We start from the raw sequence: 68978 nt of genomic DNA, 5'->3' as shown, positions 1-68978 counted from the left end.
GATATGGTGGTTCGGGTAAAGAAATGGATAAATGGTCCATTCATACAGTGGAGTATTATTCAGCCATAAAAAGGCAGAGAGGCACTGACACGTGCTATAGTGTGGATGCACCCTGAATATGTGACACTCAGGGAGAGAAGGCAGACAGAAAAGGCCACACAAAGTGTGATTCCGTTCATATGAAATGTCCAGGACAAGCAAATCTACAGAGACAGAAAGTAGGTTAGTGGTTTTCAGGGGCTGCGGGTGGAAATAACTGCTCCTGGGGACAGAGCTTCCTCTTGGGGTGATGTTGTTGTTCACTCATGTCCGACTATTTGCGACCCCATGGACTGCAGCACACCAGGCTTCCCTGTCCTTTCCTATCTCCTGGAGTTTGCTCAAACTCATGTCCATGGAGTCGGTGATTGCCATCCAACTATATTTTAAAATGAAAATATAGTGCATTAAAACTCGTTAAACTGTACATCTAATACAAACCCCTCAACTCTGACCATTTCACCCCACTCCCCCTGGCCCTACCCTGGTCCACAATCCTATCATTATGTGCCTGCACTAGTCTCCTCCCTGGCTTCAGGCTTCCACTATTATTACCCACCAGCCATTTTTCCACAGCCACCATCTTGTCTCACCCTGAATGCTAGTTAATTATTATCTTATCTTTATTTTTTTGGCCTTTTTTTTGGCAGCAGGCACATAGCATGCAAGATCTTAGTTTCCTAACCAGGGTTTGAACCTGTGCCTCCTGCAGTGGAAGCACAGAATCTTAACCCTTGGACCACCAGGGAAGTCCCACTGGTTAATTTCATATGTCTACTTGGCTGAGTTGCAATACTTTGGCCACCTGATTCGAAGAGCTGACTCATTAGAAAAGACTCTGATGCTGGCAAAGAATGACTGAACGACAACAACTTGTCTGAACCAAGGTGCCTAGATATTTGGTCAAACATTACTGTTCATTACACCTTCTGTGAAGGTGTTTTCAGATGATTTTGGTTTTTTTTTGTTTTTTTCTCCTATAGTGACAGACTTTATTATTTGAATATTTGCAACTATGACTCTCTACACAAATTTTAGTTTCTTATGAAACTATACATCCCATATCGCTAAGCCACTTCACTCTCCATTTTATGCCACATTTCCATCAAGAGGTATTTTCCCAAATCACAATCTGCCTGATTGTGTGTTTGTTGTTGTTGTTGTTGTTGAAGTTGTGTCTGACTCTTTGCAACCCCATGGACAATAAAGCCCACCCGGCTCCTCTGTCCATCGGATTTCCCAGGAAAGAAAACTGGAGTGGGTTGCCATTTCCCTCTCTATGATTTTGGTATTTAAGTTAGTGGATTATTAAGGAAAGCAGATTCTCCACCCTAATATGGGTGAGTCTCATCCAATCAGTTGAAGGCCTGACTAGATTTTCGCCATCTGATGTGAAGAGCTGACTCATTGGCAAAGACCCTGATGCTGGGAAAAGTTGAAGGCAGAAGGAGAAGGGGGTGACAGAGGATGAGATGGTTGGATGGCGTCACCAACTCGATGGACATGAGTTTGAGTAAGCTCCGGGAGACAGTGAAGGACAGGGAAGCCGAGCATGCTACAGTCCATGGGGTCACAAAGAGTCAGACACGATCAGATGACTGAACCATGAAAGCACAAGGTTGATCTGACCAAATAAAACGGAATTCTGCCAGGAAATGGGCTTTCAGACTTGAGCTGTGACTTCAGTTCTTTCCTAGGTCTGAATGTACAAGTGAAATTTCAATGTTCTTGTTTTCCTAGGTGACCTTGGCAAGTCACATAACCGCTTAAGACCTCGGTTTTCTCACTTGTAAAATGGATTCAATAATGGTACTTATTTCATGGGGTTGGTGTGAGGATGAAGTGGTAACACATGTTAAGTTCTTAAAACAAGGCTTTGACAGTATCAGCTGGTAGCATTACCATGAGCAGATTATGGTGATTTCTGTGGAACGTGGATCTGGTGGATCAAAGGTTAATTGATTTCCTTTTGTGGAAAGGTAGTCAACCCAGCCATTTTCCACTTTGGCTCTTTTTAAAAGTTCTCAGCTTCTCTTCCTCTTCATTAAAAAAAAAAAAAAAAATACTAATCATCTGGTAGAAAGACCCCAAGGTAAAGAGATCACTAAGATCAACTTGGGAAGCAATGGGTTTGGGGGAAGAGGGGATTGGGGCTTCGTATCTGTTTAGCAACCAAGGACAATTTTTTTTTTGTTTTTGGTCATGCACTGCTTTCTGGATCTTAGTTCCCTGACCAGGGCTTGAACCCATGCCCCCCTACAGTGGAAGCATGGAGTCCTAACCACTGGACCACCAGGGAAGTCCCTATTTTTTTATACTTAAAAAACTGTGGTTGAGATACACATAAACTTTGTTCTCGTCTATTCCATTGGTTTCTGCACGACTTAGCAGCTGAACAACAACAGTGCTTCTGTGAGAATGCCAGCACCACACTGCTTTACTTACATAGCTTTATGGTAAAATCTGGAATTGGGGAATGTGAGTCCTTAAGTTTGTTCTTCCTTTTCATGATTGTATTGCTGATGTGGAATCCTGAGACCCCACATGAATTTTTGAGTTTTTTTTGGCCACATCATGAGGCCTGCAGGATCTTAGCTCCTGGACCAGGGATTGAACCCATGCCCTCGGCACTGGAAGATGGGAGTCCTAATCACTGAACCACCAGGGAAGTCCTGAGATTCCATATGAATTTTAGAAGGGCTTTTTCTATTTCTGAAAACCTTGTTGGCATTTTAACAGGAATTGCAGCAAATCTGTAGATTGGTTTGGGTACCACTGACATCTTAATAATATTGAGTCAGGCAACCTAGGGAATAGGAGAAAATAGTTGCAAATCATGATGAGGGATTAATGTTCAGAATATAGAAGGAACTCTTAAGGCTCAACAGCACACCAAAAAACCCCTGATTTTTACTTAATTTGTGGAGATCTTTTTTTTTTTTTTGTATTTATTTATGTGGCTGTACAGGGTCTTAGTGGCAGTATGTGTGCTCCTTTAAAAAAAAAATGTTTATTATTTTATTTGTCTTTGGCACAGGCAGAGTTGCTCTGTGGCACATGGGATCTTAATTCCCCAACTAGGAATTGAACCCAGGTCACCTACAATGGAAGGCAGATTCTTAACTACTGGATCATCAGGGAAGTCCTCTAAAACAACCTGAATTTCAAAAATGGGTGAAAGACTTCAATAAACATTTTTTTCCCAAGAAGATATACAAACAGTCAAATAAGCACATTAAAAACTGAGAATTCTAATTACTAATCCTTAGGAAGTTAAACGGAGAAGGCAATGGCACCCCACTCCAGTACTCTTGCCTGGAAAATCCCATGAATGGAGGAGCCTGGTAGACTGCGGTCCATGGGGTCGCTAAGAGTTGGACACGACTGAGCGACTTCCCTTTCACTTTTCACTTTCATGCATTGGAGAAGGAAATGGCAACCCACTCCAGTGTTCTTGCCTTGAGAATCCCAGGGACAGGGGAGCCTGGTGGGCTGCCGCCTATGGGGTTGCACAGAGTCGGACACGACTGAAGCAACTTAGCAGCAGCAGCAGGGAGTTAAAATTAAACCCCAGTGAGATACCACTGCATACCTATTAGGATGGCTAGTATTAAAAACTAATAAAGAAAACAAAGTAACAAGTGATGGAAAGAAACTGGAAACCTTGTGCACTGTTAATGGAAATGGAAAATGGTATGCAGATTCCTCAAGAAATTAAAAATAGAACTACCATTTGTTGTTGTTGTTGTTGTTCAATTGCCAAGTCGTGTCCGACTCTTTGCAACCCCATAGACTGTAGCACGCCTGTCCCTCACCATCTCCCAGAGTTTGCCCAAGTTCGTGTCTATTGACTTGGTGATGCCTTGTCCCCTTCATGGATCACTGCCTTGTTGTGGTGAAGGGGCTTGCATAACTCAGTGAAGCTATGAGCCATGTTGTGCAGGGCCACCCAAGATGGACGGGTCATAGTGAGAGTTCCTGACAAAACGTGATCCACTGGAGGGGGGAATGGCAAACCACCCTGGTATATTTGCTGTGGGAACCCCATGAATTGCATAAAAAGGCAAAAAGAAACTACCATATGACCCAGCAATTCTACTTCTGGGTGTTTACCCAAAAGATTTGAAAGCGGTTTCATAGAGCTATTTGTACCCCCATGTTCAGAGCAGCACAGTTCACAATAGCCAAAAGATGGAAACAACCCAAGTGTCCTTTGACAGATGAGAGGATAAACAAATTGTCCATCCACACAATGGATTATCACTGAGCCTTCAAAAGGAAGAAGATTCTGACACCTGCTACAACGTGGATGGACCTGAGAACGTGATGCTCAGTGATATAAGCCAGACACAAAAAGACATACTATGTGATTCCACTCACATAAGATTCCTAGAGGAGTCAGATTCACAGAGACAGGAAGTAGATGGTGCGGCCAGGGGTTGGGGGACCGGATGGGGAGTCAGTGTTTCACGGGGACAGAGTTTCAGTTTGGGGAGTTGAGAAAGTTCTGGAGATGATGGTGGGGATGGTTGCACAACAATATGATGTGTTAAATGCCACAGCTGTGCATTTAGAAATGGTTAAAATGATAAGTTTTATGTTATGTGCATTTTATCAGAATTAATTTTATTTTATTTTTTTAAGTAGGATGGAAGGAAAAAGGGAAGGGAAGGAGGAAGGAAGGAAGGGCCAAATTTAGCCTGACAACTTCCTCTGTACAGCCCTTGAGCTAAAAATGTTTTTCTCTTCTCAATGTTTGAGGCAAAGAATACTATTTCACAATATGTAAAAATTATATATAACTCAAATTCAATGTTTAGAATAAAATTTTACTGGCACACAGTCATGTCCATTGAGTAGAGTCATTGCTACAACAGGCCATGTGCAGCCTGCAAAGTTGAAAATATTTATTATCTTGACCTTTGCAGAAAATGTCTGCCCACCTCTTCTTCAAAATAGGTCTGGCAGGGACTTCCCTGGTGGTCCAGTAGCTAAGACTATGTGCTCCCAATGCAGAGAGCCCAGGTTCGATCCCTGGTCCCACATGCTGCAATAAGACCCAGCGCAGCCAAATAAATAAAGAAATAAAAAACAGTGTCTGGCGTATAGTAGGTGTTCGATATTTGGAGAAATTATTACTGAATATCGAATGGAAGAGTCTGATGTAGTTTACAATTGCACTCTGGTCTTTGGAGATGTTCAGGCCTGGATTAAGACTTTGGCTCTGGCAACGTCTAGCAGGTTGCTTCCTATGTCTGAGCCTGGGTTTCATTATCAAAAACAGGGATCAACCTGAATGTTGATCACACACAAAGAGCTTGATATGGCAGTCTTGGGAGAATCAGCAGCCTTAGTTACTGAATATCATGACTGCCTCATGAGTCCAAACCCCTGGTGTTAACAATCAGTAGCTCACAGTCCACTTTGTTTCACTGATCTAGCCCCACACCCTTCTCAATAGTTTCTTTTTTTTTTTTGCAATCTAAGTTCCCTAAACAGGGACTGAACCCAGGCCCTTGGCAGTGAAACCTTGGAGTCCTAACCATTGGACTGCCAGGGAATTCCCTCCTTCTTCAGTTCAGTTCAGTTGCTCAGTCGTGTCTGACTCTTTGCGACCCCATGAATCGCAGCACGCCAGGCCTCCCTGTCCATCACCAACTCCCAGAGTTTACTCAAACTCATGTCCATCAAGTTGGTGATGCCATCCAGCCATCTCATCCTCTGTCGTCCCCTTCTCCTCCTGCCCCAATCCCTCCCAGCATAAGGGTCTTTTCCAGCCTGAGTCAACTCTTCGTACGAGGTGGCTAAAGTATTGGAGTTTCAGCTTCAGCATCCATCCTTCCAATGAACACCCAGGATTGATCTCCTTTAGGATGGACTAGTTGGATCTTCTTGCAGTCCAAGGGACTCTCAAGAGTCTTCTCCAACACCACAGTTCAAAAGCATCAATTCTTCGGCGCCCAGCTTTCTTCACAGTCCAACTCTTACATCCATACACAACCACTGGAAAAACCATAGCCTTGACTAGATGGACCTTTGTTGGCAAAGTAATGTCTCTGCTTTTTAATATCCCTCCTCCTTGGTCTAAAGCAAATCCTGTAGCATTTCTCCTGTACATATGCCCTCATGTATTCTTTCTCCTCTTTTTTTTTTTTTTTTTTAAGTTGCCAACAGCACTTTATTTTTTCTTTTCAACATCCTGTTCTGCGGCTTCCTTGGCCCTTTTTGCCCGGATGCCAAAGAGCCGGGCGTTGGCGCGGGCCATGCGGAGACTAGCAAATGCCTTAAAGTTCTTCTCCTCCTCTGTGATGACTCTGGCTTTCTCCTTCTTATAGACGTTCCGTATGGGCATAACAGGTCCAGTCAGCTGAGTGGCCAGTTTGAGTTCTTCAGCAGAGCTGTCTCCCTTCTTGGGGGCCGAGGGCTTCCTGGGGAACAGGATAAGCTTGGAGCGGTACTCCTTGAGCCGCTGCACGTTGGCCTGCAGGGACTCCGTGCACTTGTTCCGCCGCCTCGGGTCCACCGAGATCCCAATGGTCCGGGCCACCTTCTTGTGGATGCCGGCCACCCTAAGCTCCTCCAGGCTGAAGCCCCTGCCGGCGCGAACCTTCGTGTGGTACCTGACCGTCGGGCATCTCACCACCGGCCGGAGAGGACCGGACGCGGGGCGCGGGGCGATGCGGCGCGCCTTGGCCTGCCGGGCCTTGCGTCTACGGATCTTGCGAGCCGGCTGGTTGAACCACGTGGCCACGCGCCGCTGCCAGTCCTTGTGGAAGTGGGGCTTCAGGATCATGCCATTCCGGCTGGGCGCCATGGCTGCGGCTGAAAGGCCTCCTCCGAGGGCTCACGGCCGGGAAAGCTCTTTCTCCTCTGGTATTTTATTATTTTGTATTTAGGTATAGTTGATTTACAATGTGTTAATTTCTGGTATGCAGCAAAGTGATTCAGTTACATATGTATACATATGTACACTTTTTCAGATTCTTTTCTGTTATGGTTTGTTACAGGATATTGAGTATCATTCCCTGCAAGATACAGTAGAACTTTGTTGTTTATCTATTTTGTATATAATAGTGTGTATCTGTTAATCCCAAACTCCTAATTTATCACCCCCTGCCCCCGCCTTACCCCTTTGGTAATCATGTTTCCTTTCTATGTCTGTGAGTCTTTTTCTGTTTTATAAATAAGTTTATTTGTATCATATTTTAGATTCCACATATAAACCATACCATAGGAATGTGCCTTTCTCTTTCTGACTTCATTTAGTATGATAATCTCGAGGTCCATCCATGTTACTGTAAATGGCATTATTTCATTCTTTGTTATGGCTGAGTAGTATTCCACTGTATATATAAACCAAATCTTCTCTATCCATCCATCTGACTAAACACTTTTTTCAAAACATAGCCATAATACCATTATCAGATCTTCAACTGTGCCAACCATGATGGCTGCAAGAATCTTATTATGTGATCAAAGTTCCTAAAACTATACATTACCACCACCAAAGGTGGCGGTGGTTTAGTTGCTAAATCGTGTACAACTCTTGCAACCCCATGGACTGTAGCCTGCCAGGCTCCTCTGTCCATGGGATTTTCCAGGCAAGAACACCGGAGTGGGTTGCCATTTCCTTCGCCAGGGAATCTTCCCGACCCAGGGATCGAACCCAGGTCTCCTGCATTGCAGGCAGATTCTTTACTGACTGAGCTATCAGGGTATTTACCATCAAAGGAAAAGTACATATAAAAAACCGGAGAAATCCAAGTATTTGTACCTGAGTTGACTGTGTGGTATCAACATCAATTTCCTAGTTTTGACAACACACTGTGGTTATTTATGTAAGATATTATCATTGGGAGAAGCTAGATGAAGGGTACCTAAGGGTCTAGGGTGCCAGTTTTGCACCTTTTCTTCTTTTTTAAATGGCTTTAGTTTATTTATTTAACATTTATTTAATACGGATCACTTTTGAAGTTTTTACTAAATTTGTTATAAAAATCTTTCTATGTTTTGTTTTCTCCCCGCCCCTACCAAGGATCAAACTCATCCTCCTGCATTGGAAAGCAAAGTCTTATCCACTGGACCCCTAGGGAAGTGCTCACATCCTTAAAAAGAAAAAGGAAAAAAAAAACAAACACTATAAGATAAGTAAAAAAAAACCCTGCAGAGTCAGAGTTCTGGTGAGGCGAGGGAAGTCCCTTATACAATTACAAAGTTGTATACCCTCTTAAATTTTAGTATTTTCTTCATTATGGATATTTTTGCATTTTTATATAAAAATCGGTAACTTGATAACTGAGTCATTTGTGGCGCTTCATTTTCTCAAGGGATGGGCCCCGAAATACGTTTTTATTGCTTTCTTTGACACAAGAAAGTTTGGGCTTACCAGCTCACGGGCACTGGGGAGCCACGGAGAGCTCTAAAGCTGGTAAGTTTCCGATTAGCGCAGATTCCAAAGGTTTACCGTGGGTGGAGAGGCGGAACTCGCGGGGCGGGAGTGGTGGTGGTGGGGTGGTCACCTGCACCGCGGTAATTGGGTATGGGGTACAACATTTCTCCGCCGGCGGCGCACCAAGGGAGTGAGGCGCCCGCGCCTTCTCAGCCACCCCAGGACCCGGATGTACAGCGCGCGGGGCTCCCGGCCCGCTGAGAATGAATTGCGATGCGCTCCACGGCGCCTCACTCCACGCACTGGAGGCCGCCGCGCGGGCCAACCATTTCCTCCTCCCAGGCAGCTAGGCGTCCGGTCACACACCTGGAGGCTGCCTCAGGCAGGGGACCGCGACACCTGGCTGCATTGTTGTCGCCTCAACTGTCTACTCTCTCCTCAGACAGGACCCAGCACCCGCCCCAACGTGTTCCGGCCTTGTACCCCTTTAAGAAACCAGACCGGCCAGGGGTGGGCGTGGTCGCCGTGAGTGAAACGGGAGGGGGTGCGTAGTCGGGCAGCCTTGATTGGCCCGAGGCCCGGGCGGTGGCCGCGCGCGCTTGCGCAGTGCGCGATCGCGCGCGCCAGAGGGGAGGAGGGCGCGAGGGTGATAATTGGCCGCGGCAGGGGCCCCGCCCGCGAGTGGAGGGCGATCACGTGACGCGACGGCTGGGGGCTCCCGGCGCGGGGGACGCTGGTGGCCAAGATGGCGGCGGAACTGGTGGAGGCCAAAGTGAGTGAGCGGTGGCGGCGCCGGCCAGGGCGGGCGGGGGTCGAGGGCTGGGCGGCAGGCCGAAGTCTTTGCCTTCCGCTTGGGGCCCCACGGCGCGGCCCGCCTGCGGCTCGGCGTCCTGCCCCCTCGCCCGCCCCTGGCCCGGGGGCTCCGGTTGCGGGCGGGGCGCGAGGAGGCCGGGGGCGGGGCCCCCAAAACCTCACCCCAGTCTCCGTGCAGGGGGTTCGGCCCCCCCAGGCGTGAGGTTGGGTCCTCCCCTCTCCAACCCAAGCGACTAGGGTCCAGATCGCGCTGAACACGGGCACAGGGCCGTGCCTCCAGCTTGAGGCACATTCCCCCCGGACAGCATGACGGGCTGGGCTGCTCGTCCCTTCCTCGAGGTCGGCGCTCTTTGGCTTGGGGGAGTGTCTGCCTCTCACCGCTTCCCATGGTATAGTGGGCTGGCATCTGGGTCTCAAGTCTCCTTGCCCAGCTGATCAGGCTGCGCTTGGCGGCTCTCTGCTCGGAAGGGTCCTCTGATTTTTCTGGACCACTTCCACCATCCTGGGTGATGAGCTGGGGATCCTGAACCGCCCCAAAACACAGGGTGTCTCTTGGGGGTCTGTACCCCAGGCTGAGGTTTAGAGCCCTTATTCAGCTCCCGCTCTGGTCCCAGAGCCCCGCCCCCCTCCTGACACCCTTCTCACCCCGGAGTGGGCGCGGTGTTAACTGAGCTTGCCTTCCCGGGTGTGATGGAGCCTTGGTCCTGGTGTCGGTTCCTTCCTAACTCTGTTCTCTCTGTCATAGGTCCTGGGCTTTGCGTTCCTTCTCACTCTTTCCCCTCCCGACAGCATTTGTGCAGCTTTGAACTCTGCTCCTGCGAGCCCTAGACTCCACACTCGCAGGATCAGACCCTATTTCCAACCCCAGCTGGTTCCCTTATACTCACCCCATCACGAGTCTACTGCTCAGACCACACTCTCCACACAGCCCCTCTTTAGATCTGTTTAGACACCCCAACTCTGGCGTCTGAGGCCCCACTCCTTTTGCGGGTCTCTTACGTTGACCCTTGGAGTGTACCCAGTTGGGTTCCCAGCCTGTCTCCCCTGTATTGCTGTCTGGGGTCTGCATTCTACATCCCAAAGATGTCACCTCCTTGCTTGAGGCCCCTTTTAACCGTCTTGGGACTAAGCTGGGAACATCCGTCTCCCAGGGAGGTATCTACTGTCAGATGCCCCTGCGAGATGAGGCTCCAGAACTCTTGCCCCTGACTAGGCTAGGGTTCTTGCCTGAGAAGTTTATTCAAGGCCGCTCATCTTTCGGAGTTGGGGGACGGGACCTAGCAAGACTGAGGCCCCGCCCCCTCCCCGGCTGATCTCCCCTCCCCGGGGTCCTGACCTGTAAATGTTTTCTCTCTCTCGCTCCTCCCTCTCAGTCCGTCTCCCTTCCCTTCCCACGGGGATCTGAAATACAGCCCTCACGGTTCTGTGATTATTGGGTATTACCCTCCCCTCACCCCTGAGCGCCCTCCGCCTATACCTGCATCACACACGCAGCCATCGCGCTCTGTTTTGAGAAATTGAGACTTGCGCTAGAGACGCAGGGGTCTGAACCCTGCCAGCCCAAGGTGGAAGCCTGTGGCCTGAAGTCCCCTGGAGCCCTGAAATTTAACCTCCTCAGGGCACTGTGGGCCTGTGGCTCTAGACGCAGGCCCGCCATTCCAGCCAGAGAGTAGGGTCTGAACTATTATACCATCTAGGGCCTTGAAACATGATCTGATAAACTCTACTTGACCCTTCCATGACTGGGGCCCCCTCCCCAATTAGATCAGGTTGACCCTTTTTCAAGTTCTCTAAACCATGAGCCTCTGTCCTAGGGGGTCTCAGGACTGCCACCCAGCCTGCTCTGATCCTCTGGAACCTTCCTACTTCTTCAGTGCCCTGCTGTCCCCGTGGAGTGCTTTGCATGTCATTGAAATGACTCCCTCTTTCAGGCACTTTCTTAAACCTTTCATAGTGATAACCAGAGACTTATCTTCTGGGATGCAAAATGGGCTGATCTGAGAGGAGAGCAAGAGGGGCTTATTCATACACTTGGAAATCTGAGACTCTTCACCTGAGGCCCCTGAGAGGGGTTGGGGGGAGGGGTTGGGCTGGGCACTCCCCTAGAGGGTGTGTAGCTATATGTGCTGAGTTCTGAGTTCCTGCAGTGAGGAGCCCCTGTTCAGTTGAGCGAGGCTGTTGTATCCAGGCCACTGTTTCTCCTCGCGGCTCCTAAGGGGCCCAGAGTTGAGGCTCTGGAAGCCGTTGGGGCCTGGTGCTGTTTATAAACACAGATCTGAGGGGCAGGCGGTTCAGGATAAAGCCAGGCAGGAAGTGATCTGTGTAGCGCTTGGGGCTTCTTCCTGAATGTTTGCGCCCCGCTCATTCCGCTCCCCACCCCCCCCCCCCCCAGTGTCAGGGGCAGGCTCCTGGGTAGTGGCAGCTGCTGAGAAATCCGAGTCCTGAACATATGGCAGCTCAAGAGGTGTGCCCCAGGCTGCGTGCGCACACGCAGCTTCCGGATGTCCCCAACCTGGTAGAAGGGGCAGGTGGGGGCAGCGGCTCCCCAGGGCGGGGTGCCCTGTTGTGGTCAGACTCTTAAAGGCCAGGCCCACCTGCTTCGGGCTCAGTGGCTGGCGGTCAGCTCTTCCACATGACTTCGCCTCTCCTCCTGAGTGCCTTGGGCCTCTTCCAGAAGAAACATCTTGTCTGCAAGCCTTTCTCCTCTGTTCAAGGTAGAAAGTCAGGCTGAGGGAGGCAAAGCCTCTTTGATTGCAGAGTTTTTGGACTCTGTGGGGGCCTGCAGACCGCTGGGTTCCCCACCCAGGGGGCATGCTGGGGAGTGAGGGGCTCCTTGGCAGCTGGAGATAGACAGCCTCAGGAGTCCAGATACTGCCACCTCTGCTGTGGACACATGGGGAGGCCTGGCACCAGCTGCTTCCCTCTTGGAGCCTCAGTTTTCTCACCTGTATAGTGGGTGCTAGTCCCGGTGAGATGAGTGAGTGCGAAGGCCGGCGAGCTTGGCATGGGTGGGTGCGCCCCATCTGCAGCATGGGAGGAGGAAGAAGATCCTGCAGCAGCAGAAGGCTCCCCCTTCAAGGCTTTGCAGGCAGGACTGGGTCCCCCTCATGATTGTGAGGCTGACAGGGACCCAGGCTGCTCTGGGAACCTGGGGCAGAGCCTGCCTTTGAGCTTCAGGCTCCTGAGTCCTGGGGCCACCGTCACATGGCACATCTCACTCTTTGATAGCCAGGAAGCACCAGCGCCTTCTGGCTTTGAGGCCACTGCTGTAAACAGCCTGTCAGGGGTCCTGCCCACCTCAGACCTCCAGACTTTTTCTAGTTGCTTTTAAGTGATTTCTTGATTTCTTTGGCTGCTGTCCTGCCCCCGGCTTGCCAGCTTTCCATGTCCACACTTGTCGCCTGTACTTTTTCTTTTTTCCATTCCCCCTGGAAGTTTCTCTCTCCCACCACGTTTCATTTATCACAGGCCAGCTTCAGGGCTCGGCACAGGTGGCCCCCAAACCTGGCTGGCCCATCCTTCTGGGATACTTTGCTTATGGAGCATATTAGGGAGTCCACAGTATCATGGAGGGCAGGCCACTGCTGGTCAGTCCCACAGAAAGCATCAGGGTCCACTGTGCTCTTGTGTTTGATCCGATTTCGTTGGAGGGACACTACCAGGCGATATTCACCAGACCTCAGTCATCACTTTGCCACAGCTCAGTTGCAACCTCTGACTGTTGGGTCCCTGTGCTTCTCTTTTGGGGGGGATCTTGCTCCTAGGGGTCACTTGCTGATGTCTGTGGGATGTTTGTGGTGGTCACGACTTGGATTTTGGGGGCTCCTGGCATCAAGTGGGTGGGGCCAGGGATGCTGCTCCACACCCCACCATGCCTAGGACAGCCACACCCCAGAGAACGATCCAGCCCCGAGGACCACAGTGCCAAGGGGAGGACATCTGCCGGGGTGACCTGCAGATTCTTTGATGGCCTCAGCAGTGCTCGGCTGAAATAAGCCAGTGCAGGGGCAGCCTGGTAGGGAGGAGCCACCCCGGTTCAGAGTCAGGTTTGGATCTTGTAACTGGAGCTCAACCCAGCCTGGCAGGGGTATTTGAAGGACCAGAATTAAGTACGTAATCACTCACCCAGCTCAGTCCCCAGCAGATGAGTTGTACTGAGTGAGCGGTAGCTACTGCCCTCTGGACTGAAGGGAAGATGTGTTTGTGGCCGATGTTGCTGATGTTGGTTGAGTACTCATTCTGCTTCTGTACGTCATCTTCTCTGGCCCGTTGCACATGCCATCGTCCCTGATGAAGAGAGGCCATCGGTATTGCCAGCTAAGGAGTGGCTGAGACTGTTGACCAGGAAGCAAGATTCCCAGCTCCTGCCCTGGGACTGCTTTCAGACTTGAAGATGGGGAAAGAGAACCTAAAACAGAAGCACTCGTGGTGTGGTGGCAGGGTGGGGGTGGGGGGCAGTCAGAGAAGATTTTGCTGCATTGGTGCTGAGAAAGTCTGGAGGAGGGGAGCAGGGCTGAGCTGGGACGGGGTCTCACAGGGGAGGGTGAGGGCAGGCATGGAGGTGGGACCGAACCCAGGTGGGGGGGCTCAGTCTTCCCTGCCACCCTCCCAGTTGGCCTGGGTGGCCCCTTACCCTGGCAGCATCTCCCTCTGAGCGTGTGTGTCTGTGGTTGCTCTTCCCCAGAACATGGTGATGAGTTTCCGAGTCTCCGACCTTCAGATGCTCCTGGGTTTTGTCGGCCGGAGTAAGAGCGGACTTAAACACGAACTTGTCACGCGGGCCCTCCAGCTGGTCCAGTTTGACTGTAGCCCCGAGCTGTTCAAGAAAATCAAGGAGCTCTACGAGACGCGCTACGCCAAGAAGAGCTCAGAGCCTGTACCCCAACCCCACCGGCCCCTGGACCCTCTGACCATGCACTCCACCTATGAGCGGGCCAGCTCGGTACCCAGGACTCCCCTCACTGGCCCCAACATTGACTACCCCGTGCTCTACGGGAAGTACTTAAATGGACTTGGACGGTTGCCTGCCAAGACCCTCAAGCCAGAAGTGCGCCTGGTGAAGCTGCCCTTCTTCAACATGTTGGATGAGTTGCTGAAGCCGACGGAGCTGGGTGAGTCCCCGCCCCCCCCAGGGTGGCCCCACCTCCCAGTTCTCCCAGCGCCCAAGGCCCACCACGTGGCCAACCAGGAGCATTTTCTGGGGGGGCATCAAGAGCCAAGGGGCTGCATGCGGGGGACTCGCCCCTCCCAGAAGGCACAGGGACCCACTGTTGGATCCTTGAATTAGTAAGCTATAGCTGTGTAACAAGTTATCCTAGATGCCAACAGCTTGGAGTAGCTGACACTTCAGTTTCTGAAGGTCACAACTGGGGAGTGGCCTAGCTGGGTTGTTCTCACTTGGGGTCACTCAGTGGGTCATGGTCCAGCTGTTGCCAGGGGCTGCCTAATCTGAAGGCTCGACTAGGGCAGGGGTGGCATGCTTATTCATGGGACCAAGACGCCAACTGTTGGCCAGAGACACCAGCTCTTGCCACATGGGCCTCTGCGGGCTAATTGAGTGTTCTCCCAGCGTGGTGTGGAGTGGTGGGTTGTCCCCCCCCCCGCCCCCCGCACTGTGATGGATCAGGGGGAGGGGGCTGCAGAAAGGGAGAGAGAAAGTGAACGTGGTCACATGTGTGAGCATGTGACCCCACTGGAAGCCAAGGGCTCCCCTGCAACCTCAGCTTGGAAGTAGCATGTTTTTGCTTTGGCCGTATCCCACTGGTCACAGGGACCAATTCTGCTGCACTGTGGGCAGAGCCTTTGCCAGGCTGGACCACTGGGAGGCAGGGATCACTGGGGGCCACCTGGAGGGGTGGCCACTCTGCTCTTACTCCTGGTGGCAAAGGAGCTGGAGTTTTGATCTGAGGTTCAACCTGATTGCCCCACCATCCCCGCCCCCTAGCAGAAGGCTGTTTCCTAGTAGGCAGTCTGTGGGAGTGACCCTGGTCAGCAGGATCAGGCCTATCCACACAGGCGGGCCATCAGTGTGTGGGTAGGTGTGTCTGCAAGAGGCAGGCGCAGCCACAGGTGGAGGAGATGATGTCACGGAACCTTGTTCTCGTTTCTCTATCCCTTCTGTTGACTGAGGACCCGCTGTGTGTCAGGCCTATAGGGTGGCACGTGAGTTGGCCCCCACTGCTTCCATGCAGCTGGATGACTGGGCTGAGAGTGGGTGTCAGCCTAGACTCAGTCTCAGAAGCTGCCCTGAGCCCCCCACCCCTGAGCCACAGCTTCCTGGGCCTCCAAGGCTCCAGGGAGCGAGTAGAATGCAATGGGGTGCTTGTAGTCCCTCCAGTTTTCCCAGGTCCCTGAGTGTTCCTATTCACCCACACACTCCTCTTCCCCCTCACCCACACACTCAGTCCCAGCGTATCTCTGACCACCTGCAGGGTGGGGGATGCAGACAGAGCCCGCCACGCTTGTAGAGGCCCCCTGCTAGCACCCTTTGTTTGGGGCCTCCAGGTACCCCAGCCTAACCTGGTACTGTGTGTCCTGAAGCCCAACATGGTGGGCCCGGGTCACGAGTCAGTCCCAGCACCCTGTGCCAGAGGTCGTGGCCGCTCCACGCCCCCGCCCACCATGCCCCTGGCCACGTGTTCCAGTCCCTCTCAGCCCTGCTGACCCAGCGCCCTGCCTTGCTCGGCAGGGGCCCCCTCTCTGCCCACAGGCTTTAACTCCAGCCCCCAGCTGCTGGCTCTTCTGTCCTGCCCTGGTTGGGAGCAGGAGGGGAGGAGAGGACTGGCGGCTACCTCGCTCCTTCTCCCTGCCACCTTTGGACTTAGGGAGGGTGGGGTCGCATCAGAGGTAAAGGAAGGTGCCATGGATGGGTGGTCCTGGGGTCTGAGGCCTGCACTGCAGCCCAGGGCTGTGTCCTCCACTGCCTTCTGTCTGGCATCAGGAGGTGTTTCTCGCCAACCCCTGGGTGGGGGCAGGTTGGCCCAGCAGCACCTGTCATGGGAGTGTTGTGACAGCTCTGGGGACCCAAGGCCTTTCCCTGAGTTTCTCTGTCTCTGCTACCCCCGCCCTGGCCTCTCTTGATGTCAGGACTCATTCCCCAACACCCCCCAGCACAATCCCTATGGACTGGGACCTCAGCCCTGGCTGTGGCTGTTCTGAAGATTGAGCTGACAATTCAGACTCTTTCCTGAGGACTCAATCACCATCTTTGCAACAGGGAGGCTGGGTTTTTAAAGGGAGGCTGCGTGGCGGGCTCGGCACTCAGCAGGGGCCAGGACCAGGACTGGAGGTGACTTTGAACTTGGGGCGGCAGCCTCCCTCCCTGGCCTGGACTGTGGGCTTCCTTCCTGCACGTAAATGTGCAGTCACTCCCGGCCCACAATGCATCACTTTGCCCTGAGCCCCCGGGGACCCCGGTCACCTGATCTCCGGGAGAGTCTGCTCCCCTGTCTGCACCAGGAATCACTCGGCTCTGCTCAGAACAAAGAGGCCGACCCCACCCTGCCTGTGCTCCCACCCATTCCCCTGCCCCTCCCCCAGGATGCACCCTGCTCCCGAGTCTCCAGGACCCCCAAGGGCTGCCCGCGGTCCTAAGGGGAGGCATGATTGAGTGAGCACATACACCGGCCCTGAGCCAGCTGGTCCCCTCTGCTCTGGGACCAGCCATTCTGGGCGCCTCCCCACAGTGCCTTCTATGGCTGGCACAGCCCAGGAGCCCCCTCAGGAGGCTCAAGCCAGCTTCCCCTTCTCCCGCACCCCAGGTTCTGACCTGCCACCTGAAAGGAGGCCCAAACAGTCTGGTTCTGTTTGCCAGATCAGCCACCGGCCTGCTCCGGGATGGAGCCCGCGCCTGGCGGACAGGAGACATAAATCACGCACAGAGGAATGTTCGGGTTGGGGGAGGGGAGGGGAATAATGGAGCCACAGACCCGGAGCTGGAAGGACCTTAGGAGGCAGATGATCCACTCCGCAGGGGTGGGGATGGCTTCCAGAAAGGTCAGGAGACTAGCCCAAGGTCACACACAACATCCTGAGGAGGGGTCCCTGGAGCCCTGTGCTCAGTCAGCTTCCCCACTCAGCCCTCCCTGCGCCACGGCTGCCTTGCTCTCCTGTGGGGAAGCACCATCTCTGAACCACTCAGGACTCTGGGCCTCATTTCAGGACTGGGAGCCCAGCCGTCAGGGCCAAGCATCCAAGGCAGAGGCGCTTACAGGGGGCTGGGAATGCAGTCTTAGATCCAGTGCTGCTGCTTGGGTCTTAACCCCCTGATAGCCTGAGGGTCCCCCAGGCCTGGCCACTTGGGCTGTTAGTGACCAGAGGCTGACTGGGGAGGGCCAGACCTCAGGGCCACGGTGCGTGGGCGAGAGGAGGTGCTGTCATGAGACATGCTGGCAGAAGGAAGGAGGCACGACCTGGCCCTGCACTGCCCCTCGGCGCTCCCGGCATCCTGTGGGCAGTGCCTTGTGGGGTGGGACCACTCAGGCAGCCCGGCCAGGTGATCGAGCTGCCCCCCCAGGTCTCCTTGTGCCCCAGGAGGTGGTCGGCTAACTCTGGTGGAGAGCCGCCAGTCTAGCACCCGCCCCATTGGGCAGGGCCCACGTAGGTACCTCATTCAAGGTCTAAGCCCTTTGGCTGGTATTGCCCAACTGACAAGCAAGGCAGCGGGGTCCCTGACTGGCAAGGAATGCTCTGAGCAGCAGTAGGGGTTGTCAGTACCAGGAGCCCTGTACTGTGCATTTGTTGGGAGGTAGCAGTCAGGAAGGCTTCCTGGAGGAGGTCACAATCCCACCCGGACCTGAGGGATAAGTAGTAGTTAAGCTGAACTTAAGCGGGCAGGTGGGTGGGTGTGTTCCAGGCAGAGGCCCAGTGGTGAGAGAGTTTGTGAATGAAGGCCGTTGTGACCGGTGCGCGGTGTGGCGCAGGCCGGGGTCAGGAGAGCGGGCTGGACATGGGTGGGTTGTGGCGTTGGGGGGACCAGCTGGCGTGTCCTGAGGGCTTCCCAGCTTTTCTGGGCTATATTTTACCTCTGTTCTCAGGCGGGAAATACCCCTGACGTGCAAAGAAGCAGAGGCACCTGCCTGCTGCCCACAGCCTGGTGTGGGACCCACCCCGCCCACAGGCCCTCCGTGGCATTCTTGGCCATTCCATGCTGTGGGAGCCCGGACGGTCACAAGGCGTCCTGTGTCCTGTGTCCCAGCTCCAGGGGCAGGTGGCCTGAGCTCCTGGGCTGCCTGCGCCTCCCCTGTCCATGGTGGTGGGAGGGTCTCCACCAGCTCTGCAGCACGTGGTTGCCCTGGGGAGCTCCCGGCACGGCCAGTGAAGGGCTCCTCGGGTGGAGGTGGAGGTTTTCCTCACAAGGCCTCCTGCCCACAGGCCTCAGTCCTGCCGGAGCGGGCTCACTTCCATTGCCCATGACCCCCTCAACCTCCCAACTTTCTGCACAGCCCTGGTTTCCACTTGCCCAACACCCCTCCTCCCTCCTGTTTTCTCCACACTGCCACCCCCCGCCCCCGCACCCTGACCCCAGCTGCAGTCAGAGGAAGCTTTTAGACAGCAGGCTGATCCCATTCCTCCTCTACTCCAAGCACTCTCCTGATCTGCTGGCTTGTCTGCCAGATCCCCTCCTTGCCCTCATTTGCTCCCTCTCTCCTGGTCCAACCCTCACCCTCACCCACTCTGCTCCACCTCCAGCACTCCTGGCCAGGTCCTGCCCCGGGGCCTTTGCACATGCTGTTACCAACATGGTCCTCCCTGCCCCACAGCCTAATCTAAAGCTCACCTCCCTTTCTTCCTCATCATCTCTCATCCTCTGAGGCCTGGGGCTGGCTTGTCCCCACCACATCCACGGGACAGAGGGGGTGCAGGAAGTGTGAGCAAAGGTTTGGAGCTGAGAAGCAACCGCAGGCTGCAGGGCGAACACTGAGCCCCCGCTTCTGCATTCATTCCTCTGCTAATCCCACCAGCAGGAAGTCAGGGGTGCTTACTCCAGGTGGAGGAGCTGGGGTTTGAACCCAGAGCCCCTAATTGGGGCTTGTTGTACCCACCCGTCCCCCTCCACTGTGAGCCCCCTGCTCTGCTCCCAGCCCTGGGCACCACTTTTCCCTCCTCTGGGACTGCCCGCACCATCCGTTAACCACTGGGGCCAGGCCTTGGCCGGGAGGAGGGGCCTTGGGAGCCCAGGGGCAGAGGCCTGCCAGCCGAAGATGGAAGTGGGAGGAAGACCAGTCATAGCCAATTGAACTATATCTATGTGTGTGTGTGTGTATGTATGTGTGTATGTATGTATTTATTTATCTGGCTGTGCCAAGTCTCAGGGCTTCTCTGGTAGCTCAGACAGTAAAGAATCTGCAATGCAGGAGACCAGGATTTGATCCCTGAGTCGGGAAGATCTCCTGGAGAAGGGAATGGCAGCCCACTCCAGTATTCTGGCCTGGGAAAGTCCAGGGATACAGCACAAGGGATCTTTAGTTGCAGTATGTGGGATCTAGTTCTCCGACTGGGGATTGAACTCTGGTTCCCTGCATTGGGAGCTTAGCCACTGAACCACCAGGGAAGTCCCAGCCGATTGACTTCTTAAAGTCTCTTTCTGTTTAAACTTTTGTAAAATATGTATTTATCTGCAAAAAGGCAGGTTAATAGCAAAGCAGTCAGGCGCTTGTTCTTGCTCCCTGCTCAGTGGGGCCCCACTGCTGGTTTATCAGTCACCACTACCTCCACCCCCCCAGTACATGTTGAGTACCTGCTGAGATCATTACATATTCTTTGCTGGCGGTGCTTTGTAGGGCTGCCTTGCCCTCTGTCAGGGTCCCAGGGGAGGTTTCCCTGGTTCACTTGGTCCGCCTGCCGTGGACCCTGGGGCAGGGTTTTCCCTTTAGTCCCGGAGAGGCTCTGAGGCCTGTGGGTGTGCTTGGGGCTGGGAGGGCGTGTACCTCCTCCCAGCCCCCACACCACCTGGCAGGGCCTCCCCCACCCCGCGGCATAGTGTCCACAGTGAACCAAAGACATGGGGAAATGGTGCTAATTCTCAGGACAGAGAGGTTTTGGAGAAAAAGGAAGCCGGGAGGGAGGTGGGGGTTGCCAGAGCTGTTGGTGGGCTGGGGTGGGGTGGGAGTTGCAGTTTTTAAATAAAGCCACTCGGGAAGGCTTTCGTCCCAGTGGCATTTGCACAGACTTAAAAGACATCAGAGCTGTGTAGATCGTCGGGGGAGGAGTGTTCTGGAAGAGGGGATGACACGCGCACAGAGGCCCCGAGGCGAGGCGGGATGTTCTTGGCAGGTGGCGAGCAGGAGGAGGCAGCCAGGGTGGCTGCGGTGGAATCAGGGCCACCAGGGCTGGGGGCAGAGCCCTGCCCCCATCACTCCCCCTGACCCCTGAGCTGGGGGGAGCCAGGGTCTGCACATTGATCAGATGAGCCCTGATGGTGAAGGGGCGCCTTTGGAAGCCTGCGCCAATAGAATTGGTCAAGGGGAGCCAAGATCGGAAGTTGGGGCGAGGGTTGGAGGTAGGGGCGAGGGTCGTGGAATCTTGGCCTTGAACAACTGGGAGGGTAAGGCCGCCCCTGGAGGTGGATGGCAAAGGCTTGGGTTTGGGGGACCCCCACCCTCTCCCAGCGGTGCAGCCTGTGCTGTGTCCCAGCGTAGGTGGCAACTGGCCTCCCCTGGCCACTTGGCTCCCTGGAGTAAGAGTCAGCCACTCTGGGCTGATGGCTTTGGAAAGTGCCACCTGCCCCTGCTGCATGGACTCAGGACCCAGCTGTCAGTGACCTTTCTCTCCATTTCTGCTCTGTGGCTGGCGGGTGGGTGGGCCCTTCCCTTGCCTCCCAGGAGATTCTGTGGGTTTGGGGGAGTGTGTTTGACCCCCAACTCAGCCTGGCGGCCCAACTCCGGTGATTTGAGGCTCCTCCCCCCACCCCATAAATAATTGCCCCGGGCTCTTCGGGCAGGTCTGGGCACATCTGCAAGTAGCCTGCACAGCCCAGCCCTCCAATTAGGCAGCCTTCTCAGGGGCCCAGCAGGGACTCCGGAGGGACCAGCCCTCCATGCAGACAGGAGCTGGTAGCTTACTGTTCACTGAACGCCAGCTCCGGACCGGCACTGAGCACCCCCAGTAACAGTCCAGTCCTGGTGGTCCCGGGCATGAGGGGCGCCAGGCTTGGGTGGGGACGGGGCTTGGGCTCAGTGAAGCTGGGATGGGATCCCTCGGCCCCACGAGGTCTGGCTTATGGGCCCCAGCTGCTTTAACATTCAAATTCTGTTTGCTTTTTAAATTTTGGAATTCAGAAGGTTCTGAAGCAGGGGTGGGCTCTTCACCCTGGCCACTCCAGGCGGGTGCTCCAGGCTTTTGCAGTACCGGGCAGAGTGGGGACGTGGAGGCAGAAACCGTGTGGCTCGTGAAGCTGAAAATATTTATACTCCAGCTCCTTCTAAGGACAGTCTGCCCACCAGTGTTCTAAAGGGTTTGCCGTAGGAAGAGAGCCGACACCTTGCCTCCCCAGGGCTTGTTGCCAAGGCTGTGGTCGAAGCCAGTTCTGGCGCCCCCTCCCCAGGGGCAGCTGTGGCGCAGACCCCCTCCTCGGGTTTGGTTCTGCACCTGGCAGCCTGAGCTGTACCCTGTTCTGCACCTGCTCTTCCCACTTAAACCATCCTGGGGATTGGTCTCTTGTCGGAGCACAGAGAGCCGCCTGATGGGAGCTCCCGTGTTCACGGAGCTTAGTGTTCCTCCACGTAGGGCCACATCACACCAGTGGGTGTTTAGGTCCTTAACTGCTGCTGATAAAAACCGTTCCGCATCCCGTCTGACAGTGGTCCTTGGTCTTCTGTATGTGCACCACCTGCAGTGGCTGCTTCTGAGGTGTTAGTCATTTTGGCAGACAGTGCTAGCTTACCCTCCCTAGAGGGTGTTGCTCCTACTAGCCATAGCCTCATCAACTTGTCTGTGGTGTTGGTGTTTTTTGGCCTCACCACACAGCTTGTGGGATCCCAGCTTCTGGATCGGGAATTGAACCCAGGCCCCCCTGCAGTGGAAGTGCAGAGCCGTAACCACTGGACTGCTAGGGAAGTCCCAGCCTCATCAATTTTTATCAAACTTTTCAATCCCTTCCAGTCTGCAGTCAGATGACTTCTCAGTGTAGAGGATTTTTTGTTTGTATTTTGGTTTTGAGGGGTGGTTTTTTTCCTTTGCTTCTTCAAATGTATGTTTAAGTTGAAGTATGATTGATATACAGCAATCTGGTACAACTTCCTGGTGTAAAGTGACTTCATGTTTTGATGCATCACAGAATGATCACCACTCCTCAGGGTGGTTTTAAATTTTTAAACTTTAAAATCCAGTTTCCATACAGTGAAATCCACAGATACGCAGCTTGTCATTTGAGTTGTAGCAGAGGCACGTGCTGAGTAACCGCAGTGCCACCAAATACAGAACATTTCCATCCCTGCTGAGTTGCCCCACCCCCCCACAGCGCCCAGAGGCCGCCTCCGTTCTGAGCTCTGTCACCGTGGCTTAGCTTTGCCTCTTCAGGAAGGTGGCATAACACACAGCACGTCCATCTCTGCATCTGCCGCCTTTGTTTCAGCTGTACGGCTTCCTGTCTGTCCATGTTGATGAATGGATTACAGCTTTTATAGTATGAAAGTACCACAGCTTGTCCATGTGTTATTCTGTTGCTGGTCACTCGGGTTGCTTCCAGTTCAGAGCTACTCGGAATAGATTAGCCGGGCATTCTTGCACAAGTCTTTTTGTAGACTTACTTCTGCTTCTTTGGGAAATACCTTTAACAGCAGGTTGCTGGTTACAGGGCCAGGTATCTGTTTTACTTTATTAGCCATTGGCTAACAGTTTCCCTAGGTGGTGGTTCCTTGTTACAGTCATGTTCCCTGTTACCTCAGCAGAGAGTTCTAGTTGCTCCACATCCTTGGCAGCACTTGGAACGGCTGGTCTTGTCATTTTAGCCATTGTAAGTAGAGGTTTCGTAGGTTTCATCTGTTTGTTTATTTATTGGCCACGCCTTGAGTGGCATGCCAGATCTTAGTGCCCTGACCAGGGACCAAACCTGAGCCCCCCGCAGTGGAAGTGCAGATCCTCAACCAATGGACAACCAGGAAAGTCCCTGTGTAGAGGTTTTTAAACCAACCTTGCATTCCTGGGCCAAATCCCAGGGGGCCTGGCTGTTTGCTCATGTTTTGTTAAAGATATTTTGCACTTATGAGAGATAGTCAACTGTGTTTTTCCTTTCTTGATGCAGTTCTGTCAGGTTTTGGAAGCAGGGTTATGTCGGCCTCATTAAAATGTGTCAAGAAGTGTCCTTCCTCCTTTACTTTCTGAAAGAGTTTGTCAGTTTTATTTATGTCCTTGCTGAGAGGCTTGTGGAATCTCAGTTCCCCAACCAAGGATTGAACCCGGGCCCCGGTAATGAAAGCCTGGGATCATAACCACTAGGCCACCAGGGACTTCCCTGGAAGAGTTTATATGTAGTTCATATGATTTCTTCCTTAAACATCTGATGGAATCGTGAGTTCATTTTTTTTTAACTGGTAAAAAGCTTTTCAAACTTTCTGTATGTTTCGATGCTAGTCTTGATAATCTGTGTTTGGAAGATTTGTTTGTATCCTCTAGACTGTTGAATTTATTGGTGTGAAGTTGCAGCCCCTCTCCTGCTTCCCCCCGCCCCCCACCCTGGTCAGAGGCCCCAGGGTCTGTACTGTTGTCCACCCCTCGTTCCTGACAGTTTGTGCTCCCACAGTCTTACTGTCAGTGTAGCTCAGTGTTTATCAAAGAACTTTGGCTTTGTTGGTTTTCTCTGTTGTTGGCTTTCTAGTTCATCGACTTTCATCTTTATCTTTAGTTTCCTTCCTTCTAATGGCTTTGGCTTTGGCTTTTAGTTTGTGCTTTTTTTTCTAGCTTCTTGTGGAGGAAGCATACAGCTTTCATTTTAAAATCCTTTTCATTTTTTTTTTTTTGTCTCTTAAACCCATTTCATTTAAAAACACACACATTTATTTTTTTATTGGGCTGTGCCAGGCCTTTGTTGTGAAGTGGGATCTTTAGTTGTACTAAGTGAACTCTTAAGTTGCAGCCTGTGGGATCCAGTTGCAGCCTGTGGGATCCCCATGACCAGGGATGGAACCTGGACCCTCTGCATTGGCAGGTGGATTCTCAACCACTGGACCACCAGGGTAGTCCAGTTCTCAGCCCTCTTAAACAGAGGGGCTGTAGAGGCTACTACTCCCTGAGAGGCCCTCAGTGGGGAACATGGGGGATATGAGTGTTCCCTGGACCATAGGCAGTGATGAATGGCCCCAGGAAGGGTCAGGATCCAACCCCCCACCATCCCCAGTGGGCCCCACATCCATCCCACCCGGGTGGGCCCAGTCTGAAGAGGGTCAGGCCTGGAGGGATGATGGTGGTTGGCACCCTTGCCAGGGCCCAGGCCTGAGCCTGACTCTACGTTTGTTGTCAGTTCCACAGAATAACGAGAAGCTTCAGGAGAGTCCCTGCATCTTCGCCTTGACCCCCAGACAGGTGGAGCTCATCCGGAATTCCAGGTGTGCTGTGCCTGCCGCCAGGCAGCCCGGGGCGCCTTCACCAGGAAGGGCGGCCCCCACCACATGCTCTTAGCGCCTCTAACCCACAGCCCCAGGCGGGCCAGTTGTCCCCCTTTCACAGGGTCCCGCCTCACTGCTCCCGACATCCAGGATGGGGGCGTTCTCTGTGGGGTGTGGGGCAGCATCCTGCCCCCACTCCCTTGAGGCCAGGAGCCCCTCAGTGGTGACCACCTGTGTCCTGTGGGGGCAGGACCACCCTGGGTGAGCAGACGAGGGAGGCAGGCTGGTCCCAGGCTCTGACTCTGCCCCTCGAGGCCTTCAGTTTCCAGCTGGGACAAGTCACCACCAGGGTGGCTTCCCAGTGGGCATAGGGCCCACACCCACTAGCCCTCTTACCATCCACACAGGCCCCCATTCTCCAGAGAGAGATCATTTGCCCAAGTCACCGGCAAGTAGACGGTGGGGGAGAACATTCTAGGTGATGCCCTGAGGCCTTTGGTTGCTGTGGAAGGTTGTGGTTTAGTCCACCTGGCTGTTCCCTGGCGAAGGCTCAGAGTGGCTGCTGGGCACAGGCCTTCTCACTGACCCTCCTCTACTCCCCACACAGAGAACTGCAGCCTGGGGTCAAGGCCGTGCAGGTTGTCCTAAGGTAAGCCCAGGTGTGCCTGGTCACAGGTGTGGGTGGGGACACGACCCTTGCCCACCTTCCCTTCCGCCATCCTGGATGGCTGAAACCCTGTCTCGCCCCACCCCAGGACCCCAGAACCCTCTCAGACTACCTCCGCCCCCACCTGATCCTCCCTTCCTGTTCTCTGGCCTTGTCCGCTGCCCACCCCCCACCCTCAGGCCAGACACTGGGTCCCCAAGGACCTCCCCACACCCGTACAGTCTAGCATTGAGATCCCCCTGTCAGGCTAGACCAGACACAGGTCATGTCGTCTCCCCCTAGCTCCCCATCTGTCTTCCCCACCTCTCCCAGTGGGCTCACCCCTGCCCATGGTGCTCGTGACCCCATGGTCCCCATTGTCCTTGCAGAATCTGCTATTCAGACACCAGCAGCCCTCAGGAAGACCAGTACCCACCCAACATCGCTGTGAAGGTCAACCACAGCTACTGCTCGGTGCCGGTGAGTGCATGCCCAGCAGCCTGGGTCTGCTGTGGGGATGGGGCAGAGTGCTGGGGGGCGGGGGCACAGCACCTAGAGGTGGTCGCAGCCGGCACATCTGCCCCCAGGGCTACTACCCCTCAAACAAGCCTGGAGTGGAGCCCAAGAGGCCGTGCCGCCCCATCAACCTTACCCACCTCATGTACCTGTCCTCGGCCACCAACCGCATCACTGTCACCTGGGGCAACTACGGCAAGGTGAGCGGCCTGGACCCGCCTGCCTCTGCCCAACCGCCTCTGCCCAGCCTGCCCTCGCAACCTGGCCCTGACTAAACCGCCCCTTCCCGCCCCGCCACCCCCCAGAGTTATTCCGTGGCCTTGTACTTGGTGCGGCAGCTGACCTCCTCGGAGCTGCTGCAGAGGTTGAAGACCATCGGGGTCAAGCACCCGGAGCTGTGCAAGGCACTGGGTGAGCCCCGGGGCTTTCGGCACTGCTGGGTGGGGCTCCTCTCGGTCCCTGGTGCTGACCCCCAAATTTGTTGGGGCTTGTTCCTGTGGGCGGGCCCTCCATGGAGGAACCTGGACTTCCAGGGTCCAGCTGTCACCCTGGGGTTGGGGTGCTCTGGGAGGTCTCTAAGAGAGTGCAGAAGGAAGTGGGGAGTCAGACCAGGAACCATCAGTGCAGAGGCCCTGAGGAGGGACGAGCCAGAGCTCAGTGAGTGGGCACAGAGAGGCAGGGTGAGGGCCACCCAGGTCCATGGGGCAAGGGGCCTTGGAGGGCTTGTGGGGGAGGGGAGGACCCCTGTGATCAGTGGTCCAGGCAGGTGCTTCTGGGCTGATGTGCAGAGACAGGGTGCGCGGGGTCAGCGCTCAGAGGCTGAAGATGAGGGTCTGACCAGGGATGCTGAGACCATTCAGTTTGGGTTGTTTTTTTCTTTCCAAACCAGTTAAAGGGAATGGGGCTACATAGAGCGTTAAAAGCCCAGTGACAGCTTAGACAGGCAGATGGAGCCTTCCTGCGTCCTACCATGGGCTGCTGTGTATGGCAGTGGCTTGGGAGTTCCCTCTCTGGTCACCTGGAGGCCCTGGTGGGCTGGCTTCCCACTCCATCCCCATGCAGATCTGGGCAGTAGGGCTTGGCCACATCCCAGTCTGACCAGTGAAGACATTGAGGCCAGCGTGGCAGAGTTAGGGCTCTGTGACCGCAGGGCCTCAGCCTGGGCAACCCCCCTGCCCCTCCTTACTTTCTTCAAAGGGCCCTTTCTTCAACCCTACCCCCGCCTGCCTGTTTCCCTGTGGGGACAATGGCCAGCTTGACCAGAGGAGGTGGGCTCCCCACATTGGGCTTGGTGTGGGGCTGGACAGGGTCATCCAGGCACTGTGGGCCCCAGGCGGCATAGGCCCAGAGGCCTGGGTTGACTCCTCAGTGAACGGCCAGGAGGAGCAGCAGGGTGGTGTCACGGTGTGTGGGACAGCTGACCGCCTACTCGGGCAGCCGGGCTTCCTCTCTGGTCGCAGCGGGGAAGTCCTGTTGTGTGTCTCACCGGAACCCCTCCTGCTGCACACGCCCTCCCTCTGTCATGTGGAAGAGGACAGGGCCTTGCTATGAAGCGTGGTGTGCGCTCGGTCCATTCTCAGCTGCTCTGGGTCTTTCTGAGGGGCCAGGGCCTCGGGATCTATCCTTCGTTAGTACTTCTCAGCCAGAGAGAGGGGCCACAGGGTGGCTGAGCACAGCAGGACACTCCAGGATGGGGCACAAATTGGCCGGTCGCCCTCAGCCCCATGTGGGAGGAGGAGGAGGGGGCACAGTCCATGTGTGGAGGAGGGAAGAGCAGAGTGCCCTCCACTGTGTGGGCCTAGGCACAGTCCTGAGCCATCTGGGGTTTGGAGTTCAACATCTTAGGTTGGTCAGCCAGCTCCCTGCGCCCCCTGCAGGCCCATCCCCAGGGCTGCAGTGCGCCATTTCCTTCCAGGCTTTTTTTCCCTCTACACCTCGTGTACTTATAGTCAGGTAGCTTTGTGGTTGGCACCTGCCGTCTTCTGATTTGTGAGAGAAGCAGGCTTGGGCGGTGCAAGGGAACTGTCTCATGGGCTCGTTCCTGTGAGCCCCCAGAGGGCTCTCCCGGCCTTGGGGCTTCCCAGCTCTCGTAGGCCTTGATTTTTATCAGAAGGAACAGTCACAGCAGGTGACCCTTGTCAGCTCATCTGGGTCTTTCCAGAAAGGGTAGGCTTGTCAGGGGGCCCCCTTGTGTGTGCTCAAGTTGTTGTCAGAAATGAGTGGCCACTGCCCAGGGCTCTTTAGCATTAGCTGCTCCTCATAGTCCCGGGCCCTGGAGCTCAGACATGTGTCCTATCCTTGAGGGAGGTGGTGTGACGGACTCGCCATGTGAACCCTCTGAAGTGGGGCACTGAGCTGTTAGCTGCTGCCCTCCCGAGCATCTCTTGTGTGCTGAGGGAACCCGCTGCTCAGCTCCGGGCCCGCCGGCACCCCTGTCCCTCCCTGCTGACATCAGTCCCCCCTTCCCACAGTCAAAGAGAAGCTGCGCCTGGACCCTGACAGCGAGATCGCCACCACGGGCGTGCGGGTCTCCCTCATCTGCCCGGTGAGTCAACGCATGAGGTCACAGGGGCAGCCAGTGGTGGGTGGCGCTGGCTGGGCGGCCGCTCACACCCATCCCTCTGCCCCCGCAGCTGGTGAAGATGCGGCTGTCCGTACCCTGTCGCGCAGAGACCTGCGCGCACCTGCAGTGCTTCGACGCAGTCTTCTACCTCCAGATGAACGAGAAGAAGCCCACCTGGATGTGCCCGGTGTGTGACAAGCCGGCCCCCTATGACCAGCTCATCATCGACGGGTGAGTCCCAGGGGCGTGCGGACCCCTTGCCTCCCAGGGCCTTTGGAAAGAGGAGCGGGGGCCCTGTGACCCCTGAGGCTTCCATGGTCCCTCCTGGTGCCTGTGGCAGCTCCCATGGCCCCAGGCTAGAAAGAGAGGCCAGTGTCGGCCCTGGAGGATGTCAGGGTCTTTGCTGTCTGCCTGGTGATAGTGTAGCTTCGGTTGAGAAGAGGGGCTCCAGACCCACAAGGTCTTTTGTTGCTCCCCCACGACCTTGCATTTTCTGAGCCTGTTTCTTCCCCTGGGAACCTGCACAGCTTGGGGAGCAGCTTTTCCAGCGGCGCTCAGCAGAGGCTTAGTCACATCTTTCATGTGGAAGAGTGAGGCAGACACACGTCTCCCCAGCACTCTGCCCAGTTCTGTTGTCCCTTTCCTAGGGGGCAGCAGTGTGTGGTCAGACTGTCCCCTGAGCCTAGCCAGCAGGCCCTCCCCACACTGAAGGGAACATGGGGAAAGAGGCCATTCTCCCCAAAGGAAAACTTCACTCTGGGCTTAAGTTTCCAGAAGCCCAGCACCTGACTGCCAGGCTCCTGCCAGGTGCTGGCCACACCCACTTCTGACCCCAGAGCTGGGGCTGGTGGGGGTGGGGACCGCGTGGCTCAGGCAGGAGGGGCCATGGGGAAGCTCTGGACAGCTGACTGCATGATGGCCCCACCCACACCCAATGGTCGAGGTGCAGCTGGGGCCAATGCCGTGAGGAATGGGGTAGCCCTGACCTGCAGTGGCCGCATGTTGACGGTCCTCATCGTCCGACACTTGTCTCAGTCCACTCACTACGTTAGATGTCTTGCAAGCCCTCCCTCTCAGCTGCTCAGGGAGGTGGGCCTTGATCATCCCCACCTTACAGATGAGGAGACTGAGTCTCAGGAGGGGCATCCCACAGCCCAGGCCCCTGGCTCCCAGGTGCTAGGCAAGGACTTGAAGAAGCAAGTCCAGTCAGGCCAACTATGAGCCTGGGTCCCCTCCCAGCAGGGGCGGAGCCGCCACTCCCACAGTGTCCAGCCTGGGGTGGGGTGAGGAGGCCCCTGGGGCCGGGCACCAGGCTGGGCCTGAATGGCAGCTCTGTTCCCGGCCTGGCAGCTGTGCAGCCTGGGCCCGCCTCCCCCCACAGCCCTGGAGCAGGTCACTTGGGCCCAAGTGCTGGTAATTCTGACAGCTCTAGGGACTCATAGGCCTAGGGCTGGGTAGTGTGATGGTGTCCCACACAGACTGTGATTCCATCAGCCTGCAGGGCCTGAGTGTAGCCAGGAAGGCTTCTTGGAGGAAGGGTCCTTGAGTCATACAGTTCTTCCTCAATGCTCTGCTGTTTTGTTTCTGGCCCTTAGCTGGGTGATTTAGGGGGCCCCCAAAGAACTCCATCCTTCAGGGAACTCCCCTGTGGGCATGCGGGTTGGGAGGACTGAGCCAGACACAGACACTGTTACTTGTGCTCTGCTTAGAGAAGAGGAGCATAGAGTAGGGCTTTGGAGGATGAGTAGGAGTTTTCCAGGTGTGACGTGCACGGCAGCCAGAACTGTGCTCATACTGTGGTGACCGGGGGTGATGGGGTTTGGAGGGGCCCCTTCAGCCACAGAGGGTGTCCCGGACAAGGCCCCCCTCCTGGGTGATCGTGACGGAGGGGATCAAAGCCACCTGCAGGCAGGTGCAGTGTAGATGTGGAACAAAGGCTGAGGGCTCTGGTGGGTGTACCCTGCTCCCAGCCCCTACCCAGACCCTTGTAGCTGCTGTAGAGGGTGGGTGCTGGGCCCTCCTCACCCTGAAGGCGGGGAGACAGAGGCCCAGGAGCAGCTGTGGCAGGACCAGAATTCAGGCCTGCCATCACATGGCCTCATGGCCTAGGGGGACTCACTCCCCCACCCTATACCACCGCGCTCCGCCCCCCCTCCCTGTGTCTCCCCAACTTGCTGGCAGTCTATTAGGAGCAGCACCTGGGGCTGTGACTTTCCACAGGTGCCCTCGGGGGGTGCTGCTGGCTGACTGCAAGTGACCTGAGCCCCTCCTGCTCCCAGGTGAGCCCAGAGCCTCTCAGGGCCTTTGAGCAGCGTGTGTCTCCTTTCTGAGCCCCAGGTTCCTCATCTGTAAAAACAGGCAGCACAGTGTCAGGATGAGAGGGTGGGGGCCAGGGAGGGGGCCCTTCCTGTGGCTTGCCCAGGCCCCATGCTCCAGAGCGGCTGGAGGGCAGGTCCCGTTCTCTGCCAGTCATCTTGCCATGATGGGGTGGTGACTGACGGGCTCACTATGTGTGGCCCTCGCAGAACCTCAGGCCACCAGGTGTGGCCAGTGCTGTGTACTTAGCCCTGCTGCTGCCTGGCCTGGATCTCCCTGCCTGCAGGGTGAGGCAGGCCCATGGCCCACCCTCTGCAGCAGCTACAAGGGTCTGGGGAGAGGCCAAATGCCCAGACCAGGAGCAAGGCACACACCAGAGCCTCCAGCTTCTCTTCAGCATCATGCCTTGAAGCACTGTTTAGGAGAAGGAGGTGGCTCCTGGGGAGCAGAGTGCAACCCTGGAGTTAGCACCCCTCTTCCTACCCCTAGGCTCCTCTCCAAGATCCTGAGTGAGTGCGAAGACGCGGACGAGATTGAGTATTTGGTGGATGGCTCGTGGTGCCCGATTCGCGCCGAGAAGGAGCGCAGCTGCAGCCCCCAGTGCCCCATCCTCGTGCTCGGTGAGGCCACCCACCTCTTCCTGGGGCTTATCTCCCGCCCCGCCACCTTTTTATCTGAAACATGACTGTCCCAATGGAGGCAATCCCTCTAGAGAGGGGCATCCGAGGTGGTCTGTGAATGGTCAGAGGCGGTCCAAGTGCCAGCCCCATCCAGAGTGCCAGGGGCCTGCGGGCATCAGGCCCCTTGCCCTGTCCTCCAAAGTGGACCGCACAGCCAGGCTGCCCCTGCCCCTTTCTGGCCTCGATTCCCCTGCTTTGCAGGCTGGCAGCCCCCTAGAGCATCTGTCCCCTCTCCCCTGCAGGCACCTCGGACGCCAATGGGCTCCTCTCTACCCCCAGCGTCAACGGTGGGGGCGGCAGCGTGCTTGGGAGTGCGGGCAGTGGAGGTGGCCCAGTGGGCAGCGTGGAGAACGGGAAGCCGGGAGCTGATGTGGTGGACCTAACGCTGGACAGCTCGTCATCCTCGGAGGAGGAGGAGGAAGAAGAAGAGGATGAGGAGGACGAGGACGAGGAGGGCCCCCGGCCCAAGCGCCGCTGCCCCTTCCAAAAGGGTCTGGTGTCGGCCTGCTGACTGCTGGCCGCCGCTGCGCCGGCCGGACACACGACTTTCCTGGTGCTCACCACTTGGAGGGGCACAGGCGGGCCTTGGGCACAGAGGGAGGAGTGATTTTTTTTTTTTCTTTTCATTGTTCATTTTGTTTTTTCCACCCCTTTCCCTGGCTCCTGGCACCTGTACCTCTGGACTCTCCCATCGGAGGATTAAAAAAAAGGAAAATGACAAAAAAAAAAAGTATAAAAAAAGAAAACAAAAAAGCAAACTTAAAAACAAGGCAAACCACCCACACAGCCGCTTCCCCGGCCGGTGTCGGAGCCCAAAGTCGGAGCCGACCCTGGGAAGGGTAGGGGGGAGGCCCAGGACGCCTTGCCCCCCGACGACCATTCCAGCTGGTGCGAGGGACCGGGTGGTGGGAGTTCAGGGAGGACTAGCAGCCGAGTGGCCCTCTCCCTGGCAGCGGTGGCAGCGGTGGCCACAACTCTTGACATTCATCTGTTCCTTTGCTTTCTCTCTCCCTGCTAACTGCTCTCCTGAGAGCCCAGAGCAGGGAGCCTCTTAGCCAAGAAGCCATGGAGTGGGTGGGGGTGGGGTGGGGCCTTGGGGGGGCAGGGGTGGGCAATGGGGGGACGTGGGGGGGCCAGGGAGGGTTTAGCCACAGATGTGTTGTATTTTTTGAAAGTGCAATAACTTGGTATTTTGAAGACTCGGCATGTGGCCAGGCCCCCCCCACCCCACCCCCCCAGCAGGCGGGGGCCCCAGGGCGTGGCACCGTGTGGCGTGGTGGGGGGGTGGGTCTCAGTTTTCTAGCCAGCTACCTCGGTAACTCCAATTCAGGTTAACTTCCCTAGGGAACAGCGCAGGTGTCCATGGACACCGCCTCCTCGGCGGGGTGGGGGCCGCCACTTCGGAGGGGTGGCACGGACCTGCCTGGCCTCTCCATTTGGGGTGGTTCCTCCCCCCTCTTCTTGCTCTTGGGTTTTCCGACGGGTACAAGGCCTGCCTGGCTCCCCCCTCCCCCGGGAGCCTCACTCTGGTCTTCCAACAGGACTGGGCGTCAGCTCCCCGCCCAGCCCCACCGGCCCCCCAGTGGCTCCCAGCCTTGGGGGGTGGTCCAGTGACCATGGGGGTTCCCGCAGCGGCCCCAGATGCCTCCACTGGGTGCCCGACCCCCTGCCCAGCACCCTTGTCCCCTGGAGGCCACACCTGGTTCTCCAAGACCGCCTGTGCCCGCCTTTCTTTTTTGCTTTTATTCTTCCCTGCACCCCTCACCCTCAGACCCCAGAATAATTTTTCTTTGTATGAACAGAACTCTCCTAGTCAGGAAGCAATATCATTTCAGGTCTAGAGAAGAAAGGGACGTAAATCTGGTCGAGGGCAAATTCAGTTTTGCTGTATAAACTCGGTTGTGCAGTTCGGCCCCCCCTCCGTCTGCACCGGCAGCCGAGGGCCGCTGTTTTCTAATATTTGTATTCTAATTTAATTGTTTTTTAAAAACGCAAATAAAAAAGTCAAGGTGAAGCTACCACGGGGTCCGCCTCTCTGTGGGTCGGGGGCCATGGTCAGGAGCAGAGGACAAAGCCAGAAGCCCATCCACGATCCATGCTCCTCGTGGCGTGCCACAGGACCTGCCGGCTTCAGGAGGCACAGCCTCCAGTCCAGTGGGAGAGGTTCTGCCTTGAGCTTTGAGGTCCAGTGTGTGTCTGCTGGGCCGGGCCAGTTCAGACAGAGCCACCAAAATGCAAGGAGGGTCCCTGCTCGCTCTGAGGGGCCAAGAAGATACATGGCTGATAAGCTCATAGAAAGATACCATCACCAGTCAACGGGAATATGTGCCCCTCATCCCCACTAGGACGGCTAGTCAGCGAGGACTGGGGAGAAGTGAGGCCCTGGAGCAGCCGCAGTGGGAGAGTCCTGGCCAGGGTTGCCATCTGGCCCAGTGGCTCTGCTCAGGTGTCTTCCCACAAGGTAAATGAAAACAGGTTGACATAAACACTGGTACATAAGTGTTCACGTGGTCACAGCAGCATGATTCACAACAGCCAAAAGGTGGTTGGGAAACAACCCAGGTGTCGGTCAACAGATGGACAGACACACCACACACTCCATCCACAGTGGATTATGTGCTAAGTCACTTCAGTCGTGTCTGACTCTGTGACCCCATGGACGGTAGCCCGCCAGGCTCCTCTGTCAAGGGACTCTCCAGGCAAGAATACTGGAGTGGGTTGCCACAGTCTCCAGGGAATCCTCCAGACCCAAGAATCAAAACCCACATCTGAGTCTCCTATGCTACAGGCAGATTCTTTACCATTGAGACAGCAGGGAAGCCCAGTGGAAAATGATCTGACCTTAAAAAGGAGTGAAGCACTGATACTCACCACAACGAGGATGAACCTTGAGGACGTGATAGTGAGAGAAGCCAGACACACAAGACCACATAGTATGTGATTCCATTTACATGAAACGTCCAGAACAGGCAGATCCACAGAGACAAGGGTGGGTACCCGGGATGGGAGAGGGGCATATGGAGTGAGTGCTCAAGCGGGGAGGGGTGGTCTTGATGGGGTGGTGAGAATGTCCTGAAACTAGATGGAGGGGACAGTTGCACAGTTCTCTGAACATGACAAGACTTCTCGCAGCATGGGAGGCAGGGGAGCCTGAGTGAAGATGCCCTCCTGGGTGGAGGAGCTGCAGAACCATCGTCCTTTACTGTCCTCATCAGAGGCCTCCAGTCTCCCTCATGGCTGGCTCAGGTCCCTTTGGGATCTGGCCATGGAACCCCTAACCCCCTACCCCACCCAGCCCGAGTTGGAGGCCTGGGTCCACATGAGCACAGATAAGTAAGTGACCTCACCACTGATGGAGGACCCCTGGAGTCGGCACTCTGCAACCTCCCAGCCAGGGCCTCCCAGGTCATGGTGGCCCCTCCATCACCCCACCCCCACCCCAGCCCTGCTGGGCCCAGTTGAGTCCAGGAGACAGAAGTGGGAAGGACCCTCCCAGGGCCCCGAACCAGAGGAGGGGGCTGCAGCCTCTTGACGGCCCTCTCCCCACTGAGTGGGCCCTGGCCTGACTCCCCCACCATGAAATGTAGGGGGATCAGTCAGCTCAGATCTTGGAGCATGTCAGCAGGGCCCTCTGGCAGACTTGGGGTTCCCCGGCCAAGGCCACCCCACCCAGGGCCTCCAGAAACCCTGCAGGTGACCAAGGAGCCTGCCCGGCCAGTTCTCCCTGCCCACCCCTGCTCTCACCATCCCTCAGATCCCTTCCTGGTGCCACCCACCCGTGCCTGGGGGGTACAGGTCACCTCCTCTGTAGGGGCCCCCGGGTCTGGCACTGCTGGTGACATCTACCCCTCCCTAGGAGCCCAGAGGCGGGGTCACTGCATCCAGGTCACTGCATCCAGGCCTGGCAGAAAGGGTCAGGTTGAGCTTAAGGAACTCGAATAGGTGGAGCCCCCAAGGAGTGTGGACAAGGGGCCCAGCCCCTAGGGAAGGGGCCCCCCAAACCCCCATCCCCACTCCCCTGTCTCCCTCCCTCCTCCCCGGCCCACAACAAAACACAAAGAACATCAAAATCAGGCAACTGAGACAGCAGCGGTCATAACAGGCTGCGTTTAGTGGTTTTTTTTTATGTACAAGAAAAATGATTTTTTTGTCTAGTTTTTCATTATCTTTTGTCTTTTTGTTTTTTTATTATTATTACTTTTAAAGCTTCTCCCTCCCCACCCCCAAAAAGTGCATTTTTATCAATTGATTTTTTTTTTAAATCTCCCACACTTTATAAAGACTCTCAAATACAGTCTCTGGAATGTCTGCTCTGTGCTCTGTGCCCCCCATGGGCGCCACCCCGCCCTGCTCCACCAGGCCTGGCCCCCCAAAGTCCAAGGCACCTCATGTCTGTGGGCCCAGGTGGGGCAGGGGGGACCCGTGGCCGCAGCCTTCAGGCAGCTCTAGCTGCAGGATGGGGGTCTCCCCAAGCCCCTCCCTCTCCAGCCCTGCCCCCCACCCCCCTGTAAATCTATATATTTAGTGCGAGCTAGTCTTACTCTGAGGTTATCACTCCTGGGGTGCCCCAGGCCCTGACCCGTCCTGCACCAGCCAACATCCCCCTACTCCCGCTCCAGGAAGGCTGCTTCCTCAGCTTAAATAACTTTTTAAAATAAAACTGCAAATATAAATATCTTTCTTTCTCAAAAAATAGGATTTTTGCTTTTTTTGTGTGGATTTTTATTTTTTTCTCCTGCTCTTCCTTTCAGTCTCTCCGTTTCTCACCTCCTACAATCCTGGCTTCCTGAACTGCCTTGGTCCTGGAGGGGCCCCTGCCTCTGTCCCACCACATGGGATGAGATGGGTCTCAGTAGTGCAAAGACTCTTCCAGAAGACCCTCTAAGGGGCTGGGAGCTCCTCCCCCCACCCAAGACCCTGCTCCCTTAGAAGAAAGGAAAGGGACAGCCAGGTACAAACAGGGTGACAAGACAGGAGGGCCATGAGGGGTCTCCTGGGTGAGCCGGCCATGGTGGGGGGGCAGACTTTGGTATGGCCCCGGGGGAGCCTGCCTGGGTACAGGCCCAGACCCACACCCTTGCCAGGCTGGGCCTGGTCCGGCACTTTACATTCACTGGTTTTTAAGTTTTTTTTTTTTTTTCCTTTTTTATTTTTTTCTCTTAATCTCAAAAGGCGGGGTGGGGATCAAGGTGGGGGGCTAGCCAGGGGGCAGCAGCAAGTATGCTAATTCTTTCTCTCTCTCTCTCTGGTCCTGCAGGCTGGAGACCGCTCCAGGTGAGGGTTCCGGCCCCCACCATCCTGCCAGGCCCACCGCTGCCCCCAACCCCGGGGTGCCCCCAGAGCCCCCGCCTGGAGCTCCCCCTGTGCCCGGACCTCACTCTCACACACACACGCACACACACACATCCACTCAGCTTCACCAAGATGATGGAAATAACAATTTCGCTGTTTTTCTTTTTTTCTTTTTTTTTTTTTTTTGTACCAGGCAGTTAAAAAAAAAAAAAAACACCCCAAAAAAAGAAACCACAAAAAAAAAAAAAAAACAACCAAACAAAAAAACTTTTTGCTGTGTCCTTTCTGAACAGTCAGCACGTTCCCCCTCAAATAGTTTTTTGTTTGTTTGTTTCCTGAAACGCGAGAATTCAGCAGTTATCTTTGGCAACACTTTATCACGACCTTAATTTAAAGAATAAAAATAAAATTGATCCACGTCTATATACAGTATGTGATTGCGTGGAGTTGGGGTGGGGGGCTGGGCTGGGAGGGTGAGGGGGTCCCGGCTTTGGGCCCATGCAGATGCTATGGCCCCCCGAGACAGGCTAGCGGGCGGGCGGCAAGAGGAGGGTTAAGGCGGAGTGGGTGGGCAGGGCTGGCGGAAGCTGAGCGCAGAGCTAGGGGCAAGGATTTAGTGCAATTCCCGAGGAGGTTTGTGTTAAAGTGTGCTCGGCGGGGGGAGGGTTCAGCCCTTGGCCCCCCTCCCCACCCTGTAGTCCTAGAGGCCTGGATTCCCCTAAGTCCGGTCGCCCCCCTGGCCAGGACGACAGCTGTGATTTTTCAGTTGGCTTTATTGCGAGGGGGTGTTTGGGAGAGGGCTGAGCCCCTCAGGGAACCTCTCTGGGAGCTGGGGTGGGTGGGTTGGGGGTCCCTGGCCTGGGCACTCGAGCTCGCCTCAGGACACTGGGGTGTGGACGGGGCCACCCGGCCCTGGGCTCCCCTGCCACCCCCCTCAGGAGGGGGTGTCCTGAGACATTTGGGGGGCTGATGGGCTCGGGGGGGTAGGGGGAGCAGGAGGAAACAAAAACTATCCTGTAGAAACAATGATGAAAGTTGCCTTCTTTAAAAGCTTCCCTTTAAAAACAAGAACAAGATGGGGTTTGTCACAGAACAGAGGGGTGCGGGGTGACGGGCCAGTGGCTGGAAGTGGGGGGGCAGGGATGCCCCTGCACCTCGGGCTTTGACTAGGAAGGGTCTCAGCTCAGCAGAGTGTCTATTTACAGGGTCCCACGCTAGGGTTGCATATGCGACAGGGGGTTAGGGGTTGGGGGAAGGGTGCCCTGGCCTCTGGCAACATGGTCTCCCCAGCCCTGGCCCCAGTCCGTGGCCTGTGGCTCGGTCAACACCGGGCCTTTGGGGGGGGGGTGGGGGCCAGAGGCTGGGGGGAGGCAGGTGCCAGCCCCCAATTACAGTCAGTGCCTTTGAGTAAAAAGAGGGGTGCAGGGGGAATCTAAGGCCCTGGAGGTGGGGCCCCCTGCTGCCCACCTCGACGGGGATTGTGGATCCAAGATGGCAGCTCCCCGGTGGCCACAGGAAGGGCGGCCATGTTGGAGGTTGGGGGACAGCAAGGGTGGGGGGTGTGTCGGGGTGGGGGGGGACAAGGGCAGGGAGACAGGAATGCTCTGGCTGGTTGGAAGGCCAGCCCTCTCTTGGGCCCATCCCTGAGCTGGGGAGTCGGTAAGGAGGGTCCCCGCGGACAATGGTGGCCACTGTATGGCTAGCAGTTGATGAGACATCTCAAAATCAGAACCCAAAAAAGGGACAGAAGGGGGAGGGGGTGGGTTCGGTGGGGTGGGGGTGGGGGGACACGGCAGAAACACAAAAACCCCACAGTCCTGCCTGAAGGCAAGCCCCTGTGGTAAAGCACAAATGCCTTAGAAGGCTTTGCCCTCGCTCGCCCATGACTTCCTGACCCCCTTTGCTCACCTCGGGGAACAGAAGTGGATTCTACGTCTGTGGTGGGTTTGTCTTTTTATTATTTTGTACAAAAATAAATCGACTTTTAGGAATTTGTTTGCTCTCTCTCTCGCTCGCTCTCTCTCTCGCTCGCTCGCTCTCTTTATTTTTTTTGTCTTTTTGACTTTTCATAGAAGTTGGTTGCAACTTGTAAACATTTTTTTTTAAATTAAGATAAAGTGTAGTACCCGTTCTGTTACAAAGTGCCAAGACTCCTATTTGTGGTTGGTTGTCTTGTTGTTGTGTTTTTTTTTTCTTTCATTTTTGTAAAATCTTGTTTTTATTGCTTTTTGTGACACTGGAACTTCTGGACACTCTAGCTCCCCCATCCCTGACACTGTGAGACCCTGGGTTCCTGCTCTTGGCTCCTTCACCCCCTCACTATCGTCCGCTCCTCTGAGGAAAAGTATATTTTATATATATATATATATCTATATATAAATTTTGTCTTTAAGGAGGAAAAGAGGGGAAAAAAATCTAATAAAAAGTGCTTTTAAAAACTGGGAGAGGGCTGGGGAGGGGAGTGGGTGAGGACAAATAATTTCCAATCTCCAAGCGTCTCACAGGGTCAGGGGATGAAGACAGGGGGTGGCAGGGACGCCCTGAGCGGTGGCCCATTGGGTCCCGCCAGGTTGTAAGTGCCGTGAAGAAAGGCGGCAGGGGCCCTTGGGGAGTCACCCTGGCATCCCCCCATTCCCCATCTTCTTCCCTTTCTCCAAGCCTGGAAATAAAATAGATTTGTGTTGCAGTGGCCAGGAGATAATGGGGGCCCACAGGCAGGAATGGGAGGCAGGGAGGCAGTGGGAGAGATGGAGGGGGAGACCCCCACTTAGGAAGTGCCCTGAGGAAGGAGGGTGGGGGTGAGGGTGGGGCCATTTTAACGTCCACTCACAGCGGACAGAAATCATTTTTTAAGGTCTTGTCTCGAAGACTCTAGAAACCAGTGAGGGAAGGAAAAGAAAAGACCACCTGGGTCCCCGGCTTCCCCCGAGACCACCCTCACCCCTGCCGGGACCTGGGATCCTGATCAGGCCTCAGATGGGACCCCAGACCCAAACCCAGTGGCAGTGGTGGGGGGGTGGGTCACCCAGGGAGTTCAGAATCCTTGTGTCCCACAAAAACCCCAAACCAAGCCCCGAAAGCCATCGATGGGGTGGGGGAGAAGCGGGGCTGGGGGCTAGGGGTGGGGTGCGGGTGGGGCAAGGGTCCCCGTGGAGGGGGAGAACGGTCATGAAGGAGAAAAATTGGAGAAAAGCACTACCCTAGATTCTGTGACGCTTCATATATATATATCTGTATATATATATATATATATATAGATATAGATATCTGTATATAGAGATTTTCTTTTTTTGTGTTTTTGGGGGGTGGTGGGTGATTTGCTCTCTCTCTCTCTCACTTTCTCGGGTTTCTGTTTTGCTTTTTTTTTTTTTTTTTTTGGTTTTTCAAGCGAGTCCGGCCGCAAAGCTGCCGTCGGCGGTGGTGGCCCCGGAGCCCCCGTCGCCTCCCCCTGCGGCGCTCGCTACATTCAACCTGCCCAGGCCATCGGGGCTGGCCTCGTCCTCCTCCTCGTCCTCGTCCTTAAAGTGCTTCTCCTGGCCATTGCGCCGCGCGGCAGCAGCGGTGTCATCTTCGGGCGAGCCGGGCGGGGCGGGGGCGCCAGGCGGTGGGGGCGCGGGGGCCCCCGGGGCTGGAGCGGGGTCGGGCCCCCCAAGCGCCCCGCCCCGCACACGGGGCTTGCGGCCACGGCGCGAGGGCACGCCGTTGCAGCCGTCCTTCTTGAGGTGTCTGTGCAGGTGGTCGGAGCGCACGAAGGTTTTGCAGCAGCTGTCGCACTGGTAAGGCCGCAGGCCGGTGTGCACGCGCATGTGGTTCTTCAGGTCGTAGTTGTGCGCGAAGGCCGCCCCGCACTGCTGGCACAGGTAGGGCTTCTCGCCCGTGTGCTTCCTCATGTGCACCTTGAGCTTGTCCTGCCTGTGGACGGGCCGAGGGTCAGCGGGCACGCCAGCGGGCAGCCCCCCTCCCGGGGTGGCAGCCCTGCCCAGCCCGCCCCACTGGCCTTGGAGCGGGAAACTGGGACCTTCATGGGAAGATGGGCTGCACCCTGGGTTGGGGGGGCAGGGAGGGCACCCCAGCGGAACACGGTGAGCGGGTTTAGGTCCCCATTCTGAGAACAGCACTGAGGAACCCACAAAGGTCTAAAAAGGGCCTCAGACCCTGCTGGCTGTGTGGCCCCAGAACAACAGCTGAACCTAAAACCCTCTTTCTTTTTTTGTCAACAGTGCTAGATCAACTCACTCACCAGAGATGGCAAGATGGCAAGGGCATTCTTAACCACTGGACCACCAGGAAAGTCCCACTGAAAGCCCTCACCTTTTGTTTTTGGCTGCGCTGCAAGATCTTAGCTACTCGACCAGGAATCAAACCTGTGCCCCTCTGCAGTGGAAGCTTGGAGTCTTAACCATTAGATCACCAGGGAAGTCCCACTGAAACCCCTTTCTTATCCATAGAAAGAGGAAGGGAAGACGCCTCTCTCCTGCCTGGGGTTCTGCCCAGTGGCAGATGCATAGCTTAACACTACAGGTATTTATCCCTGCTGAGTATGTGCATGCTTAGTCGCTCAGTCATGTGTGACTCTTCGCGATCCTATAGACTGTAGCCCGCCAGGCTCCTCTGCCCATGGGACTCTCCAGGCAAGAATACTGGGGTGGGTTGCCATGCTCTCCTCCAGGGGATCTTCCCCACCCAGGGATCAAACCAGGGTATCCTGCATTGCAGGTATATTCTTTACCATCTGAGCCACCAGGGAAACCCTGTTCCAGGTGCTGAAAATGCTCCAGAGAACAAGGCGGAATGCCGTGGGTCCTGGAGGAATTGGTGACTGAGAGAATTAAATAGTCCTGGTTTTAGCTCTGAAAGATCTCTGTCCTGGGAAACCCCTGGGTCACTGTAAATCCAGGGCAGTTGGTCATAGCAGTAACCAAGTCCCCCCACCCCCTAGTTCCTGCCAAATCCCCCCTCCCCTGCCTCACTCCGCTCTGGCCATGCTGGCTTCCTGGCTATGAGTCCAGCACACCAAGAACCACGGGCCTACATCAGGGCCTTCACACATGCTGCTCCCACGACCAGAGCACTGTTTTTCCTCTCAGATCTTCACAACTGAATTTTGGCCCAAATGTGAGCTTCTCAGAGAGGCCCAACCAGCTACTCCTTCACTCTTGGTCCCTTGTGCTACTGCCTTGTTTCTCATCTGTCTCCCTGTCTGAACTGTGAGCCATGAGAGAAGGGTATGATTCCAGGGTCCCTCTCTGCCCCCTCTCACCCCACAAACAGCAGTGTGGACCAGGCTCAGCCTAGGACCTCTGGCCTACAAAACCGATCATCTCATCAGTTCTGGGGTTACCATGGTGCAAGTGTTGCTCTGTCCTGCTGAGCTCTTGAAATGTAACTGGTCCAAAGTAAGGTGTGCAAGAAGTGCAAAAGACACCCCAGATTCTGAAGACTTCCTTTACTCAAAGTGATGTGAAATATCTCATTTATAATTTTGCTTATTAATCACATGTTGAAATGGAACTAACAGATTATGCAAAATATGTTTAAGATTACTTTCACCTATTCCTTTTACTTTTTGAAAATGTGGCTGCCAGAGAATGTAAAGTAACGGAGGTGGCTCACATGGTGTTTCTGTTGCACTACGCTGGTTCATACTGATGGGGATGGATTCCTTCCTGGAATCCACAAGGCAGGGGCAGGGACCCGGATCTCCAGAGCTCCGGCAAGCATCTGACCTGCTCTTTGCTGCAGACTCTTGCACTCTACTGAGTCCCTCTGGGTCTCTCCCTTCTGATGTCCACCAGACTGAGAACTTCTTCAGTGCCAAGACTAACAGACTCCTACTCATCCTTCAAAACCCCACATGAAATGCCCCTTTGCCTCCAGGAAGTCTTTCCTAACCCCAACACAAAGGCCTGCACCCATCCCCTGCCGCCACCCAGCCTCTTTCAGTCCTAAGTCTCTTCCTCTGGCACCACTCACAGAGCTGATGTCCCTGCTTGTTCTAACTCTTCTAGGCTCCTTGCTGTCCTGAGGATCAAATCCTGGCCCAATGCAACCAGACCCTTGACTACTCTCTGGCTTGTTACCCTCACATGAGCCAACAGAATTTGGGCCACAATGAACTCACTGTTCCCTAGATTAACTGGGGCTGTCACTAGGAAGACGATGACAATTGCCAGGCGCTCCCTCTTCTACCTGCTCAGGTGCCCTGCTCACATCCTGGGGCCTTGTCACAGAGGGAACAGGAGGGACTCAGACTATTCTAGCACTACATGGAGATTTCCCCAGCTGAGGCTTAGAAGCTCAGAGAGGGGAAGTGACTTGCCCTGAGTTGCACAGAGGGTTGGGGGCTGCGCCAAGGTGCGGTGGGTGGTGGAGGCAGCCTGGGTTTCATCACTTCAAGCCCCGGCCCGGGTAATTATAGCCCCGGCCGCCACAGGCCCCGCTTACTCAACTCTCTAGTGTGACTCAGAGGGGCCCCTAGGCTCCCCGGTCTGGAGGGAGGGGTGGGAGCTGGGGCCCTGGGTGGGGGTGGGCAGAGAGGAGCCAGGTGGGCATATGGGAGGAAGATGTTCCGTGCCTCAGTTTCCCTGACTGAGGGAATCAGTAAACAGTCAAAGGAATCAGCCCCGAGCTGAATGTGGGGCAGCCAGGAGAACTCCAGATTAGATGAAACGAAGCCTTGGCGGGATGGGATGGGTGGTGGAGTAGGGACATTACCTCTCCAGACCTGGGCTTGCTAGGTCTCCTCCAAGCTGCTCCTCCCAGGCTCAGAGATCCTGAGGGCAGGACCCCAGCTATCCCAGTCCACCCTCCCCATTTCTGGAGGGAGAGGAAGGACCCCAAGACCACCAGCACCCCAATCTCACCAAAAGGGGAAGCCAAGCCACAATCCAGGTGGCTTGCCTCCCAGCCAGTGCCCTTTGCCCCTGCCTGGCACTCCAGAGTCCTGGAGTCCCAGCCACACCCTCCTCTCCTGGCCTGCTGGGAAGGGGGCCCGGGTACTGGGCTGGGGGTCAGCCCCCAGATTCTATCCCCATGGGGTGGGGCTGGGAAGCTGGGACAATAGCCTCTTTCTTCAGCCTGGGTGGGCGTGGCTGGGGGAACCCCAGGGCGGATGAGGGTAGGGGGTGATGCTGAGTCACCCAGCCTGGTAAGGCCCCTGCACACCAGCCAGCCCCCCGCCCCCACTGGGCTGGCCCACAAATCCCAGCCTGCCACCTCTGGACTCCTAAGACCTGGCCTCAGACATCTCCTCTCCAGGGCCCAAGCCCAGCGACCCCGTGCCCTTCCTCCTCCACTGGCTGTGGCCCATCCTGTAAGCTGAACCAGCCCCAGGGCCTTTGCACTGGTGCTTCCCTCTCTGCCTTTCCCTTGCCCTCTCCTTCTTTGGGTCTCCGTCCTCGGGGAAGCCTCCCTGTGGTGGGCAGCACCCACAGCTGCCCTCTTGCCTGGTTCTCTGCTCTTTTCCTCCCTAGCACTTTCCACCAACTGATGTTATCAATTCTGTGGTCGTATCCTGCATATGCCCATCGCCCCCATGGGGATTTTGGTGTTTCTCTACTTTGAGAACAGGGCCTGGCACCCAGTAGGCACTTGTACATGTTGGCTGAATGAAGCAGGTTCCCTGGGCTCATGGAAGGCTTGTAAGTTAAACACAATAACCAGAGCACTCCGCTCCCAGCGGGGCTGTGGTGTTCTCCCAAGGCCCAGATTCTCCAGGCTGGAGAAGAACCACCACAGGGAAAAAGAAGAAGAGCTATGCCAGGGACGTCCCTGGTGGTCCAGTGGTTAAGAATCTGCCTTGCAATGCCCAGGACGTGGGTTTGGTCCCTGGTCAGGGAACTAGGATCCCACATGCCTCGGAGCTCCTGAGGACATGAGCACCCAGATAGAGAATCCGTGCGCCGAAAGGAAAGATTTGAATGATGCAATTAACACCCGATGCAATAAATAAATAAAAATATCTTAGAAAAGAAAGAAGAGCTGCCCCTTGGGCTCTTCCTTCCAGCCTCACACATTTTGGCACCGCCTGGCACACTTTAGGTTCAAGTGGTCAGCCTGTTTAGGCGCTGTGTGCCCATTCCCGTCATAGGCTTTCTTGACAGGCACACGCGGGTGGGGGGTGCACCAATGGAGAAGGCACCCTTGTAGGGTGTTTTTGCACACAGAGGCAGGATGTGAACGTGTGTGCACACATGATGGCATAGGGGGTCCATGTGCAGCCACTGGACCAGGGGCCCCCAGGAAGCACCCCAACTCCCCACCGCGGAGGCGCCAACTCACCTGGTGAATCGGACCTTGCAGATGTTACACTCGTAGGGCTTCTCGCCTGTGTGGGTCCGGATGTGGCGCGGCAGCTTGCCGGCACCCTGGATGACCTTCTCACAGATGGGGCACTTCTGGAAGGCCTTGGCCCGGATCTTCTTCTCCACCTTGGGTGACCAGGCCGGGTAGACGTCCCCGTCATGGGCGCCGCTGAAGTACTTCAGGTAGTAGTCCACAACGCCCTTGTCGTCCGCCCGTGACTCCTCGTCGCTGTCCCCCGCCGTGGCCGCCCCCGCCCGGCCCACCGACGACATCATCTGCTGCAGCAGCGTGCTGGCCGCCAGCCCGTCCGCATCAGCCCCGTCCGCATCCTCGCCCTCAGCCGCGCCTGACAGGAAGCCCGGAGAGTCGCCTGGCTCCGGGGCTGCTTCCGACAGTGAGGCCGCCTCCTCCTCCCCGCCCCGGCCGTAATGGCCGTTCTGCGTGGCGGTGGATGGTGGGACCACAGGGGTTGGGAAGAGGCCCCCTGCTGGGGCGTCCTCATCCCGCTCTGGCCACAGACCTGGGTTGCTGTCGCCCTCATCCCCATCCCCGGCTGGGGGCCGCTCAGCCGGGGGGCCGGGCCCGTAGAAATCCAAGCCATTGCAGTCGCCAGCAGCCACGGCGGCCACGGCGGCGGCCACGGCCTCCTTGGTGGCATCCAGGTCATCATCGGATGCGCCAAAGGTAGACCATGGGAAGGAGGCGGCCGCAGTGGCGGGCAGGCTGTTCATGGGATTGGTCTGGAAGAACTCGAGGTACTCCTTGGCGCGAAGGAGGTTTCGCTGATCAAGTTGATCTATGAGGTCCAGCTGCCCGGCATCGGCGCCTGCGTCGGCTGCCAGGATCTGCCGGTCGAGGAGGTCGGCGCACACGTGGCTCACAGCGGGGATCTCAAGCAGGCGGGCGGCGCTGAGGATGTCGCCCACGTTGGCCGTGCTGACAGTGAGTGTGGCCGTGTAGGCGAAGTCCATGAGGGCCGTGAGTGCCTCAGCGCTGACGAAGTCGATCTCGTACACGTTCTGCTGGTCCACCACGGCGCCTGATGTGAACAACTTCTTGAAGTACTGGCTGCAGGCGGCTAGCACCGAGCGGTGCGTGGGGAACTCACGGCCCTCTACCAGGATCACCACGTCACACAGCAGGCCCTGCGTCCGCTGCTCGTTGAGTCCGCTCAGGATGTCACTGCTGTGGTCGGGGAACGGGATCCCGATGGGGCCGTCCACGCCGCCGGCCATCTTCCGCGCCGAGACCTGCAGCACCAGGGAGGAAGGGGCAGTCGTGAGGGTCGGGGCTGGAGAGTGGCCAGCTGGGCAGCAGGACCCTCGGAGAGTAGTCCCCCCACCCCAGCCTCAGTTTCCTTGGCTCTGCATTAGGATGGTCTGTGGTCTGTGGTCATCACTGTGGGATGACACTGGCGAAACCCAGTTGGTGCCTCAGGGATGAACACCCGCCCCCTCCCCTCTTTAATGGACGGGAGAGCCCGGCTGAGGGGCGGTTTGAAGTGGCATGGGAGCACACAGAAGGTGCTCAATAAATGCCCAGCATGAGTTGCATCCTAGTGAATGTGAGCACAGGCTTCTGTCCATCCCCTCTCTAGGAGGCCGGGGTGGTGACATAAGGCACCCACTGTGCGCCGTCCTGGCTGAGCACCCTGCAGTGCCATAGGCAACGTGGTCTCCACTGCAGAGGTGAGGAGGTGAGGCTCAGGGAGTCCCAGGACCCCGTGGCTGCCCCTCAGTTCAAACCCAGGGTGCCTGACCAAGAGCCACTGCCCAAACAGTGTGGCTGTCCAGCCTGCCTGGCCCCTCAGCCTCCCTAACCTTCCCTCCGCTGCTTGGTCAGACCCGGTTCTCTTGGGGGGCTCTGACTCAGCAGGAAGGGGTGAGGCCAAGACCCGGGGACCTGGCCAGAACCATGGGGGCTGTGGGTGTGCCCTGGTGGGGTGGGGCCATGACTCTTCAGGAAGAACCCCTTCCTGCCATGTGGAGCCCCCAGGACATAGCTCAGCCCCTGCAGTGAATAACTGGGGGGAACCAGGCCACTGTCAGATGCTCCTCCCTGCCCACTTGAGCTGACCCTGTCGAGGAGTAATGGGGGGGCCAGGGGCCTCCTGTCTACTTCCTGCCTGGCCAGTTCCTCTCCTTTAGGCCACCGTGTCTGCACTGTTCAGCCTAGGACAAGACTCTGCCACTCTTGGTGCCTCAGTCTCCCCATCTGTCAAATGGGCAGAAGCCTTTGGCAGAGCAGGGCCAGAGGGGGACTCAGTCTCGCCCCTCTCCCCCCCTCCTTTTTTCCGCCTTCCCCTGGGCTGTGACTCATCCACCCACTCGGGCGCTTGTGCAACCCCCTGGCTCCTGTCCCCACCCTCCACCCTCTCCGGGGAACCCCTGGCTGCCCAGAGCCACCCAACAAAACCCACATTCCTTGGGCCCAGCTGGCCTGCTTTCAGGACGGAGCCCCTGCTTGTCCCTGGGGAGAGGGCCTGAATCCAGCCTTCCTCAGCCTCCCTGGGACCCCCAGCTGAGTCACCCAGCTCAGGTCTAACCCGATCCCTCCTGCTAGGTAGGCCTCTCGCGGGATGCAGGCAGCTGGCCCAACCAGTCCCAAGGACCCAGGGCCGCCCTGGGAGCGGGGTCCAGGCCTTGGGGCCGACACAGAGGCCTTTGTGTGATGCGCAGGCAGCCAGTACACTTCCCGGGACGCCTCTCTCCACGGCCCGCCCTCTTTCCCGCCGACCGCACCAGCTGCTCAGCTCCCCCCTCTGTTCCGCCAGTCCGCGGTGGGTGCGGGGGGAGGCTCAGATGTGGCTGTTGGGAGCAGGAGGATGGGGGGGGAGGGGGCGCGACCCCATCCAAGGCTCGGCCACAGGAGGCCTCGGCAGAGCCCCCTGTGGCGGCTCCCACCCCCTGCCACCATCTGCCGTCTGGCCCCGGGCCCCTGGGAGCGAGTGGGCAGATGGGCCTCCGGATCAGACCGGCCTCGGCCCCTCCTCTGATCCGGGCCACCAACACGCCAAGATGGCCACCCTTGCCCTGCCTGCCAGTGTCCCTTCAGGTGCCTCCTGGGGCCTCTAGGTCGGGACCTGAATTGGTCCAGGTGACTCACCCCTGCCATGGCCACTCCACCCCCGCCTCCCCACCAGGCCAGGCACCGGTGCAGACCTACTTCAAGTGTGAAGTCAGCCAGTTGGGAAGGAGTGGGCTCTGTCCTTGAACCCATCCTGGGGCGATGGTTCAAGCCCTGGGCCTGGGTCTCCACCAGCTGGAAGAGCTGGACCAAGCACACACAGCCTGCTGTGTGGGGCAGTCCTTGGGTCTGGGCTGGGTCTGGGGGTTCGAGTCCCTGACCTTCCCCAGCTGGGGCCTCTTATTTCCCCAGCTAATCATCTGATATGAATTTGGGCAAACTCTGGGAAACAGTGGAGGACAGAGGAGCCTGGTGTGCTGCAGTCTCTGGGGTCGCAAAGAGTCAGACATGACTTGGCAACTGAACAACAACAAATCACGTGAGACTCTCCTCTCAAGGGCAAGGCCTGGGGTGATGCAGGCCAAGGGAAGCGCCCAAGAAAGCAGCATGAGCCCCATTCACAGATGAGAACACTGAGGCCCAGAGACAGCGAGAAGCCAGGCCAAGAGCACCCAGGGAGGTTGACCCAGGAGCCCACAGAGACGAGAGGCTGGTGGTCCCCCAACCCTCCCCTACACACTTCCCAGCAAGCTGCAGCCTCTTTTCTCGGCCTGGAAACTAAACTGGCCACCTGGCTTAACCCTCTCTCCAAGAACTCATGCCACCTGCCTGCCACGCCCCAGGCCGCTGTCCCCACAGGGGCCTCTTGGGGCCCTCCCTCTAAGAAAGGGGAGGAAGTCCCTGTGAGATGGGAGACGGAGGTCAGGTGGGGTCCTGGTGGCAGAAAGTACTGATGACTAAGCACCCACTGTGCGCCATGGCAGGGTCTCACCGGGAGAGCTCTTCCTTGCTCTAAGAGGCCCTGCTGGCGGCACCTGACACCTAGTAGGTGCTCCCGCACTGGCGGTTTCCTCGGTAATGATGAGCCAACGAAACCTCTCTCCTCCAGGAAGCCCCACCCCCCACGCTGGCCGTGTCCACACCCTCAACGGCCAGGGTCCCTGAGCTCAGGCCCACACCCACCCAAGGCACGGTCTTTCATCACAGCTCCACCCCCACACTTGCCTCCATGGGATTTCCGGGGCCGTTTGGTGCTGACTCGGCGGCCGGCCGAGGGGCAGGCCTCGGCAGGCTCCTCCTGGGCTGGAGGTGGGGCACCCTCCTCCCTCTTGGGCTGCTCCCAGGCCCCTACACCCGGCCCTCCCCTAGGAAGCACACAGTAGGGGTGCAGCAAACAGCAGGAGGAACCAAAGACCAAAGAGCTATGCACTGGAGTGAGCCCACGCCCAGCCCTGCCCACCTGGCTAGCAGGCACACCCAGTACCAGGGGACGGTGCCAGTCCCACCTCCAATCTAACCTAGGGTCACTTGCTGCAGCAGGCAGCTAGGACCTAGGCCAGCTTTGGGCCCTCCTCGGTGCCCTAACTTTCAAGACCTAAGTGGACCCTAGGCTGTAGAGATGAGAAGCTCAGAGAGGTGCTAAGACCAGGGCAAGGTCACACAGCAGAGCAGTGGCCAGGCTGGGACTCAAATACTCTGACCTGAGCTGCCACACTCACCCACTGGGGATGCAGGGTGAGGCTGGGAGAGTCCAAACCTGGTCCCCAGAACATCAGGGGGCAAAGCCCAGGGTGGCGCCCCGGGAGAGGGTCAGGGGGAGGAGATTGAGGAGTCCCCAAGGTCAGGTGCAAGGTGAGAGCTGAGGCCGGGCCTCCCCCTCCTACCCACACCCCCCAGGAAGGGGGTGGCCAGCAGCAGGTAGGTACGTAACCGTCAGCTGATGCCTTTTTGGAGGAGAGTCCAGGGAGGGGGGCAGCTTAATGGGGTTACAGGCTCCCACACCCACCCAGGGAGAGAACAAAAGGGAACTCCTTCAGGGACCTCTGACACCTACTATGTGCCACGGCAGCCCAGGAGCACATCCTGGTCTGTCCACCTCCAAGCTGGGTGACCTTGGGCCAAGAAAAGCACCTGTTTCCTTGGGAGCTGTGACGGTAGCAAAGGGTTCCACTCTAGTCCACTCAGCAAGCGTTGGCCTAGGACCTACCATGTGCCACTGACAGTCCCCAAAGGCCTGATGAGGTGGTTCGCCCCCTGCCCTGTGGATGGGGGTGGGCTTTCAACTTCACTTCTGAACATTATACCAGAGGGAATCCATCTCCCTCTCCATCTACTATGTGCCAAGGAAGTGCCAGGCAGGCCCCAGGAGGAAGCTGAGCCATCCTCTAGAGGGGAAAAAACCGGCCCAGAGAGGGTAGGCGGCAGGCCCAAGGTCACACAGCAAGTCTGGCACCCAGGTGCGGCTGCCAGGCTAGCGCCCGGCCGCCCCCACCCCCTCCCAGCCTGGCAGCCTGTGTTGCAAGGTTGGTCCTGACGGGTTACCCCGCCCTGACCTGGTGCCAATCCCTGCCTGGCCCGGTCCCCGGCCTGGGGTTTAATGGGACAGGAATGCAGCGTCCTGGTCGGGGGGTGGGGGGCACCAATGGCTCAGGGTGACTGTGGCTGCCAGCTGTTGGCCGGCCCCCTGCCCGCCTGCCCTCGCAGGCCTCCCTCCGGGCCAGACACCAGCAAACAGGCCCTCGGCCATTTTATGTGTCCATTTATTGCCCTAAATGGGGAGGGGCTTCCTGCCCGGGCCTTAAAGGGCCAGAGGCAGGAAGGCTGTGGGCCCACTGGGAAGTGTGTGTGTGGAGACCGGAGTGGGTGGGGATTAGGAGGTCATGGGGCTCCTATCTGACCCCCAGCTCATGGGTGGGGCCAAGGCCCACCCTGTTCCCACGCTCTGAGCGCCGTATTGGGCCAGGAAGTGCAGCCCTGACACCAAGCCCAGGTTTCAAGAGGAAGCCCTGAGAAGACAGATCTGTTTTCAGTGGAGGTGGAAGGAGTAAGCTTCCTGTCACTGGGGGTAACCAAAGCTGGGCTTCATGGAAGCCCACCAGTGTCTACCCTGCCCTTAGCTCAGATTGCACGTGCTTATCCAAGATGCCCAGGAGAGGCCTGGGTGACTTCTAGGAGCCTTGCCCCTCTCTTCATCCAGATCCCTCCCTCATGCCCTCCCCAGAGGCCAGCTTGTCACCTGGAGGCACCACCCCCGCCCCCACCTGCAGCCTGAGCAGGTGGAAGGCTCAGCCTGGAAACGCCAGACAGAGGGGCGCATGGCCCATGGGGCCCCCAGGCTCCTGTGCTTACAGATCCAGCCCTTCCCGGCTACCAAACACATCCTGACAGGAGGTGGGACAGGGCCCTGTTTTCCAGTCGAACCAGAAAGGCGTGGGTGGGGACGCTTCCACCCCGTGGCCGTTCCCGGCCTGCTGGGGGACAGATGGAGGGCCTGCTTCTGTGGCCAGATTCTCCAGAGGGCGCCTTCCGCGCTCTGTTGCTTCAGAAACTTGGGCCTTAGGCCCCCCAAGGCCAGGGCTGGTCCCCCAACAGGTCTCGGTCGCCCCGGTGTCAACCCTCCCAGCTCTGGAAAGTGGGGCCTGTGATCACCACCCCACTTCACGGGCCAGGTCACTGAGGCAACCTGCCTGGGTCGCATGGTGGAGCAGGATTCGAACACAGGTCGTCTGTCTGGCTCCATCTCGCCTAACTAGTCCTTCCAGGGCTCCACCCACCTGCCCCCACACACACTGCCCCAGGTGCCAGGGGGGGACTAAATCCCCCCACCCTGGGGGCCTTGGAGGCTGAGGACAGCTTATTCTCACACCCCCTCAGAATTGCCTTATGATAGCCCAGGAAAAAAAGGGAGAGGTCTGCCTAAGGTCACGCAGGGAGCCTGGGGCCAGGCTGGAGTCCAGCTGACACCTGTGAACTCGGGGGGCGGGGGGGGCTTCAGAACAGAGATGCAGGAGGGCTCTCCTGGGCCCTGACACTACCCAGCAGTCACTCGATAAACATCCCTGGAGAATCACAGAGTAAATCCTCAGGACAACGCTTCGGGGCTAAAGGTAATCTCCCCATTGTAGTGATGGCCACACTGAGGCTGGCAGAGGGGAGGCAACCTTCCTAAGTGGACCTCAGATGGAGGTGAGGGAGGGCCAGGCTGAGACTGGACCACACTGGCCCCCATCCAAGCCTGTTCCTCTGGTCTCCACTGCCCAGGGCTGTGGCAGCTCAGTTTATGGTCTATCAGGTGCCTGGAGCACAAGGTGACAGGTGGGGGGGGTGTCATAGTCACACATACCCCTCAACAGGATCCCTGCTGTACCCCAAGCTGACCCAGGTGCTTCCTCCACGAGGGAGGGAAGGAAAGGGAACACAGGTGGGCCTGCGGGCAGTACGTGGGGGAATTCACAGTAACCTCATTTCAGAGAGAAGGATGTTCAGGCTCCGAGAGACTACGGGACCTGCCCAAGGTCACAGAGCAAATGGGCTGGAATCTGAAACCCCAGTGGACCCCCTTCTCAGGCCAGCTCTGCTTCAGAGGGCCTGGCCCCAAGTCTTGGCTCTGTGAGGCAACCTGGGTCTCCTTGGGAATAATGGGTTGTAAAACACGCACAATCTCCAAGGACCAAGGTGCCAAGGGGTGGGGCTGCAGCTCAGATGGGGTGGGAAGGGCCTGGGATGCTGGGACGCTGAGGCTCCTGCTGTGTGACCTTGGACACCTTGCCTCCCCTCTCTGAGCCTCACAGTTCTCTTGGGGCAGAGGCTCCATTTGGCTGACAGGTGCCTACTGTCAACCTCCAGGCCCTCTGTAAGACAGGTGAGCAGGTGCCCCTTGGCTGTGACATGAAGAGAACTCTAGATACCACTGGAGCTGGGCAGTAGGACCACAAGGGTCAGACCCAGCTCTGGTTGGGTGACCTTGGCCTGCTCTCTGCTTCCCCTGGGCCTCAGTCACTCCTGCCCCATTCGGCACCTTTCTGAGGCTTGTCTAAGCCCTGTGGCCCCACGCTTGTATTGGGCCTTCCTTCCTGGCCTCAGTTTCCCTCACATGGCATCAGGGACCACCTCCAGTCCAACAGACTCTGGATCAGTCATAAGAGTCCAAGGAAGGAAGGAAAAAAGCCCACAGAAGGACTAGCTCTTGCCTGTAGAACTCGCCCCCAGTGGATTAGGCTTGAGCAAGGCCAGGCCTCAGTCTGCCACACAAAAAAAAGGGTGCAGGGGTTCCCTGCAGCCACTCACCCCTTGCTGAGGGCCTGTGCCAAGGGCTGTGTGGCTCCCCGCCTGGGGCCAGGGTGCTGACTGGCCACCATGCAGCCAATCAGGACTGAATAATAAATACCCCCCCAAAGTGACCCACGAATTAAAATTTCAGTGTCCCCGATGGCTCCTCTTTCCTTCATTAGGCATGCGGATCCCAGGGCTTCGCTCTTCCAGCCACCAGCTCCCGCTCCCCCCCCTCTCCCCCAGGCTCCCGTCTCCACAGCAATGGCTGGCGGTAAACAGAGCCCCGAGCCCAGCCGATAAGTGCCAGGCCCGGCTGATCTAAGGGCCCCACTGGGGGTGGCCCACGGGGGAGAATGCCCCCAGCCTGGAGCCTTGGAGGCCTGGGCAGCAGCAGAGCCCAGCCTGGACTCCCCAGTAGGAAGTGATCCGCTGACCCTGGGGAGGGCCCCCCCAGTGTGGGAGCGGCGCACTCGGGGTTACGCCCTGGCCCTGCTGGAGGAGGGGGGGGCTGACACGGAATCCTGGACGCCCTCTCCGGCCGGGCCTGCTCCGGCCCAGCTCTGGGAGGCGGCGGGTGGGGGGCGGTGCAAACCAAGCCCGCCACCCATGGGTGAGCCAGGTGGGCACACCCGGTGGAGGGGCACCAGCACCTCTCTCACTTCCGCCGCCTGGCTAGGGGAAGAGAAGAGTTGCCTGCCTCCCCCTGCCACCCCGCCAAGTGCTGGCTACCTTCTCCAAACATTCAGCAGGCGCCCACTGGGTGCCCGGGCCTGGTTGGACAGCAGTCTCTTGCTGCGGGCCACTGGACTCCCCCACCACCGGCCAGCCGGCGCGGACAGTGCCTCCCAGGACCCGCAAAGGCCTGGGCCCAGGGGGGTGCACCGGCCCCAGCGCTCAGCTCAGGCCCCTGCCTGGTTCCCAGGCCCGGGGCTGGGGGAGGGGGCCGGTTCCTAGGCCACGGAGGGAGGGAGGGCGAGGGAAGGGGCCGGATCCCACCAGCTTACCCCCTCCTCTGCTCGGGCTCAGGGTTCGCACGTGGTGGTGGCGTCAAGGGGAAGGAGGGGTGTCCGGGCCAGAGGAGACGGGGTCACGCGCTTTGGGGGCGCGGGCGGGGGAGAGGGGTACTCTCTGTCCCCTCACCCGGGGCCAGGGCCGGACGGCCGCGCGGGCAGGGCAAGGGGCCAGGCCGGTCCCCCCGCCCAAGGCTGAGTCAGGCTCGGGCGGGGGCAGGAAGCGGCCCCCTCCCCCGCCCCGGCCGCAGCGCGCAGCCCCCGCCCCGGCCCGCGGGCCCCCACCGCGCCGCCAGCGCGGGGTGCTCCTACCTCCTTCCCGGGGCAGCGGCGAGGGGGCCCGGCCCCGGCGGCGGCGGTGACGGCGGCTGCGGCTGGGCTGGCTCCCTCCGAGGGGCCGGGAGGCGGCAGTGAGCCTGGCCCCGCGCCACCCCCCGCCGCCGGCGGCCAATCCCCACCCGGGCTGGGGGGAGGGCGATGCAAATTACCCCGGATCTGGGTCCGCCCGCCCGCCTCCCCCACGCCCGGGCCCAGCCTGCACTAGGCCGCGCATCCCCGGGCTCGCCTGCGCCTCGCGGCCGCTCGGGCCGCCGCCCTCCCCGGGGAGCGCCTGGTGGGTGACCCCCCCCGGGGGCGGGGGGCTGAGGGGAGGGGGGCTGGGGACGGTTACACAACCAGGCGGGGAGGGGCTCCGGGGCGGGGAGGGGGCCGGCCCGCGGGCCGCGCAGCCGGAAGCCGGGGACCGCCACCGGCCCCCGGCAAGGGGAGCCCGGCTCCAGGCCCCGCCCCCGGACCGGCAGGGACCGCCCTCGAGCCGCGCCGCGCTATCGGCCCGCGGTCATTGGCTCGCCAGCCCGCCGCTCACCGCCCCTCCTCCGCACCGCCCCTACCCGCGGACCGCGGCGGGCTGCCGGCGCAGGGCACCCTGGAACTAGTAGTCCTAGCCGCCTGCCACCTGCCAGCCACAAGCGCGGGGGAACTACGACGCCCAGAGGCCCCAGCGGCCGCGCCCGCCCACCCGGACACCCCACCCCTTCCCCCTCCTTTGCAAAGCCCCCCTCCCTGTTTTTTCAGCCCCCTCCCCCCCATCCCCCATGGAGCTCAATCCTGGCCAACTCCAACGTATGCACGCAACACCGAATAGGCCCCCGGGGGGCAAGAGCGCCCCCAGTACCCAGCTGCAAACTTAGCATGCGACGCGCCCCCTATCTCCCCACGCCGGCTCCCCCCACCCTCAATGCAGCCCCGCTTCCCCTCCCCCTCTCCCCGCGCGCCTGGGAGCCCCCAAAAACCATGCACGGAGGCGGGGGGGCTGCCGCACAAACCCGTGCACTTCGCCCCCAATACCCCTTCCCGGGCGGCGCCCCCTCCCCGAGCTCGGGATCCAGGGCGCCTCCCGCCTCCGGGCAGCTGCCAACCACCCCCTCCTCTGAAACTTGCGGAACGTCCCCGGCTCCGGGGATCGCCCCTTCCCGAGAGGGCAGCGGTGGGCGCAGTGCCCCCGGCCCGTCCCCGCGCTGGGGGCCGCGTCGGGCGCTGACTTACCTCGCGGGGCCGGGCCGGGGCCGGGCCGGGGCCGGGGCGCGCGGGGCCGGGGCCCGGAGTTCGGACTGGGTTCCTTGGCCGCTCGCCTCTGGGGTCCGCGTCTCGCTCTCCCCTCGCTGGCTCTCCCCTCGTCGCTCCCTCGCTCCGGCGGCGGCGTCACTGCCCCTACAGTAACTGTACAGTACAGCCAAAGCCCCGTATGATGCTCGCGACTCCCTTCCTGGTTTCTCCGAGGGCAAGAGGGGTCCTCCCTTGTCTTAAAGGTGCCGCAGCCGCCGGCCCCCCCCACGCCCTGCCCGCCCCCCCCACCCCGGCCTCAGAGGCCAGAACAGGCTCGGCAGGTCCCCTCTTGCCACGTCTCTGCCCTCCCGTGGGGCTTCGCCCGCTGCGCCGGGGAGACCGGGCTGTTATTAGGTTTTGTCAAGTTGGGGGGGGGGTCCAGCCCGCCCCCGGCGCGCCCCCCCTCCTCTGACCTCTCCGCCCCGCTGCGCGGCGCCGTGCCAGCCTGCCAGCTTATCTGGCCCCAGAGCTCCCCGGGGCGCGGGGGGAGCGGGCCCCCCGGGGTGGAGGGGGGGTGGGGGCCTCCAGATAAACAGGCCCCCAGCCTCTGCCCGGAGGCGGGTGAGGGGGGGCGCGGGCTTTGCCCCCGACGCCTGGGGCGTGGCAGGATGGCAGCGGGGGCGGGGAGGGCTGTGCGCACTGCGAGGACCGACGCGGGCGTGGGTCGCGGCTGCCCTGGCTGCTGGGGGTGGGTGGGGGGCGAAGGGGTGGGGACCGCGGGCCTGGCGCCCGCCCTCTCTGGGGGCCTCAGTTTGCCCAGCTGCGGAAGGGGACCCGGGGGCGGGCTTTCGGCTGACGGCTCGGGTCCTCTGGGCTCCCGGGTCCCTAAATGAAACAGCCAACCTGCTCGCCCGCGATTATATAAAGGAGTCGCCTCCGTCCGCTGCGCCAAGGGGCGTAGCGGGGGTAGGGGTTGGCGAGGGGCGGGCTGGGCTGTTGTTTTCCCGGCTTTCCAAGTTCCCCCACCCAACTGCGGGCCACTGGGCGGGACGCGGCCCCGGTCCCGGACGCCTGAGTTCTGCGGTCCGCTCCCGCAAGGGTCTGCGTGGCTCGGGAGGGGCGGAGGTGGGGAGTGGGGAGGCGTTGGCTCAGCCCAACATTTTTTTTTCCCCTGTCCATTTCTCCCACTTCCTCCCCGGTCGTGGGAGAGGTCCGGCGGGGGGACGGGGGAGGGGGAGGAGGGGGACGAGCGGTGAGAACAGAATGACCCGGCCAGGCCGCCTGCCCGCTGCACACAGTAGGCACCGGAGCAGGGCTGACTGGTGCGATCAGCCGCCTGGCGGGGGCTCTGCGCCTCAGTTTCCCCCTTCCTCATTTCCTTGGTCGGAGAGGGCTGGCACCTGCTCCACAGCGGTCGTTTACTGAGCGCTTCTCAGGTGGCTGGCTCTGTCCGGGGTCCTGTTTACTTCCATTCCAGCATCTAATGCCATGACCATGATCATTGTTTCTTGTTATTATCATTTTTTACCACCATTACCTTACATGCAGGAAAGTTCCACTGCCGTTAGTGAAACGCACATCTGTCCGTCTCTGACTTCAAAGCTTTCCACCTCTCCACCCCAACCTCCTGCACCTTACTGCCTTTCGACTCCCAAACGGGGTGAATGGGCTTTTATATTAATAATTTGTCTTTAAGGGGAAACCCTGGAGGTCCCCAGAAGGGAAGTGACAGCCCCAGGACTTGCAGCCTGAAACCAGCCCCTGGGTAGGTGGAAAGGGACTGAGGGAGGGGCCACAGCCATCCAGAGTGAGGGCGGAACCCAGGGACTTTGCTCTAACGACCCTGCCTGGGAAATAAGCCCTCTTCCTTCTTTAAACCACCCTCTCATCCACCCTGGGAGGAGAAGGGCCAAGCAGAAACACAGTTTGCAGGTCCCATGATAGCACTTGGGCTCTGTAGATACCTGAAGCTCAGACCTTCGTCCTAAATGGTCTTCCTTGCCATCCCGCAAGCTCCACCCACTCAGCCAGAGAGGGGTCACTCAGTGTCCCCTCTGAACCACCCAGCCTCAGATATCTGGTACTCTTCTCGGCAGTTGATAACCTGACTCAGAAGGGGCAAGAGAACTTACATGTAAGATTGGCATTGAATCTAATCCTTATCAGGTCCCAGGAAAGAGCAGGGATTATGTGATTTCCATTTTACATTTGAGGAAATTGAGACCCAGAGAGGGAGAGAGCCCAAGGATGTTGGATCCAGCTTCATCTGTCTCTGGACCCTGCCAGAGGGTCTGCAGGCAGGTCCTTGAGGAAATGCCAGAATGGCATACCCTGTGCCCATTCCTGCCCCTGCAATGAAAAGAGAGGGAGGTGGGTAAAGCTTTGTCCTAGCCCCCACTCCTCAGTTCCACCCCCTCCCCTGCCCCCCATAAAGATACCCAAGCAGATGCTAGTTAAAAAACCTAATAAAGTATAAAAGATTGAGTGGCTGTGTGACCTTGGGAAGACTACTTAACCTCTCTGATCCTCAGAGTCCTCTGTAGAGAATAATCATAGAGACTTCCCTGGTGGTCCAGTGGTTAAGACTTCAAGCTTCCACTACAGTGGGCACATGTTTGATCCCTGGTCAGGGAACTAAGATTCCCTCAAATGCCACAACATGTCCAAAAAAATAATAAAACTTTTTAAAAATTTTATTTTAAAAATTAAAAAGAGTAATGGTAGAGGCTTCCTAGGATTGTGACAAAGAAGAATCAAGATGGTACATGTAACATACTTAAACAGCATGGTACCTACTGGTGGGAGGTCCTCAACACAGGACAGATGGGATTATGTTGTTATTGCTGTCATTATTATTTTTATTTGGGCTGTACCCTGACCGCCATCCGCTGTTCCTGGCCAGGATAGAGGTGAGACCCACATCTCCCAAGGTAAAAACTTCACACACACTCAAGGCTTTTTTTTTTTTTTTTTTAAATCTCATTGGCAGACCCCTACTTAAGATGCTTGGCTAAAGGGTTCTTGGAATGTATCAGGACCAACTCCATCATAGCAATAAAGCAATATAAAAATTGTTAAATATTTGAAACTTGCCTCAAAATAGATTTGGTCTAGGGTGAGTTGTAATACCAGCTCTCCTTTTCTGAATTCCACTTTTGTGTGCTGTTTTAGTCCATCTGTGGAACCCAGGATTATCATCCCTGATGTACACGATAAAGACATTGAAGACCCAGAGAGTGTAAACTTGGCAAATTTACCAAATACACACAGCATTTGAGCAAAGGGACTTAAATTCCAATTACGAGCGCTAGGCTGCAAAGTTATATAACATTTGAACAGATAACTCTTTTGACCATCAACAGGGGTTGCTTTTGGGATGGGAAGCAGACTGAGACAGCTTCTGTTCACTCTCTTTGATCTTTTGAATTTTGTATCTTGCACTTATGACTTATAATAAAATAAAAATTATGTCTGAAGTATTTTGAACCTATGTGTTTGAAAGAACACCATCGAGAAAGTGAAAGAAAAACCCACAGAATGGGAGAAAACATTTGCAAATTGCAGATCTGATAAGGGTCTACTGTTTATATGATATATAAAGAAGTCTTAAACTCAACAATAAAAACACTACCAATTTTTTTTAAAGGTAAAGGATTTAAATAGACATTTCTAAAAAAAAGAAAGAAACATAAATAACCAATCAAGCTCATGAAAAGTTACCCAACATCACTAGTCATCAGGGAAATGCAAATCAAAACCACAAGGAGACACCACTTCACCCCTGCTAGGGTGGCTTGAATCAAAAAGACAGACCAGAACAAGCATTGATGAGGATGGGGGAGAAACTGGAACCCTCATTTGTAGCTGGTGGGGACGTAAAATGTTACAGCTGCTGTGGAAAAGAGTTTGGCAGTTTCCCAAGTGGTGAAAGAGACAGCCACCATACCATCCAGCAATTCCACTCCTAGGTGTCTCTACCCAAGGGAAATGAGAACACGAATATCTATAACAGCATTATTCCTAATAGCCAAAGGTAGAAACAGTCCAGATGTCCATCAACTGATGAATGGATAAATCAAATGTGGTCCATCCATACAATAGAATATTATTCAGCCTTAAAAAGGAGTGAAGCACTGATATAGGCTACAGTGTGAATGAACCTTGAAAATAGAATGCTCAGTGAAACAAACCAGACACAAAAGGCCACACAGTGTATAATTCCACTTATACAAAATGTCCAGAACAAGCAAATACAGAGACAGAATATGGGTTAGTGGATGCCTGGACCTGGGAGGTGTTGGGGAGAACTGGGTGGGGAACGAATACCAATAGAAATGAAGTTTCTTTTGGGGGTGATGAAAATGTTTGGGAAGTAGATAGTGGCCATGATTTTATAACTCTGTGACTATACTGGAAACCACTGAATTACATACTTTAAAAGGGTGAATTGTTTAGCATGTGAATTATGCCTCAGTAAATATTATATATATATAGAAAATGTTACATATATATATAAATGTTATATATATATGTTATATATATATATATATAATTACTTTTTTATGGAAGTAGAGTTGGTTTACAATGGCTTTATTTTTTGATAGAGGAGTATTTTGCAGCTGACACAATTCTTTTAAAAAAAGATTTATTTATTGCTGCACCTGGGCTTTTTCTAATTGTGGTAAGCAGGGGCTACTCTTTGTTGCAGGGCATGGGTTTCTCACTGCGGTGGCTCCTCTTGGTGGGGCCCATAGGCTCTAGGTGCTCAGGCTTCAGTAATTGCAGTTCATGGGCTCTGGAGAGCTGGCTCAGTAGCTGTGGTGCACGGGTTTAGTTACCCTGAGGCATATGGGATCTTCCCAGACCAAGGATCAAACCAGTGTCCTCTTCATTACAAGGCAGATTCCTAACCACAAGACCACCAGGGAAGTCCCAAAGCTGGCATTTCTTGAGACCAACCCTCTTGTTCTGATTCTGCAGCCCAGGTTGGACCCTCCCACCCTGGGCCTCAGTTTAGTAGCATATTGTTAGTTTCCACATGTTTGTATTTTTTTGCTATTTTTTTTTCTTTGTAACTTATTTCTAATTTCATAGTGTTGTGATCAGAAACGATGCTTGATATGATATCAATTTTCTTAAATTTACCAAGGCTTGCTCTGTGACCCAGCATGTGGTCAATCCTGGAGAATGTTCCATGTGCACTTGAGAAGAATGTGTATTCTGCCACTTTTGGATGAAACACTCTATTAATATTAATTAAAGTCCATCTGGTCTAATGTGCTGTTTAAGGCCTGTGTTTCCTTGTTGATTTTCTGTCTGAATGATCTGTCCATTGATGAAAGTGGGGTGTTAAAGTCCCCCACTACTGACTAATATTGTGTTACTGTCATTTATCCCTTTATGGTTGTTGATATTTGCCATATATATATGGCAAATATATACTGAAGTGCTCCTATGTTGGATGTGTATATGTTTACAATTGTTATATTTTCTTCTTGATTGATTCCTTGATCACTATATACTGTCCTTCTTTGTCTTTTACAACAGTCCTTATTTTAAAGTCTATTTTTGTCTGATATGACTATTGCTGCTCTAGCTTTCTTTTAATGTCTATTTGCATGAATATCTTCTTCCATCCCCTGGGCCTCAATATACCAATGGTGGCAAGCACCATATCTCTTTCACAGGCTTACAAAGCAGCCAGCAGACAAGGCACTTGGCAACTTGGATCAAATGTCTTTAGTTGCATTTTTTGTTTGTTTGTTTTTTAATGTTGGAGCACAGTTGCTTAACAATATTGTATTAGTTTCAAGTATACAATAAAGTAACTCAGTTACACATATGTATGCATGCTCAGTTGCTTCAGTTGTGTCCAATTCTTTGTGACCCTTTGGACTTGGTCCACTAGACTCCTCTGTCTATGGGATTCTCCAGGCAAGAATACTGGAGTGGGTTGTTATGTCCTCCTCCAGGGGATCTTCCCGACCCAGTGAGCAAACTTACGTCTCCTGTGTCTCCTTCATTGCAGGTGGATTCTTCACCACTGAGCCACTGGGGAAGCCCATACATGTACATGTATATATTCTTTGTCAAAGTCTTTTCCCATTTAGATTATGTTTTCAGGCATTGACTGTTCTCTCAACCAAGATCCAAGAGGGCGTGGATAGGGGGCATTCCCTGGCTGTTGAGGATGTCATTGGGGTCTGTCACTGGGCCCAGGGAGCTCACAGATTGAGGTGTTGAAGAAGTTTGCACACAAGTCTTGGGAATCCTAGCTGATATTTCTAGAAGTTCTGGGAAAGAAAGCTGGGGTAAGCATTTCTTTTTTGAAAATGGCAGGATTGTAGGCAGGTCTTAAAACCTAGGGGTGTCACTGAGCCTAATGTGGACACCCTGACAATTCTAGAATGTTCTGCTCAGTGGTTGGTCTGCCTGGAAACCCACTTAGCTAGCCCTTGGCACCTCCCATGGACCAAGTTCCCAATCTCTGGCTCACATTCTAGTGGAGAATATGGATAACAAGCAAATAGACACATACATAGAGAATTTCAGAAAATTATCAGTGATTCACTGAAGACAGTTACCAGAGAAACTGAATAGACAGTGATGGGGGCCTGGGGCCTTTTTTTTTTTTTTTAAATGAACACAGGTCAAAAGATTTTATTTCATTCATTCATTAATGAGGGAACCAGCAAGGTGTTACAATAGGTTCAAAGGAAAATCCAAAGAACATTCACATAGAGACAGGTGAGCAATGCTTGGATGAATTACAGACAGAAGCAAGACACGATTGTGCACAATTAATTTGTATCTCTCTTGACAAGAATCATTACCAGGGACTTCCCTGGCAGTGCAGTGATTAAGACTCTGTGCTTCCACTGTAAGGGGTACAGGTTTGATCCCTGGTCTGGGAACTAAGATCCCACATGCTGTGTGGTCAAAGAGTAAATTATTAAAAATAAGAAAATAAATGAATTGGGGAAGAAAAATTTAAAAATATGCTGACAAAGGTCCATATAGTCAAAGCTATGATTTTTCCAGTAGTCATGTATGGATGTGAGAGTTGGACCATAAAGAAGGCTGAAAGCCAAAGAATTTATACTTTTGAACTGTGGTGCTAGAGAAGACTATTGAGAGTCCCCTGGACAGCAAGGAGATCAAACCAGTCAGTCCTAAAGGAAATCAACCCTGAATATTCATTGGAAGAAATGATGTTGAAGCTGAAGTTCCAATACTTTGGCCACATGATGCAAAGAGCCGACTCATTGGAAAAGACCCTGATTCTGGGAAACATTGAGGACAGGAGGAGAAGCGGGTAACAGACGATGAGATGGTTGGATAGCATCACTGGTTCAATGAACAAGAGTTTGAGCAAACTCTAGGAGATGGTGAAGGACAGGGAAGCCTGGTGTGCTGCAGTCTATGTGGTTGCAAAGAGTCAGACATGACTTAGTGACTGAACAACAACAATTTTTTTTTTTAAATGAATGATTGCCAAGGAATTTCCCGGTAGTGTAGTGGTTAGGACTCTGTACTTTCACTGCCATGGTCCCGGGTTCAATCCCTGGTTAGGGAACTGAGATCCCAAAAGCCATGTAAAGTGGCCAAAAATAATAATAAATAAATAACAGAAACAAAAAGAATCATTGCCATAAGCATCCATTTTCTACAATGTACATAGTTGTAAAATAGCCCCCAAATGGCAAAAGGCAAGAGACCCCAAGAAACCCCATAGCATCAGACCAAGACTAAGTTTGTCTAAGGGGTCAGTTCTTTTATTGAAATGATCATCAGGGAGAATTATTCCAAGGAGGTGGTAGAGAACAGAGATCTGAATAAGGATGGGCATGTTCCCAGGTGTGAGGATAAAGGGTAAAGTGTGGGTATGGGATTCATGATGGAGGATCAGGCAGGAAACCAGTGAGGCTGGAGCAACAGATTCTAGGGCAGTGACCGGGGCACCTGCAGGTCATGGGTTCAGGCATAAAAAGGAGTGAAGCTCTGACACTGACTACTACATGGATGAACCCTGGGGACATGATGCTCAGTGAGTGGAGCAGACACAGAAGGAGACACAGGTTGTGATTCCACTGATGGGAAACGTCCAGAACAGGCAGATCTACAGACACAGGGGGTGGATTTGTGGGTGCCAGGACCTGGTGGAGGGGAGTGACTGCTAAGGGGGATGGGGTTGCTCTTTGGGGTTATGGAAGTTTTTGAAAATTATATAGTGGTGATGATTGCACAGTTCTGTGAAAACCACTAAATTGTACACATTAAAGAGTGAATATTCTGGTATGTGAATGACATATCAGTTTTAAAAAGCAAAGCAACACCCATATTTAACAGCAGCTGTATCCACAATAGCTAGAATGTGGCAAAAACCCAAATGTCTATTGATGGATGAATGAATAAGCAAAATGTGGTCTATCCACGCAGTGGACTATTACTCAGCCTTCAAAAGGAAGGAGATTCTGACACCTGCTACAACCCGGATGGACCTTGAGGACATGATGTTCAGTGAAATAAACCAGAAGGACACACACTGTCTGATTCCACTCAGCGGAGGTCCCTAGAGGAGTCAGATCCACAGAGACAGGAAGTAGATGGTGGGGCCAGGGGCTGGGGGAGGGGATAGGGAGTCAGTGTTTCACTGGTACAGAGTTTCAGTTTGGGAAGATGAGAAGGTTCTGGAGATGATGGTGGGGATGGTTGCACAACAGTGTGAATATACCTAAGTGTCACTAAATAAACACTTAAAAATGGTTAAATTGGTAAAATTTATGTCTCATGTATGTATGTTGCCCAAAATTTTTTTCTTTAGGTTGTAAAGAAAAGTAGGCCTGGAACAGGAGATGAGAGTGGCTGAGCTCAATCTCATTCCGAAGTCTGGATACTCCTGTGGTCCCTAGTTATTTCTCATATCTCATTATTATGAACTGTGGTCATTTATGACTAAAATTAAATGTTTTTCCTTTTTTTCTCTTAGCCACGATACATGGCTTGTGGGATCTTAGTTCCCCAATCAGGGATTGAACCCAGGCCCTCAGCAGTGACAGTGAAGAGTCCTAACCACTGGACACTAGGGAATTCCCAAATGTTTTTCTTTTCAAAAAATTAAAATTAAAGAAGTCAAGGGACTTTCCTTCCCAATGCAGGGAGCACGGTTTTGATCCCAGGTCAATGAATTAAGATCCCACATTCCTCATGGCACAGCAAAAAAAAAATTAAATTAAATTAAAATGTTCCTCCTACACCAAAAATATTGATGGAAAGACATCCGCTTGGGTTTGAGCAGACCTGTGCCCTTCTTTATGTTTTGTTAATCACACTGATGACTGTGTAAGAGCCCTGGGCAGGGCTAGGCCAGTTGGGATGCTGGTATGGGCATCCCAGCCTATACAGATGGAGACCACAGTGGGGGAAGGTAGACAGGGTCTTTTTGTTTTTTTCAACCATGTGATGAGGTATGTGGGGTCTTAGTTCCCCAACTAGGGATGGAATTCATGCCCCCTGCAGTGGAAGCTTGGAATCCTAACCACTGGACCACCAGGGAAGTCCCCACACTTATATTTTAAAATATTTATTTATTTACTTATTTGGCTGCTCCGGATCTTAGTTGCAGCATGACGGATCTAGTTCCCTGACCAGGGACTGAACCCAGGCCCCCTGCATTGGGAGCCTGGAGTCTTAGCCACTGGACCACCAGGAAAATCCCCCTATGTTTATTTTTTAAAGGCTCATGATCTATCTTTTCATCTTTGAAACCAGCAGCTCGACATCTCCCCATTTCTCTCTGACTCTGACCCTTGTAGCTCCCTTTTATAAGGACCCTATGAAATATGTATATAAATTCATTTTCTACAGCTTCCATGTCATATCTTTTTGCTGACCAATCCAGTCAATCCTAAAGGAAATCAACCCTGAATATTCACCAGAAGGACTGATGCTGAAGCTGAAGCTCCAATACTTTGACCACCTGATGCAAACAACCAACTCATTGGAAAAGACCCTGATGCTGGGAAAGATTGAAGGCAGGAGGAGAAGGGGACGACAGAGGATGAGATGGTTGGATGGCATCATTGACTCAATGGACATGAGTTTGAGCAAACTCCGGGAGATAGTGAAGGACCGGGAAGCCTGATGTGCTGCAGTCCATGGGGTCTCAGAGAGTCGGACACGACTGAGCAACTGAACAACAACCACAGACCTTCTGTAACAAAGGACTACAAACTGGGTGACTGGGAACAGCAGAAATGTATTCCCTTTCGGTTCTGGAGGCCAGGAGCCCAGAGGTGAGTTGTGAGCAGGGCCATTCTCCCTCTGAAGGCTCTGCAGGAAGGATCTGTTGCAGACCTTTCTCCTGGTTTCCTTCCAGTAGCCTCAGGCTTCCCCTCGCTTGTAAGTCGCTGGCTTCCCCCAGGTCCCTTGAGGTCATCTCCTCTCTGTGCTCTTCTGTCTCTGTCCAAATATCCCCTTCTTGTAAGGTCAGTGGTCACATTGGATTAGGGGCCCACTCAGCTCCAGCATGATCTCATGTTAACTAGTTACATCTTCAACTACCTTATCTGCAAATAAAGTCTCCCTCTAAGGTACTGGAGGTTAGGACTTCAACATGTCATATATATGTGTGCGTGTCTGTGTTTATACACCTATCTAAGCATTATCTATTTAATTTTTAAAGATTCCTTAGATGTGGGTCATTTAGAAAGTCTTTATTGAATTTGTTACAATGTTGCCTCTGTTCCAAGTTTTGGTCCCCTGGCGAGGAAGCATGTGAGATCCTAGCAGTCAGGGATTGAACCCACATCCCCTGCATTGGAAGGGGAAATCCAAACCATTGGACCATCAGGGAAGTCCTTATCAATCTAATCTTTTTCAACAGTGACTTTGAATAAAGATGCCAAGATGCTGAAGGCTAGCTTATCAGTTCTGAGAGAATGAAGATAAATTTGGATTCATAGTGTATCACAACAAACACACAAATACACACTTGCCTTCCTGGGAGGGCTGTAAAGTTCTGTGCACACTCTCAAAAGCCAACTGAATGAACAGAGACAGAGTTGCAGTTTGGGAAGATGAGAAAGACCTGGAGGTGGATGGTGGGGATGGTTGCACGGCAATGTGAATCTACTTAGTGCCACTGAACTGCACACTTAGAAAGGGTTAAAATGGTAAATGTTATGGTATGTATGAAAGTGAAAGTGTTAGTCACTCAGTTGTGTCCAATTCTTTGTGACCCCGTGGACTGTAGCTGCCCAGGTTCCTCTGTCCACGGGACTCTCCAGGGAAGAATACTAGAGTGGGTAGCCATTCCCTTCTGCAGGGGCTCTTCCCGACCCAGGATTGAAACTGGATCTCCTGCATTGCAGGCAGATTCTTTACTGTCTTAGCCACCAGGGAAGCCCTGGTATGTATATTTTATTATAATTATTTATCTTTATATATTTATTTGGCCACAGCATGGGGCTTAGTTCCCCGCAGGAACTTAGTTCCCTAACCAAGGTTCGAACCCATGCACCCTGCATCAGAAGCTCAGAGTCTTAACCACTAGACTACCAGGAAAGTCCCTACAATTTTTTTTGAGGAGGGAAAGTCAGTTGATTTACTGCAGAATGTGGTCTTGGATGGAAAAAGGGCATTCGTGGAAAAAACTGGAGAAATGTGAAGACAGTGTAGGGTTTACAGGTGTTGGTTCCTTGTGACAGATACACCATGGTGATGTATGAAAGCATTAGGGGAAGCTGGGTGAAGGGTAGATAGGAAGTCTTTCTAATTTTGGAATCTTTGTAATTTTTCTGTAAATCTAAACTATATCCAAAATAAAACATTTATTTAACCACAAAAAAAGCAAAAATTTAGTTTGCATGGGTGTGTACATTTGTGAAATTCATCCAACTCTATATATAATATCTGTATGTTTTATTGTCTATAGCTTATATATTAATCTTAGAAAAACACACAGAAATGAAAACACCTGAAAAAAAAGTTGCTTGACCAAAAGTGCCTAAAAATATGCATACCCTTTGGCCCAGAGATTCCATATCTGGAAATTTATCCAAAGGAAGTATTTTGAAATGGTCAAGGTATAGTAACTAGAAAAATGGGTTACAAACTAGTACATTTAAAAGGTCCTGGGACTTCCCTGGTGGTCCAGGGGTTGAGACTGTGCTTCCAAGGCAGGGATACAAGCGGCTGGGGTTCGATTAAGATCCCACGTGCTGCATGGTGTGGCAAAAAACAACAACAACAAAAAAAAACCCCAAAATTTAAGGTCCCATTATTCTTAAATATACATACATGTATAATCTTTGTATACACACTGAGGTATCAACAGTGCTTATCTCTACATGGTGGGATAAGGGTGATTTTTTTTTTCTTGCTTCTCTGATTATTTGAGTTTTTTTCAATTAGTATATATTTCTTTTCTTTAAAAAAGGCGGGGAGGGAGGGTAATTGCACCAGACAGATTATCCTATGAGAGTTTTGTATGGGTTTCCCAGGGTGACTATAGCAAAAATTACCATAAACGTAGTGACTGAAAACAGTGCAAATTAATATTCTTACATTTCCAGAGGTCAGAAGTCCAAAATGGGTGTCTTAGGCTGGTCCCTCCAGAGGCTCCAGGGGAGCACTGGCTCCTGCCTTTTCCAGCTTCTAGAGGTGCCATATCCCTGGCTCACAGCCCCTCCCTCCATCCTCACAGCCAGCAGAGCAGTATCTCCCATCTCTCTGCCTCTGACCCTCCCCCTCCCTCTTACAAGGACCCTGTGATGACATTGGGCCCCTGAGGAATCCAGGATCATCTATCTTGTTAGAAGCCTTAAATTAATGCCACCTGCGCATTTCCTTTACCATGGATGTAAGGGAACATCTTCATAGGTTCCAGGCATTAGGATGCAGATGTCCCTGGGAGACCATTATCTTGCCCTCCACAGCTTGTAGGGACAAACCAGGTAATAAATAGTATAGCTAGGGGGACTTTCCTGGTGGTCCAGGGGTTAAAACTCCAAGCTTCCAATGCAAGGGTCACAAGTTCGATCCCTGGTCAGGGAACTAAGATCCCACATGTTGTATGGCATGGG

At 55.2% G+C, this 68978-nt stretch overlaps 3 protein-coding genes across 5 annotated transcripts; 1 reads left to right on the top strand and 2 right to left on the bottom strand.

Annotated features, from left to right (window-relative positions):
- Positions 1-6197: 6197 nt before the first annotated feature.
- LOC133062106 (large ribosomal subunit protein eL13) lies at positions 6198-6916 on the bottom strand. The gene has a single exon (XM_061150672.1). It carries the CDS (start codon positions 6851-6853, stop codon positions 6218-6220), a length of 636 nt encoding a protein of 211 aa, XP_061006655.1. The 5' UTR covers positions 6854-6916; the 3' UTR covers positions 6198-6217.
- Positions 6917-9063: 2147 nt separating this feature from the next.
- On the top strand, positions 9064-33523 carry PIAS4 (protein inhibitor of activated STAT 4). The gene is made up of 11 exons (XM_061150671.1): positions 9064-9200; positions 13926-14352; positions 24699-24783; positions 25391-25432; positions 25819-25909; positions 26017-26145; positions 26251-26356; positions 28417-28490; positions 28579-28739; positions 31314-31444; positions 31747-33523. The coding sequence occupies exons 1-11, from the start codon at positions 9174-9176 to the stop codon at positions 32013-32015; spliced, it is 1542 nt and encodes a 513-aa protein (XP_061006654.1). The 5' UTR covers positions 9064-9173; the 3' UTR covers positions 32016-33523.
- Positions 33524-35597: 2074 nt separating this feature from the next.
- Positions 35598-54757, bottom strand: ZBTB7A (zinc finger and BTB domain containing 7A). 3 transcript variants are annotated; one of them, XM_061150669.1, is made up of 3 exons: positions 54661-54757; positions 45077-46350; positions 35598-40708 (listed from the first exon to the last, which is right to left on the bottom strand). In XM_061150669.1, exons 2-3 carry the CDS (start codon positions 46333-46335, stop codon positions 40180-40182), a joined length of 1788 nt encoding a protein of 595 aa, XP_061006652.1. In that variant the 5' UTR covers positions 46336-46350; positions 54661-54757; the 3' UTR covers positions 35598-40179. The 3 variants fall into 3 exon arrangements, with proteins under 3 accessions (XP_061006652.1, XP_061006653.1, XP_061006651.1); XM_061150670.1 differs by lacking the exon at positions 54661-54757 and adding an exon at positions 54343-54546; XM_061150668.1 differs by lacking the exon at positions 54661-54757 and adding an exon at positions 48266-48760.
- Between the last annotated feature and the right edge of the window lie 14221 nt (positions 54758-68978).

The sequence above is a fragment of the Dama dama genome, chromosome 9 (assembly GCF_033118175.1).
Source record: "Dama dama isolate Ldn47 chromosome 9, ASM3311817v1, whole genome shotgun sequence".
Classification (NCBI taxonomy): domain Eukaryota; kingdom Metazoa; phylum Chordata; class Mammalia; order Artiodactyla; family Cervidae; genus Dama; species Dama dama.
Note: the sequence above shows the minus strand (reverse complement) of the source record. Positions and strands in the feature narration are given on the sequence as shown.

Excerpts from the sequence above, each read along its gene's own strand:
- LOC133062106 (XM_061150672.1), bottom strand. The coding sequence starts at position 6,853 with ATGGCGCCCAGCCGGAATGGCATGATCCTGAAGCCCCACTTCCACAAG.
- PIAS4 (XM_061150671.1), top strand. The coding sequence starts at position 9,174 with ATGGCGGCGGAACTGGTGGAGGCCAAA. Across the intron at positions 9,201-13,925 it reads CGGAACTGGTGGAGGCCAAA|AACATGGTGATGAGTTTCCG; the intron begins GTGAGTGAGCGG and ends GCTCTTCCCCAG. Across the intron at positions 31,445-31,746 it reads GTGCCCCATCCTCGTGCTCG|GCACCTCGGACGCCAATGGG; the intron begins GTGAGGCCACCC and ends TCTCCCCTGCAG.
- ZBTB7A (XM_061150668.1), bottom strand. The coding sequence starts at position 48,319 with ATGGGTTCAAGGACAGAGCCCACTCCTTCCCAACTGGCTGACTTCACA. Across the intron at positions 46,351-48,265 it reads TGGCTGACTTCACACTTGAA|GTCTCGGCGCGGAAGATGGC; the intron begins GTAGGTCTGCAC and ends CTGGTGCTGCAG. Across the intron at positions 40,709-45,076 it reads TGCAAGGTCCGATTCACCAG|GCAGGACAAGCTCAAGGTGC; the intron begins GTGAGTTGGCGC and ends GCCCGTCCACAG.